The 71,898-nt window shown below is 45.9% G+C and overlaps 3 protein-coding genes and 1 long non-coding RNA gene across 13 annotated transcripts; 1 reads left to right on the forward strand and 3 right to left on the reverse strand.

Moving 5' to 3' along the window:
• Positions 1–5,329: 5,329 nt before the first annotated feature.
• On the forward strand, positions 5,330–13,300 carry LOC136449838 (uncharacterized). 8 transcript variants are annotated; one of them, XR_010758153.1, is made up of 8 exons: positions 5,330–5,842; positions 6,170–6,458; positions 6,589–6,905; positions 6,984–7,064; positions 7,286–7,443; positions 7,537–7,590; positions 7,851–7,995; positions 13,138–13,300. It is a non-coding gene; the product is annotated as an uncharacterized lncRNA (long non-coding RNA). The 8 variants fall into 8 exon arrangements; XR_010758151.1 differs by lacking the exon at positions 13,138–13,300 and adding an exon at positions 10,239–10,552; XR_010758152.1 differs by lacking the exon at positions 13,138–13,300 and adding an exon at positions 10,106–10,235.
• Positions 13,301–15,120: 1,820 nt separating this feature from the next.
• Positions 15,121–17,377, reverse strand: LOC136451960 (probable protein S-acyltransferase 4). 2 transcript variants are annotated; one of them, XM_066452635.1, is made up of 5 exons: positions 17,054–17,377; positions 16,721–16,909; positions 16,268–16,624; positions 15,939–16,172; positions 15,121–15,815 (listed from the first exon to the last, which is right to left on the reverse strand). In XM_066452635.1, exons 1-5 carry the CDS (start codon positions 17,111–17,113, stop codon positions 15,378–15,380), a joined length of 1,278 nt encoding a protein of 425 aa, XP_066308732.1. In that variant the 5' UTR covers positions 17,114–17,377; the 3' UTR covers positions 15,121–15,377. The 2 variants fall into 2 exon arrangements, with proteins under 2 accessions (XP_066308732.1, XP_066308734.1); XM_066452637.1 differs by having other exon boundaries at positions 17,050–17,088.
• A 4,506-nt stretch (positions 17,378–21,883) lies between these two features.
• On the reverse strand, positions 21,884–25,595 carry LOC136449836 (CO(2)-response secreted protease-like). 2 transcript variants are annotated; one of them, XM_066450034.1, is made up of 9 exons: positions 25,297–25,595; positions 24,899–25,109; positions 24,554–24,818; positions 23,891–24,443; positions 23,680–23,783; positions 23,352–23,594; positions 23,169–23,280; positions 22,831–23,044; positions 21,884–22,735 (listed from the first exon to the last, which is right to left on the reverse strand). In XM_066450034.1, the coding sequence occupies exons 1-9, from the start codon at positions 25,345–25,347 to the stop codon at positions 22,170–22,172; spliced, it is 2,319 nt and encodes a 772-aa protein (XP_066306131.1). In that variant the 5' UTR covers positions 25,348–25,595; the 3' UTR covers positions 21,884–22,169. The 2 variants fall into 2 exon arrangements, with proteins under 2 accessions (XP_066306131.1, XP_066306130.1); XM_066450033.1 differs by having other exon boundaries at positions 25,249–25,595.
• Positions 25,596–27,518: 1,923 nt separating this feature from the next.
• Positions 27,519–28,931, reverse strand: LOC136449837 (large ribosomal subunit protein cL37-like). Its single transcript, XM_066450035.1, has 2 exons — positions 28,799–28,931; positions 27,519–28,125 (listed from the first exon to the last, which is right to left on the reverse strand). Exons 1-2 carry the CDS (start codon positions 28,893–28,895, stop codon positions 27,791–27,793), a joined length of 432 nt encoding a protein of 143 aa, XP_066306132.1. The 5' UTR covers positions 28,896–28,931; the 3' UTR covers positions 27,519–27,790.
• Positions 28,932–71,898: the final 42,967 nt, after the last annotated feature.

Genomic DNA, 71,898 nt, shown 5'->3' on the forward strand with positions numbered 1-71,898 from the left:
TGATGAACACTAATGATATGGATGATGAAGATGCTCACTAATGATTACTGTTTATGCTATTCATTATTCATGTTTACCTGATCATGTGTTTATGGGCTTGTGATGAACTTGTTGCCACCCAATTGCTAAAAGATAACTCATTAAAAGCTAATCGCAATTAAACTAGTGTCAGCCTTTTGAGCCTCATGAACCCCATATTATATTTATTGAGTACGGCATGTACTTACGCTTGCTTTATTTTCAATTATTTGGATAAAAATCCCGGATGGGTGCCAGATTGCTAGAGTTTGGAGGAATTAGGCTTGTGATCGACCAGTCAATTGTCCCTGTGGATTTGGAGTCTTCACCGGAAGATCGGAGTTGTTTTTCCGCTGTCTATACTCTGAGGCTATAATCTTTATACTAATATGCTATGTATTTAAGCATTGTCTTTTGATATTACCCTTATTTGTAGCTATGTGTGAGATTTGACTTCTTAGGCTCACACATAGTTAGTACTCAGTTTTGTCTTTAAAATTGGGTGTGACAGGCGATGATTGGGGAGTGGGGACGTGGAGAAGATCTTGTTCCGCCAGGTGGAGGATCGCATGTCCAACGGCAGAGCGGCGACCAGTTTTTGTCGCACCATTCGGATTTGTTTGTGTTAGTTTTATTCTTTTTAGTTATATTACTAGGTAGCGTGCCATGCGTTGCTACGGGACAGCTAAACTTTTGTTCTAAAAACACACGGATCGCACGATAAGGCTAGCCTTAGTGGAGTTTCGTGGCTCTGTTTCCAAGACTCAGTGTAAACAAGTTTCATCTCCATGAAACTAATTTCATCTCATAAAATTATTTTCATCTCTCTCCATTTAAATTATGCCACATCATCTTATTTAACGCGCATAAAACTTTCATTGAGACTGGCCTAAGATAACAATACTATGAAATTAAATACCGATGTTAAAGTGATATTTAATTTAATCCAAAAAGCAAAGTTCGTGATAGTTTGATCATTAACAAAAAAGATAGTCTTATTTGAGAAGAACGATTTTAGTGTCACTTCAGGCAAACAAACATCACAAAGAAACTGAAGAGCAAACCTATCGCCAGCTCTCAGGTGGCCTTTGCCAATGCCAATACAACTTCTTTCAGCATCTCATAACCTCTGTTGATGCAGTCCAGCTCCCGCATGCTCAATATGTGGGCTTGCAGCACTTACACTGTCGCCCTGCATGGCAGTCTAAGCATGCAGCCATGTCATCGGCATAATGATTGCGTCGGTTGTCTCCAAGATCTTCTCATCGAAGTGGAAGTATATCTCACGGCACCTACACATAATTTTTCAGCATCCTGATTCATAATTCAAATTACACACATGTGGCACCATTCACTGTCATGTATTCATAATTCAAATTACACACACATGGATCCATTTTGACCACCTGATTTGTAACTTGTAACGATATCAAAGTAAAAAAGAAACCGTAATTAATTCATTTACTTATATATACATTACAAAGCATTGATACATATACAAGGACCAGTAGTTACCATCATTGTTCTGGTTTGTCAAGTCTTTAAAAGGTGTGCTGCAACCGTGATTTTCAACAGGTTCCATGTACCTAAGAATGACTAAAACATAAAAAGATGAATCATAAGTGAAGCTTATAAAACAAGTTTGATCAATGACTGAAACATAAAAGATGAATCATAAGTGAAACTTATAAAACAAGGTTGATGTTTCGATGACTTCAACTTTATTTGTCTTTATAATCATAGAGGCCATACAATGGATCTTATGTGTTAAATGTTAAATAAAATAAATCAGCGTCGTCTCCTGGTGACGTTTGGATGGCAGGCTGGAAAGGAAAAAAAAGATATCTGCTGGGTTATGGCTCGGTTGTATGGGCAAAGGTCAGAGGCTTGTATCCCAATCCCTTGTTTGGGATTTAGGGTGTGTTTGGAATTGCTCGCTCTACTTTTTTTTTAGCTCTGTTCTATATTTTTTAGTCAAATGGTTTTAGCTCCACGCGCTCTGTTCGAGAAAAAAGGCTAGAGCTCCACAAACTCTAGTTTTTTATGGAGCTACTCCACGATAGAGTTTGTGGAGCAGTCCCAAACACCCCCTTATTTAAAATGGATTTAGATTCATGTGGGGCCCACCTATTAAAAATATAGGCATCAAATCTTCACTGCTCCACCCCAGTAGAGTCTTAGTACAGTGCCCGTGCTAATGTCATGGCTTCATTTCAGAGATGCATATGAAAACAACCAAATAACGATATTTTTTCATAGTTTAAGTCTCACATAATTGTATATGACCATGTGGTAGCAGACTAATATTTACTCACAAATGGATCGCAGAACGGGAACAAATGGAACTTGTAAGAACCAGCACGTGCAATTTGCAATTTCTTTTAGATACATTTTGAACATACTATTTTATTGCTGAATGGTTAACATCATCCACAACCTCAAACTATGTGCTACTGCTACTGTGCAATCCAGTGATCCAATAACATTACTTCTATATCTATAAAGAGATATATATTCAAAGATATACGTGTAGTGTATATTTAGAGACATATTTTGCAGTCTTGCTGGGGCCTGGTCTCTTTGTAGTTTGTACTGACCTTCAAATTCTCTTGAGGGTTCAATAACAACCTGTGTATTGTTGCTAAGGAAATGACCAAAAAATATGATTTAGAAAACAATCTTGACACATAGTATATGGAGTGTCATCTTACTGGTTTTCACTTTGAATGATGCACAGGGAATTTAAAAAAAAAATCAAAAATCAAATTGACAGGTATGATCTTTCGATAGGCGGTTTAACAGAATCAGTCACTAGACGACCAAGCAAAACAGATCATCATCACACAAGCAATAACATCATAAAGGACAGTCCGATTAGTGATTTTACCTTGTAAAGGGGTGGCAGCTCTTCATAGAGGAGGCTATAGAGGGTTGGCTCAATTTGCTGCACGGCGGATAGAGAAGGGCAGCGTTGCTTCTTGGACGATGGAGAAAGACGTTGCTACTTCTCCGCGTCCAAGGTCCAGAATACATGCCTCTTACTTTTCTTACTTGCTGTAGTGCATGGAGAAATTCTACTCCCTCTTGGCATGTCCATTCAGCCCCAATCATCACTAATGAGGACCAAAGAAGATATCGATGAGCAAAATGTTCAAAACCACAAAATGACATCGATGAGCTATATTATGAGCTAAAAAGTTATGGTAAGCCATCTTCATATTAAAAACCATAGAGCTCCGCACATAATCCAATCCATTTTCACTCACATAAAACAAAGGTATCTAGCAATATTACTGAAGTCTTGAAGTGCAAACAATTTAGCAAAATATAGCAGTGCCGGTATTGCCAACAAACCAAATCTTAAATGCCCATAGTCAGAGCTATTTAGGGTAAGCAATACATGTGCTTCTATTTCACAGGAGGTGGAAAGCTACTCTTAGCAAGCCAGACATTACACAGGCACTTTCGACAGATCAAACTGTGTATGTAAATCAGAGAGCACAATTGATATTTATTGCTTGGATTAATTACTTGAAGACCATATCTCAACAATTCATCTATTGAAAGACACAAATCACCTGAAAATGGCGAATTGATGGCTTCACCGATCTATTGTTGTGCTGAAACTCGCGACACTTGATGCTCGGTTCTACTTGCTTGCACAACTAAAAATAATGTTTTTTCAAATAATTAGGCTTGATCAACTGAAATAATAAAAATAAACTTTGATAAATAAGCATGGAGGGAAAACAGGTACAACCCAGATTTATACTACACCTGATCAATGATGAGTTCTATCTTTTTTCCATGCCATTGCATCCTCGATATCATACGCACCCATCTATGAATTCAATTTATTTGTGATCTGATGGTGGACGCACAAACAGGGAGACTCCAATAGGCAATCATACCAACTCCAGCTTGTTCCTTCAAAAACATAGTGCATAAATTCTGTGAGTGATAGTGAATAGACCAAGCATTTCCATTGAAAGACAACATGATAGATGACATTGCATCGTTGTATTTTTTGAGAAGTTTGCAACAAGATGGTTCCTAAATATTAAGACACCTGGAGGACCTTAACTGATGATATTCTAGTACGTCAGGGGTCTTGTGCTGATCCAAGAAGTCTTTTCTTCAGGCATTAGGAGAAGCTCGATTTGTAGGCAAATAAGAAAATAGTTGTAGCGTAGAACACAAATAAGTAGAGCGGATGGTCTGTATATCTGAGCAATAATGGTCTGTATATCTGAGCAAACAAAAAATTAGTGGTAGTGTACAACACAAAGAAGTAGGTGATTAATCCGTTCCAACAATAGTCTAAAAAAGATTCCAATAATGTCTCGACATAATAACTAATATATATATCTGAGCAAACCAAATTTAAAGCCAACCAAAGGTTTGGCTTTGATGCCAAAGAATTTTCCATCTCTGACCCAATTATAAATCACATACCTCCAAGATACAACTAAGTTGTATCCAAAAGCAAAACATAGTTAATTTAAACATGACTGTCTGCAATTGCTACCTGCTCAAATTGGGTGAAATACTAGATCCAACGCAGATCTAGAGAGGGAGGTAGAGAGTGGATCTCACAGCCAGAGAGAGCGTGGAGGCCAACGACGTTGGGGAACTCCGCCGTGGAACCAGCCTCCTGCATCACAACCACTCCGCCATGGAGCCCGCGCGTGCCGATGCGCCGCAATGGCTGAAGGCGCCCACCGTCGGGGCCCGCTGTGCCGACGCGACACCCGGTGGCGCTCGCCGTCACCCCGACCATGCTGCGCAGGGGGTGGAGCGGGGGATGTGGAGACGGAGGAGTGCGCCGCCATGCGGAGGGCCGACGACGGCCGGTCGCACCAGCACTATGCCATTGCCCTGCTCGGTCGGGCCCGGCCGCCAGGTTAGGAGAGAGAGGGTGAGAGAGAGAGGAAGGGGAGGAGGGGGCGCCGTCTGTGCGCCGGGCGACCGCCGCTGCGATGGGGCAGGAGGAGGGAATCGCTCGACGCGATAGGGCAGGGAGAAGGGAGAGGGGGAGTCGCGGGCGTGGGATCGCGGTCTCGCGTCGCTGGGGCAGGGGCGTGAGCTATCGCTGGGGCAAGGCACATCCAAACAAGCAGGACCATCGGATGTGGTTAAGTAAGAGTTAATCCGGTGCCTATGTTTTTAATATGATCTTTATCTATGTTCGTTTTGTGGGGTAGAAGTAGTTTAGGTTGTAACTGTAGATGTGGAATTTGTTTGGTAGGTGTAGGATAATCGGAAGTGGTGTATTACAGGCCAGAGGCAGAGATAGAGAGAGATCCTCTCCGCTGCTTCGCTCGCAACGGCGTGACGGGAGAGGTGCTTTCTGGAGCTCGTTTGCCGGCCGCCTCCGTCTTCACCTGCGGCGCCGGTGACCCTCGTCCTCCCGAACCTTTCTTCGTGGTTCAACTGGGAAATACCAGCTCCGAGCTCAGCCGGCTTGACGCGCGCAAGACAACTGCGGGTTCTTGCAGTCCCCGCGCATCCGCGGTGAGGGCAGCTCCGGCGAGCAGCATCCTCGGCGCTTGCGAGGCGAGGTCAGATACAGGGATGGCGACCCAGCGACGAGCACCGTAGGCGGCCATGATATGCGGACGGGGTCTTGGGTAGAAGGCCTGGTGGGCAGGAGGCCGCCGGCGTGGAACCAGGATGAGCAAGCCGCCGCAGGAAAGAAGGCCAATCCACGCCGACCTCATCCCCTCCCGCATCTGCGTACCTCGGCGGAGACGGAGCCCCAAGGTGCTGCAGCCGCCACGGCGCTAGATCCCCACATCGCCACACCCGGCACCCTCACTTCGAGGTATGGCTTATCCTTCCTCCCAAGTCGGAATGAACTATCATTACGTAGTTAATTTGTTCATTGCTAGATTTTGTGTTGGTTAATGATACCAGTCTGGACTCTGGAAGTTTTATTTAATTCATTTGTGATAGTCAGTAGCTGCTATTTCTAGTAATGTTTTATTTTAGGGGAATATTTCCTGTTGCTGTTGGTCATTGCACAAATTCCCTTTTGTTATTATAGATAATGCATCAACAATCCTGTTAGATACGAGATGGCCGTAGTGAAATCATATATAGCTTTACAAGTTTGACCATCCTGCACCTTCTAATTCTTTATACTTGTCAGTGGATGGAAGATAATGGGGAGGGGGATTCAATTCAACTATGGTTTGTCATGAAAACGTTTTTGCGGCATGGAACTGCACAGAATTGGCACTAATGGTTCCTGCCACAGCTCATGCGGGCTACTGATGGACTACTCCATCCCCGATTACATACTGAAGCCGGACTCTGAACAAGTCACTGTTGATAGTGCGCCATGTTGCCCTGTTGTAGTCTTCATCAACTCTAGAAGTGGTGGCCAACTGGGAAGCAGTCTGATCAAAACATACCGAGAACTTCTCAATGAAGTGCAGGTAAATAGGCTAGCAGTTTGGCAATGCTGTAACAATGAAAATATGCATTCCCTTGCATAGTTGCACTATACTATAGTAGTACTTTAAATCATCTTCTCATTGTTGTATCCACTCAATTTTTTTTGCAAAGGTTTTTGATCTCTCAGAAGAGGCTCTTGATAAGGTTCTACTCAGATTATACTGCAACTTTGAAAAGCTCAAGTCTAACGGTGACCTTGTTGCTACTCAAATACAGAAGAGCTCAAGGCTAATTGTGAGAAACCTACTTTTGAATTTATGCATCCAAAAAGAATTTCTGGTTGGATATGTCCTTTTATTAGCCAGTGATCTTTGAAATATCTTGCTGGTGGTGATGGCACGGCAAGTTGGCTGCTTGGAGTAGTTAGTGACCTGAAGCTATGACATCCCCCTCCTGTTGCTACTGTACCACCTTTTTCATTTGGATGGGTAAGTTAACGCCTCTTTCTTATTTTGAGCATACTGATTTCTTAATTATGATTATTAATCCTATTATGATTTTTGCAGGTCCTACATCAAGTCTAAAGCAGTGCTGAAAATAATGGAGTACCTCAACTTGCCCTTCCCACAAGTCACCATCTTCCTCAGGTTTGTCCCTCTAATCTCTCTCCTCTCCCTGTTCAGCTTAATTTGTGTATGTGGTATGCATCTTATGTATACTATGATATGGTACTTAGGCTTTGGAATATGTGTCATTAAGGTTTAAGAGAATTAAGGAACAAATATGATTTTTTTTTTTCTGAAACAAAACCCAGTGATTGATGTTGTGATTATGAGAAGAAACTCAGAATGGTGCCATTTTGGTTCAGGATTGGTGCCGACTGCGCCACTTCTTGCTTTCTTGCAATGGGGAGGGAGGACCCACTTCATCCTGGCTGTTGTCCGGCAAATTCTCGAGTTGTGATGCTTGGATTGGGTTAAAAGCTATCAGAGGGATTCCTCTTGTGCACATATATAAAAGATTCAGGTTTTGCTAGGGTTTCTGTAACGTTGTTGTGTTTCGCCTCCTGGAGAGTTCAATCCTGTCTGAAAAGTTTCAGTTAACGTTTGGCAACTGCAGGTTCAGAGCAGTCCATCTGTGTTCATAACATTTATAGCTTGGAGCATATCTGAGGTGTGACAGAAAGACCTTCATTTCATTTTCTTTCTGTATTGTGTCTTATTCTCGCCAACAATTGCAAATAGTGTTTAAAGTTTAAACTAATTGCAGTTCATATAAAGGTAGAACCAGTTCATATTTAGGGCAAAAATTGCAGTTGTATTATTAGTTCATATAAAGGTCATTAGAACTGCAATCACTACAGACTATGTTGACAGGATTAGGGCAATTTGTTGACCGTCACTTACCCATGACTTGTCCTCCCTTTTGTACAGTCAGACCGAGAAGCAGATAGCAAGGACAGGAGAAGCAGATTGTCGTTGATGTCGGGTGGCCACTTTGACGGCACCAGACTTGGCCTCGGCGGTTTGGAGTAGTAGATCGCTGCTGACGTCAAATGGACACTTCAACAGGAGTAAGGTACTTAGTTTTTTTTTTTCTGAAACAAAACCCATCTTGTTTCCAAAGTAAATCATGATTAACACAGTTTTCTGTTCTTGAGCCAAATGCATGGTTCTACTTCGTACCGTAACAACTGTACTCATTACGACTATCTACTACCAGGCATTGTCTATGATACGCTTAAGATAGTCTTGTGGCTCTACATGAGTTGAAATTATCCTAGAATTTCCGTCATAAGCCAACAACTGGATTACAAAGTCCATTCGTAGCCGACCATCCTGTGCAAAGTCAGATATAGTATTTGTCAGTGTTTCGGACCGGGGGGGGGGGGGGGGGGGGGGGGGGTCCTTAACCAACGAGTGAATTTGTGCTGCGTGCCTCTAATCCCCGATGGTGATGCAAAGAGACACAAGGTTTATACTGGTTCAGGCAATCAACGCCCTACGTCCAGTTTGAGAGATCGATCTTGTATTCCTTGCACCGGAGTGCTCGTAGTAGGGGGTTATAAGCTAGGTGAGAGAGGGAGCTAGCCCCAGGTCTCGGCCGGGGGTGGTGCGGGCTGCTTGAGGCGTTGTTCTCAAGTAGCGTAGAAGTGTGTGGTTCTATTGGTGAGTTCCTCTTTCTGCTCGTCGTTCTCCTCTCCCCTAGAAATGGCCCCGGCCCCTCCCTTTTATACTCTAAGGGAGAACCAGGACGTACATATGTTGCTACATAGCGTCCGATAAGTGGGGATGGCGTGTCCGAGCCCTGTAGCCGGCCACTGTTGTGGTATGGTCGATGGAGTGGCCCCGTCCTTGTCGTGCAGAAGTGACGCGCCGGTCATACTTGATCTTGTACGTCGTGGGGCTCCAGTACAGCTTGAGGCAGGGCATGGCGGGCGACGTGCCGGTCATCGTGCGATGACGTCGTATGGGGCCGAGGCTCTGCAGATGCCGAGGCCGAGCCATCGTGGGGGCTCGGCGGACATGGATCCCCAGGCTGCCGAGCCCCTGAAGCAAACTGCCGAGGCTTTGGAGGGAATTATTGGTCCTGGGTACCGATTCCGAGGCCACAGTATCCCGGTCGTGGCTCCCCACGCCGCGTTGTTCTCGGAGCAGGAGTTGGCAGCACAGTGAGGCATGGGCGTCAACCATGTGCATAGCGGTGGGCACAGTGGCGGGTAACCCCTGTCCAGTCCCGCCCCCCGTCCCGTCGGCCATTCCGCTGTACTGTGCCGAGCATGCGGCCGATGTCGGTGGCAGCAGTTGGCTGAGTTAATGCGACGTGACGTTTGGTCAGAGGGACAGGTGAAGGAAGAGGCAGCGGAGTGTTGCCGAGCCCGCCTCGCGTGAGGCGGAGGGTCGGCGACCCGGCCGAGGCCTGCGACGAGAGGGGGTCGGCCGAGGCCTTCGGTGGGGGATCGCCCGAGGCCAGCGGTGAGGGGGCCTCGAGCGATACGGAGAATTGGCCGAGGCCTTTGGTGAGAGGTCGCCCGAGGCCAGCGATTGTTAGCTGGTTTCGATTTTTACGAAGTCTAAGCAGTCGTTTTTTGGTTCTTGCTTAGGGTACCCCTTCTCGCGGTATCCGACAGTATTATAGATTGATGACCAACATATTAGGTTTCAGACTAAACTGTGGTAGACAGAAACATGCAAGACTGAGAGGAATATCTTCAAATAAAAAAATGCAAAATTGATTTTGTCGGATAGTGAACAGTGTTAGACAAAGGCCAACTAAAGTTACTCCGAAACACAAGACTAAACTGATCCTATATAGTTACAAGAATCAGTAATTACAACTATCAGCATGACAGGTCCAGGTTCTCAACCTGTTGTTGGATTTTATTCAGATAAACAAGCAGTATGCACCTAACCCTGTTTTTTGAATTAATCGTGGAGTTAAACCAGCTTGATAAATCAGCTGCAAGATGAACTGCAAGAGTTGAATCTTGAAACTGAAAAATTCAATCACAGGGCAAAGATCATGTCAAAAGCTTCAGAAAAAATCCAATATAATTAAGTTGAGGCGATTGCTGGGATATGTGTTCTTGACTTCTTGTGTGATATTATATGGAACGGAAAGTCTGCTTCTCTTGCCGGACTTGTCTTTGTTCTTAACTGATGATAGTTTGTTTACTTCCTACCTACAGGCAGATTTATTAGGCATCCCTGTTATTAGACCAGCTGACATAGAGACCATCAGACCACACCCATATGAGCTTCATGCCAATTCAAGACCAACGCATGGCTTCTATTCTATCTTATCAAATCCATTTTTTGCAGTACATAATAAATATAAAATACTTATTTGCATCGGAGTTCCTATGCGTCGGAGGAGGCAGCGATGATGGAAAATCAGATGCATGCAGTCCAATTCACTATATGACAACTCAAGATGAATGATATGCATAACCTGGTTGATGGATTGTGTCCTATAATCAATTGTTGTACATATTACCACAAACACACGTGCTACATGTAATGGTTCATGGATCTGGGCCACTATTACTCTCGCCTGCAAACAGTCATTACCACAAACACACGTGATACATCAGTCATTTGTCGGTACATTTATTAGTAATTACAGGCATACAATCAGTCAGAAGATGGTCTATGATGACACCTATTTTGAATGGTAGGAACATAATTTTGAAATTCTTAGTAATAAATGCATAATAGTGAATAGGGTGTGCTAACCTCATTACGTGCCTCAATACCTTCAGGATTATCATCATGGAAAAAAACTGCAGACTGAACCAAATAAAATTTGAAATTGTTACATCGCTCTAGAACAGGATATTAGTTTAAGTGGCATAAGCTTAGATAATGGTATTGAAAAATCTAACAAGATGTTCAAGTACATTGATGAGCAGAGATGACATTGCCACTGGCGTCCCTGGGAACTGAAATCTCCTTGGAGCCAGCATTGCCTTTGGCCCGTGCCATGTCGGCCCTGCACATATGCATTGTCTACATGACCATGCAGATCAAGATACAGTGATGCACAAGCATGCCAATATACTAATCATAATAGAAATGATATCTCTTCTTCTAATCAATGGGTTATCATCATGTGGAGTTTCTGAATTTGGCCACACACGGGATCGCTGCTGTCATTTCCCTCAATCACAAAGACCATTTCGTTTTTTTTTTCAGTCACTCCTGCATTCGTTCTGTTATTCAACGCCTTGAGTTCAGTCGTATGAGTGTTTCCATTCTATGAAAAAAGAGGAGGATGTTGAGTGTGTCACCTTTTGGTATGCACACTGGATGACATAATCACAGATTATCCTAATCCTTGGCCTTGTTTAGATTGAAAAAAATTTCAACCCGATGAATAGTAGCACTTTTGTCTTATTTGGTAAATATTGTCCAATCGTGGACCAACTAAGCTCAAAAGATTCATCTCGTGATTTCCAACTAAACTGTGTAATTAGTTATTTTTTTTACCTACATTTAATGCTCCATGCAAACGGCTAAAAATTGATGTGATGGAGAGAGAGTGAAAAAACTTGGAATTTTGAGGGTATCTAAACAAGGCCCTTCTTTCATTTGGTTCTCCATCCAACAACGCCAAAACTTCAATTGTCATCCAATTCCCCCACGGTTTGACCATACACCCAATTTAGAAAATACATCTAAGACTGAGAAAAATTACTGATGAAATGCTAAAAGCACAGAACTTGACAGAGGCGGACGGCAGGAAGGCAGGACAACTCACTGAATTCATCTTCCAGGAGGTAATTGAAGGTGTTGAAGGTGTGACCGTCGGTGGCCACCGCCGAGGGAGTGCTGCCGCCACTAGGGAAGCGCAGCTGCCTGCACCGCTCTACCCTAAGAGCCGTCGCCGCCCAAACATCTGCCTCTGAGACATCAGCGCCGCATCCGCGCGCTGCAACCACAAGCCATTCTTTGTCATCACACCCTCGCCCGCCGCGCCGCACGCATCCAAACGACCTCGACCTTGACCACCGTCGGGAGCCCAAGACGCCCAAGTTTTTGGTTTTTGCATGGGCATGCAATGATGGCCGGGTGGACGACCGCGGAGGACGCACACACCATGGCTCTAGTAAGGAATGGGGAAGCGGCAGCATGATTTTAGGCGATCCTGGGACGCGAAGATTGCACAATGTTTGGAGCGGCCTTGATCGCGCTGGCTTAACTTTTTTTGCATGGAGGGGGCAGACAGGGTTTGCAAGGGAGGTGCGCGCGGGATTGCCGGATGGTGACAGGGCGAGCAGGGTGAAGCCAATTCTTTTCGCACGGGAAGGTAGAGCGTGGAGGCCGCGAGTTTCCTTTTGCATGGGCGGGCAGAGCGTCGAGGTGAAAAAAAAATTCGCACGGGTGAAGCGAAGGTGAGGCGAAGGTCGATTGTAGCACGATGCCGGTGTCTCCTCTTTAGGCTTTTTAGTTGTGAGATAAGAGATGGAGAATGGCTCATGTTTACCTCTGCACGGCAACCCTGCCATTCAACACCATCTTTTCTGAGAAGTTTTCTCTAGCTACCGTCTGACGAGTTTGATCGGTTGCTCATAATTTTAGCTGTATTGATTCTAATATAGGGCACGTTTAGATAAGCTAGAGCTAGTTATTAGCTGGGCTAAAAATTAAGTTAAATTAGTTGAGATTGGCTAGCTAGTTGTCTAACTACTAATTGATGATTTGATTAAAAATTGTCCACCTATTAGTCCTTCCGTTTAGATATACTACGGCTAATTTTACGGCTAATTTTAGCTAGCTAGCAAATAGCTCTTGTATCAAACCATCCTATAGGCTAGTCATAACCGATATAACCATATACAATGTGATGCCATTTGGTTTAAGTTGCATAAGCTACATTTGGTTAGCAACATATGTAATATGATTACATTTGTATTAGGTGAAGGGTGCAGCTATCATCCTCCACGTCTCTTTCTCCCTTACCGTTTCATCTCAGTTCTCCTCTTACAAGGATATGCAACCTTTGGATATTGCCATAAAAGTTAAAAATATAGAGCTCATTCCTAATTTTGTTAACATTTCGTTTGGACGTCGATATTCAGTCTCAGAATTTGAAATTGGTATTGGCTAGCTGCCTAGCTCCAAGCGTAGCTGTTTGGATGGTTAACGATTCGGAATTGGAATTGGATCGCATGACCCACCAGTATCACTATACTTACAAACTCTCATGTTCAATATTTAGCCACCACCCTCCGATCCGTATTGCTCAGCATTCAACAGCCGTCCTGACGCTCCTTCGCCCTGATGCACCTCCGCCCCCGACGCCGACCCTCTGCCACCACTCGTTCTCTTATATTTTGCTATAGCCACTTTTAAACTTGGGTTTTTCTTAGACTAATTTGCCATCGAATAGTTTCACCATGCATTGGTTCGTGCAACCAAAACTACTTGTAAGCTTATTTATATTAGCAACATTTGAGATTGCATCTTCTATATTCTTTGGTTGTGTTCTCGATTTGCATGTAGAGAGAAGCCTTCGTGGCGAGATCTATCGTGTCATACGTGGTTGTTAATCAACGAAACTATGGTGTAGATTAGTCCCATATGCTATAGAGGCCATGGAATGAGTCTTGTGCATCCATGGTGCCTTTATAGCATAGGATGGGACCTGAAGGCACCACCGCACCATGCGCAAGACCCATCTATCGACAGTTCACCGATACATATTCATTGTCGCAAAATTTAAGATTCAAACTCAATCTACTAATTTTTTTTCTTCGTGAGCGGAGTTTAACCCGTATTTCATTAAGAAGACAGGAGTTTAAACGTTACAGATCGGCACAATCTCACTAGTGAGACACAGGCAAGATTGGCCGTGCGACGAACAAACTAGCAATATTACAAAAAAAGGATTATATGGCCATACTGTTATGCAACCAAAGATAAGGATTTCTAGTGGCCTACACGGCACTCTCGGCCGGCACGCGCATGCTCCGCCTACTAGGGAAAAGCACGCGCATTGCCTCCTTCGAGGGCGACAACGGCGGCACAAACGCTTTCTGGAACTCTTCAAACGACGCCTCATCAGTCAGCTCAGTTTCGACCTCAAAACCCAAACACTTCATCATTACCTTCCTCGCCTGCGCTTCAGGTTTTTGGGCTTTGAACTTGCTCTTTGCTACAAGGCGTGCACTCCTTGGGGACAAATCCTTCATTGTCATCGTCACCCTCCCCCGGGATTTTTGTGATCCGAAGCCTGGGCGGCGACGAAAGGATAGGCTGCTGCAACGGCTTCTTGAAAGCGTTGATGAAAGTGTCGATCGGCATGGTTGAGGCTGCGCCTCCGGGTGTGACCGCACACGCGACGTCATCCACGGGCGGCATGAGGACAAGCTCAACGATCTCTGACTCAAAATTCATACGAAAATAACAAATTTCAGATGCATATCTATCGAAAGACAAAATTCCTAGAAATTGTGAAAACCTACTATGAAAGCATACTTAGAAGTATTTGTCGTGATAGGTAGGTACCTAGAAGACATGCAATTTATTTGCATATCCGCTTTTTTGAGTGGACACTTTCTATTTTCTAACAAACCTCATATATAATACTAATATAATGCCGGTCACAACAAGGGTGTTTTCTTTTCTTGCAACCCTAATTCGGTAATTCCTCAAGTTCATTCTTGGCGGTTGGCAATTTGTTGGAACTTCATATACAAAATATTTGGTTGTTCTTGTTTTCCATCAATATTCAAGTAAAAGGTGAGAATTCTGTACTGAATTGGCATTTGATACAACTCGATGCCTAGAATATCCAATATGGCTACGAGCAGGGGTGGATCCAGTGCTGGGGATGCTGAAGCCCGCCCCCACCCCCCCCCCCCCCCCCCCCCCCCCCCCCCCCCCCCCCCCTGTTGGGCTCCATGGAATGAAGAGAGAGGGAAGAAGAGGGGGAGAAAGGAGAAGAGGGGGCTGAAGGAGGAAGAAAGGATATGAGTTTAGGACCATCTCTTTCATACATGTTACTTATTATATAAGTTAGTCTTTCCTTTCAAATATATATAGTGCAATGTGCCAATCCCTTTATAGATTGATAAGGGTTGAAAGTGTATCTCTTTCTTTCTCCAAAGATAAATGACACGATTGCAATCTATTGGTGGCTACCATCATGATAACGAATTAGCTACTCTCTTACAAACAAACTAAATTGGAGGTTCTGACATGGAAGCAATCGAACAGTTTCAACATATATACAACATAAATATATGATCAATTCTCCTAAATTACACCTTAAGTTCAAGCCCAACGTACGGAGAATGTACCTAGTTCAATTAACGTATGAGCAAGGTCATAATCTATATATTACGATTTTTAACCTCTCGAGTTCCAAGATTGTCCAAAAATGTATTGCAAGTGCATCATTGTGCAACCACAGTTTTCAGTCACAATGACCACGGAATATTGCCGCTGCTCATCGCTTCATTCGACTCCGTTGTCATGTACAAACACAGTTGGAGACGAAGCTCCTACTGCCGCAGGGTGTGGCGGCTCCTCCGGGATCATGAAGGGGTCCGGCGCCTCCGCGGTTTGGCGGTCCTTGATGTGGAAGCTGGCACTGTTCTTCTCCATTTCCGCGTAATGCAGCCCCTGCAAGATGGCTGGAACACCAGCAGGGCGTTGCATTTGCACTACGCCCTTGTACCCCATCTCCAGGTCGATCTTGTTCCTGGAAGTAAACGGCCCGCCGTCCACGAACGCCTCCGGCGGTGCTCGTGCCGGCAGCTCCACCCATGCCCGGAAATTGTTCATCGACGGCGGCATCCCGGTGCAGAACACCTCGGACACGTTGGCCAGCACGCCCCTGTTGTACGGGTTCTCCTTCTCGTCGTACCGGTACCTGAAGTTCTCGTACGTCGTCTGCACAAACGAATGAACGTCATGAATTGCATGCGCAGCTCGATCAACGTCTCTGAACAACCAAAGCATGAATATCTCCGCTCCGGCCGGCTCTGACGGATCGGATCGGAGTACGTCACGTACCTGGTTGGTGCTCATGAGGTAGATGTGGAAGACGGTGAGGCCGCCGACGAACCACGCGACGACGAAGGTGTAGACGATGAGCACGAGGGAGAGCGGCTCGCCGGTCATGGACCTCAGCAGCGACCCGCCGTGTCGCGGCCTCTGCGCGGCGATGTTGAGCCAGGACAGCACGAAGACGTAGAGGCACAGGAACGTGGACGTCGAGATGAAGAGGAAGAAGAAGCGGTAGTTGCGCTGCGCGGCGTTCGTCGGTGTCAGCTCAACGCATGCAAAGGATTTTCATTCAGAGCCTGGCGGCCCGGGCGTGGCCGTGACATGCACATACTCACCAGGCCGATGCACTGGCCGACCCAGGGGCAGTGGTGGTCGAACTTGTGGACGCAGTTGTTGCAGATGGAGCAGTGCGACGCCCGCGGCGGCCGGTACAGCAGGCACGTGTCGCAGTACTTCACCCGGACGACGTGGCCCCCCGCGACGGCCACGTCCCTGGTGCGCGGCAGCCGGAGGTGCGGGTTCGCGGCGCTCGTCATCACCCACTCGGTCGACGCCGTGACGACGTCGTCATCGGCGGCGGCGACGGGGTCGCCGTCCCCGTCCCCGCCGCCCTCCGCCTGCTCCGGCGGGCGCGCGTTCCTCGGCACGATCCCCGGGTCCCTGCTCGATGTCAGGAACAGGAACGCCAGATCCTGCGATGCGATGCAATGCAAAGAACGGAGGATTAGCAATCCTGATCGAGAGCCAGTCGGCATGCAGTCGAGTGAGTCAGGCTCACGCTCACCCACCGATAGCCCAAGAAGGATGGTGGAGAGGAGGACCGGCAGGCCGAGCGGTTGCCTCTCCGAGCTGCCGGAGCTGAGCTTGGTGACGCACTGGAAGCACAGGCCGGCCAACGGGCATGCTATCAGGACTGTGGATAGGAAGAGGGAGCCCGCGTCCGGGCCGAAAATCAGCCGCCCCCCAAAGAGGAATTTCTGAAAAACATTCAGGGACTGTTATTCCTTACACTGGCACTATCTGAATCAAGCTGAAGATCGGCGACACCTAAATTCCAAAATTCACAGACAATTTGCAGGAATTAACTGTGATGAAGCAGAGAGGCACCAAGGCTTACATACATTGCTTCCTTTCCAAACCTGGTACAGCCTCCTTCGGTCCGGCGCCCGCTCCCCCATCATCTTCAAGACGTCGACCTCTCACGGTCACGGCCGATCGACCTCGCACAATCAACAAGTAGGCATACGCGGCGGAGCCACGGCGGCGCGCCCCTCCCCAGAATGCTCCGGCAGGCTCCGCGCCGCGTCAGTGCTGGGACATCAGCACGTCGGCCGGCCGGCGCCGCTGCTGTTGGGCTTTCTCTCTCTCTCTGGAATCCCCTTTTGGATTTGGAGGTTGGAAGTTGGGAACCTACTGCAACCAAGGCTCCTCTTCGTCTCCGTCGTCCGAACCTGATTGGTCTCTACTGATTAGGCAAAGCAATAAGGCGTGGCGGCGACGCGGGAAAAACAATTAATCATCAGGAGGGCTTAACGACCGCTGCCCGGCCGCGTCCGTCGTGCCCGCCTGCATGACGTGACAGGGTGGAGCACCGGCCCGGCCGGCTGGCTGGGCATCGAGGCCCACCTGTCGGCCAGTGCAGGGTGTCGATTCGCGTTTCTGGTTCCTGCTGCACCTACTAATCATGTTCTAATATTCGCTCCACATAGGCAATCACCAATACAGCAATAATAACTACTTAGCTTCCGAATGATATACCAGTACGTACAATATTATTCTTAGAACACGAAATCTCATTCGCTGCATTTTATTTCGATATTGTTTTTAGGATTATTATTTATTATTAGTAATAGTAATAAGGAAGAACAAATAAAGAGGGACGTTTTTATGTGTAGTATATCTTTTACCTTTTTTGTTCGTGGCCTCCACGTACGTTTGTAGCCAGCAAAAACACAAAACTAGGAGTACGACTTTGTCAAAAACAACAACAACTAGGAGTACGTGACAACATATGTCTTCGTCTCTTGTCTTGATTACCTGCTGTTGTGGATTACATATGTATATATATGTGAATCTGAATTCCCTTTCCAAGAGACGATGGTCACTTCACATCCAAAAAAATCCCAAATTTTATTTGTCCATACGCAATTGGAACTTGTATTGTTTCATCTTCTTTAATTTATTGGACTTGTATCTTATGAGCCGGTACTGCCAAGCATTTGGCACGACAGTTTTACATGCTCCAGTTGCGTAACTAAGCACTAGCCCCTGGTGGAGACTACTAGGTTACAACAAATGGCATTCAGTAGTGTCAGTCCAAAAAGATTGATACTGATCAGTAAGCATTTTCAGGAGCTACTTTGTTTTAATCGGCGCAATACACTACTTGCGCAGGAAACTATATGGTACGTAGCTATCACACTCGTGTAATGTCTTATTAGGCATACTTAGTTCGCCATTTGGCAGAACCGGGCACCTGATCTGCACAAGGCGTAGGAACCAGTCACTCCAAGATGGAAAAGGTTATTAGACCTCGTTTGAGAACAAAAGCCCCGTTCGCTGGTCTGAAATTTGGCTGAAACTGGCTGAAAATACTGTTCTGGCTGAATTATTGTGAAAAAACACTGTTCCAGCTGAAAAAACAAGCCGAATATGGGGTAAGCCGAACAAAGCCAAAATTATCCCCTACAACAATATAATCCTGACGTATTCGGGGGAACTGAGTTTATTATGCTTTGAACTATATATATATATATATATATATATATATATATATATATATATATATATATATATATATATATATATATATATATATATATATATATATATAGAACTACTATCCTATAGCTGGCTGCAGAATAACTTATTCTGTAGCCACTTTGAGTTACGATAATTACTATGTTAATTTACGAGATTTACAGTAACTCCTTACTAAGTGGTTTACTATAACGTTATGGTAAATATTCCCATGTGTTATAGTAACCCAACTATCGTAAATATGAATTGACATTATGGTAAATTAGTATATAAAATTATGGTAAATAGAGGTGGCTACAGAATAACTTATTTTGTAGCCGGCTGCTGAATAGCCTCTCCCTATATATATATATATATATATATATATATATATATATAGGGAGAGGCTATTCAGTAGCCGGCTACAAAATAAGTTATTCTGTAGCCACCTCCATTTACTATAATTTTATATACTAATTTACCATAATATAAATACATATTTACGATAGTTGGGTTACTATAACACATGGGATATTTACCATAATGTTATATTAAACCACTTAGTAAGGAGTTACTATAATCTCGTAAAATAACATAGTAATTATCGTAACTCAAAGTGGCTACAGAATAAGTTATTCTGTAGCCAGCTACAGGATAGTAGTTCTATATATATATATATATATATATATATATATATATATATATATATATATATATATATATATATATATATATATATATATATAGAACTACTATCCTATAGCTGGCTATAAAATAACTTATTCTGTAGCCACTTTGAGTTACGATAATTACTATGTTAATTTATGAGATTATAGTAACTCCTTACTAAGTGGTTTACTACAACATTATGGTAAATATCTCCGTGTGTTATAGTAACCCAACTATAGTAAATATATATTGACATTATCGTAAATTAGTATATAAAATTATGGTAAATGGAGGTGGCTACAGAATAACTTATTCTGTAGCTGGCTACTGAATAGCCTCTCCCTATATATATATATATATATATATATATATATATATATATATATATATATATATATATATATATATATATATATGTTCTGTGGAATATCCAAGACCTAATTTTGTGACCTTTACATGTTACATCCTGCAAATCCCAGTGTAAGGCATGTTTAGATGCATAGGGTGAATTGTTAGCTAGCTAATTTTTAGTCATAGCCCATCCAATTCAAGCAGGGGGCTAACAGATGAGCTAATTTGTTAATCAAGTCTACAACTAGTTGTTAACCAACTAGTTGGTCAACTCTAGCTATTTGGGCTAATTTTTAGACCCGTCTAGTAACTAGCCGTAGATGGTCCAAATAAGCCCTTACACAGTGCTAACTTAACAAGTTAACATATAAGGGATCTATAAATATTGTGTGATCAAATCAAGGCCCCTAGTTTTGATTCGTGGGCTCCCTCTACTTTTGAGGACCTGATTGTTTTTGCTCATCTAGCAGAGCCCTCAAATCTATTCCAATACACACTACCAAATGGGACCCACTCCTTATTTTCTCCAGACTTTCTAATCTATTGAGCTATATAGAAATACGGGAACAACACAACATAGCATATGGGACGGTGAATGAGGCGGCACGGCATCGGATGCGAACAGACGAGCACGGTTCCATATGATCGCGGGAAGAGAAACGACCACAACCCTCATTTGAAGGCTTAAAGTAGGCGCCCTAGGAACGATGGACAAGGGGAAGATTTGAGGGGGGTCTCTAATTTTTTAGAGCTCTAATAGAGAACCTGTTGAAGTTTGGTTTTTTCTCTAACCTTAAATTTGATTTTCAGAGCTTAAATCGTGAAGGACCTAAAAGTTAACGTTTACTGCACAAAAAAATATGCTTGTTAGTCGGGCCACCATTCCCATTCTCCACCAAGCCCATGATAATAAGCTGCCATTTGGTTGGTCTCAGGCTCTTGTGCCCCCTGTTAAACGAAACTCTCGAAAACAACTCATTAACGACAAATCTGTTAGTAATGACTATAGGTAGAAACATCGGCAATAATTTAATAGTATCACAAACCATTTCACCATCACTCATGGGTCTTTGTAATTGTGAAATGGTTTGCGATGGCTAAATGGTTTGTGATACTATTTTATATCGTAGCCGGGCAAACAAAAAACGGTGACCGATACAGCCGGAAGGTCCGCTATACACACATATATATAGATCTTATAATAAAATTCAAAAAATAATAAATATAGCTCAAAAATTATAAAATAAATTTGGGTGCCTTTTCCATGATGTCATCGACCTTTTTAAAATGGATTTGCACCACAAATGATGTTTATAATTTTAATTAATATTAAATATGATTTTACCTTGCTAAATCATAAATGATTCTCTAGTGAATGAAAAATCATCAAATCTGTCTTGTTAATTTCCTTTATCATAAGCTATCTAGTAAAAATATTTATTGCACCAAATAATTGTATATGTGCATATATCATGCAAAATTAGACTTCACATGGTGCCCTAATGCTATAAATCTTAAGATAAATTTAACTTAGGGCTTCACCTATACGCAAATTAACCCATGCACCCCCATGGATCTGTCCTAGAGACCCCTAGAAACCTTGAGGAACAAGTGACACGGAGAGAAACGGCTCGATCCGCTTATTGATAGACTTGAGTCTAGACCTTGGTGCCTTTAGAGTGCTTACATGGATGGTTTCCGGTTCACTTGAATGGTCCGCCAAAGTAGAACCCAACACTTGACACCCAGTTGCCTTGATTTTTCTAAGGCCCGCTCTCTCTACCGGATGGTCTGCCAGAACCCACCAAGTTGAGTCACCACCTGGTCACCCTAGACTTGTCCACACAGATAATCCTAATGATCAAATGGGCGGTCCACATGAACCACACAAAGCCTAAGTCCTTGCTGGATGGTCCAACAAGCCACACCAAAGAAGTGCATTTCCTGTTGAACACCCTGGACAGGTTGAGGCCTTTCGCACGGTCCAACAAACCCACAACAACACTTATAGGAGCTAGGGTGCTACTCAAATTTTCAATTAGAGTACAACATTTGCGTAATCTGACTTCACTGATCACTGATAGTAAATCTTTTTTAGAGGTCCCCCAATACGCAAGAGCGTTTGTGCATCTTTGTATCAAGAAGAAAATGTTTCAAACAAACGTGACTAGTTTCCTAGCCTTGACCACCCCAATCTTTTCTTAGGAGGTAAACTCAGCTTTTATAGAAAACATATAAGAGTACACCCATAGTTAATAATCCTAACTGTGAGATGACCCTACACGAAGCAGGGTGCTAGTACAACAAAACTCATTTTTTCAAATTATTCCCCTTGCATCAAATTAAGGGGTGCTTGTGGGGGCGCATTGCTCCCCCAGGTACCACTCGTGCAAGTGCGTATAACACAAAAAAACCAAACGCTCATGTGAACCAAGAACACGATAATCAAAGAAGCAAAACGCCGATGACTCAATCAGATCAGAGGACATTGACCGCGAACGGCGTCCGCACCGAGTGCGCGCCGTCGGACCAGGTGACGGCGCCGTGCACGTACCCCTTGCTCACGCCTGCGCCGGCGTCCACGTCGAAGCTCACCTCGTACCTCGCCGTCGTCCACCTCCTCGAGAACACAAGCCAGTCGGGCGAGACCCGCACCGTCAGGCCGGCGGGCGCGTCGACGGTGGCCGCGTACGTCGTGTTCGACGGCCCCACGTTCATGGCGGTGCGCGCCACGGTGGCGGGCTGCCCCCTCTGCAGCCGCGGCACGGAGATGGACGGGTAGTTGACGGCCGACGCGATGAGGTCCGGCGAGGGCGCGCCCGCGGGGCAGGAGAAGCGCGCGGCGCCGGAGATCTTCCGGACGTGCTGCTCCTTGTAGCCGTAGTAGCAGAGGAAGTTGAGGTAGTCCTGCGTGGTGGTGTCGAACACCAGGCCCGGGCTGAGCGCGCGCAGAGGGCTCATCTCCCCGGCGCCCATGTCGTGCCCCGTCGCCGCCGCGCCCGTGCTGCTCGCCAGTGGCTTCCCGAGGTTGTTCGTCGTCGTCGCTGCGATGCGTTTGCCCCGGCCAAGGCAAGTTCTTTGTTTAATTGTGTTCCTCGAAATGCGAATGGGAATGAATGCTGTGCTCGTTCTACGCTACCTGTGGTCATCAGAGCTGATCTGATCATGGACGGCGTCCAGCCCGGGTGCGCCGACTTGACGAAGGCGGCGGCGCCGGCGACGTGCGGGCAGGCCATCGAGGTGCCGGACTTGATGGCGTAGGCCGAGGGCTTCTTCCCCGGCGGCACGTCCTCGCTATCCGTGGACGGGATCGTGGCGGCCAGGATGCTGACGCCGGGCGCCATCAGATCAGGCTGCCACACACAAGATTACCAATTTACCATCGTCCGGAGACATGTCCGTGTCAGGTCAACACCAAATGCGGCCTGCTCCAACTCCAAGCATTTCATCACAATTCTGCAGAGGAAAGGAAACTACCTTCAGGATGGACTCGGTGAGGCCGGGGCCACGCGACGAGAAGGACGCCACCACCGGCGCCGGCTTGAAGTCCCCGACGTCCTCGGTCGGGAGGATTACGGCCGTCGGATTCCTGAACCAGCACGAGGATCAACGGTCAGTGTCAGTCAGACTCCTCCCGCGGTGCTGGGCTGGCTGGCTCACTTTGTGGAGTTGATGTACTCGAGGATCTGCGCGCCGGCGTCGGTGCCGACTTGGGATAGCGCGAAGCCGCCGGCGACGAACGGCACGTCCTTCTCGGCGTCGTCGATGAGCACCAGTCCCCTGGCGCCGGACCCCTCGGCGACCAGCTTCTTCACCCGCCGCGACACCATCGGGTCCGTGCTCACGCACACCACGATCTTCCCGGCCACCTTCTGCGCGTCCAATGACCCAGGATAGCAGTTGCTGCAACGTTCTCCAACAGTAATTAGTTCTGCACCCTAACAAATGTGCCGCGTTGCGCTGGCGTTCAGCTGTGGTATAGTAATACCTCGCCTCGGCGACCGGCGCGTAGTGGGCTGCCACCTCGGCCCCGAACACCAGAGGGTACTTCTCGCCGCCGAGGCTGTGGTTGGAGAAGTTTATCGCCACTCCCTGACACGCACCAAACGACGAAGAGCTGCTGTAAGCACGGCGATGGCGGCGGCCACGTCCGCGGTGGTGGAAGGAACAGCGTGCAATCAGTCAGTATGTGTGGCTACCTTGACGACGTCGCCGTTGCCGAGAGCGATGCTGGACTGGAAGGAGCGGTCGATGGAAGAGGCGGCGACGGTGAGGATCCACGGCGCGGAGTTGACGACGGTGTAGGGGTTGGGCCCGTCGTTGCCGCCGGAGCAGACGACCAGCACGCCGCTCTGGTGCGCGTGGAGCGCGCCCAGCGCGATGGGGTCGGTGAGGAAGTCGGACTGGAGCACGGAGCTCATGCCGATGGAGATGGAGATGACGTCCACGCCGTCGCCCACCGCGTCGTCGATGGCCTTGAGCACCGCCGACGTGGAGCACCCGCCCAGCGAGCACGCGCGGTACACGGCCACCCGGCTCAACGGCGCCCCGCCTTTAGCTGCGCCTCGGGCGAGCCCGTAGTAGTCCGCGTCCGACACGACCGCGCCGGCCGCCGTGGACGCCGTGTGCGTGCCGTGGCCCACGGTGTCCCGCGGCGTGCCGGTGGCGGCCGGCGTCGCCACGGCGCTGCTGGAGGCGTTCGATGCCGACGACTCGGGCTGGACGCCGTAGTACCGGGCGCCGATCAGCTTCCTGCGACAGCGGCACATGGCAGACACGCATTTATATATTATTATTATTATATGTGTCACTTATACAGAAATTTCTTGAACAGATACATAATGCCAGGCCAGCATTGGTACTTGTTGCAGTTGCTCTTCTTGAAGTCTGTTCCTTCCATGCACACGCCGCGCCACCGCGCCGGCACGTCACTCATCCCGGCGTCGTTGAAGCTCGGCGACTCCGGCCAGACACCCGTGTCGATGATGCCGATGATGACGTCGCCGGACGCCCGTCGGCCGAGGCGGCCGGACTGGAGCCCGGACTGCACTTCCAGGAAGTCCCACGACCGCGTGGTGTGCAGCTGCAGGGCTCGATCCTTGAACACGGACACCACCCTCTCGTGCGCTGCAAAGAACGCAAGGATCATAGGCGAGGAAAGGAAGAATTCAACAAGCAGTTGGTTGATCGGGAGTCCATGGCCTCACCGGAGAGCGCGGCGGCCTCCTTCTCGGTGAGCGCGGCTGCGAAGCCCTCGAACGCGTGGTGGTAGCTCTGTGTCAGCGCCACCCTCCCCTGCTCGTCGCTCGGGACGATGGACGACAGCATCTGCAGGTGAGCCGCCTGCACCGCCTCCGGGTCGCTGACGCCGCCGCCGTTTCCGCCTCCCGACGGGCTCCCCATGTAGACGACATACGACTGGATCGCCAACACCATCGATCAACAAGCACAATTTAATAAGCCCCATGGAACAATCGCCACCCAGAATCCTAAGCTAGTGGCTGCCTGCCACTTGAGTTGTTGCGGCTGAGCTGCCAATCCAGTGCAGTGGGGCTACCTCTTTGGTGTTGTGGTCCGGTTGAGCTGAGGCTGAGAGGAGGGGTACCAGGAGGCGGTAGGCGAGGACGAGGATGACGAAGCGCCCGGTGTTCACCATTGACGCGTCGCCCGCCCACACGATTAGCTCGGGACTCAAACCGGTGTTCCAGGGGACAGCCGAAGGGGACACTGGTGGCTGGTAGGGACTGGTACCGGCAGCATGGGGCACAATTTGTAGCTGGAGTTGAGCCTCGCTTTTGACAGAATCGGATTCACCTGGGCTCTGACTGTCCTCCTTTTATGGCTGTTTGGAGCTGAGAGGCATCGCATTGCTTTCGATGGGATCATGGTGGATGGAAGCTTCTCCCGTGGGGGATTCGTTGGTCGTCGTCGTCGCGGCATGATCGGCCGCGTGTCCCTCTGAAACCAGGTCCAAATCAGTGTCGCGGAGATTGTTGTGCTGGTGAGATTGCTTGGCCCCGAGGGAGGGAATATGCGGAGTGGAGAGTGCAGTGCGCTCTGACATCTTCTTCAATGGTGGGGGTGGAAATTAAGCTGCTTTCACTTTCCTCCTGCGCTTAGTTAGGTTTCAGTGATTTTGCTTTACTAGCAAAAAAAGACAAAATCTTATTTTTTTCCTTCAATTCTTTAAAAGTTTAATGTGTGTTCAATCAGAAGTTAACATTTGGAATCACCAACTGTATTGCCTCGCGGAGAGTGTATTAAATGTCTACAAGTTTGTTGTTGATGATGGGTAGGATTAGGATAGTCGATTCACGATGCAAGGAAAGTGATGGATCGATCATAAAGCCAAAGACCTATGCCGTGTCGAAGTGTCGATCATTCCATCCTTTAACCACATGTGGTTTGTCTTTTTTTTTCTTTTTTCTTTTTTTTTATATAAAAAAACTTGCAGCTACATTTGATAGTGTCGGTGTCTGGTAGCCAAGCGCCGGGCGAGTCATTTTCAGGTAACGTATCGGATAGCCTTGCCTTTAGTGAGTGAACCTCACTTTCTGGTAGTATCTGAACAGACTTTCATCTTCCACAGCAAAGCGAACTCATTTACGCCTGCAACAATCACAGTCATTTGAAATTATCTATCCATATATCGGGATTGATGGCGATTATTGTTCCTTTCCTCACTAGGCTGGATCGGAGTCGGCTATCAGATACTCAGATGATACTGGTGATGATGAAATGGTGCGGGTAAAGCGGCAAAGCAGAACCATACCGGAGATGTGAGCTACACTAATCAGTAACCGGCACATGAGCCAAAAAAGCGGTTCAGTGTTTCCGTAGGGATGGTCCTCACCGAATTTTTTTCGTCCTTATGGCTTTTCTGTTTTCTCCCACAAGAACCCAGCGTCCCAATCACAGTGTCTTCAGTCGCCATGATCCGGACACCTAGGGGAAGAGAGCCTGAGTCGACGGGTGGCGCAATCTGTTGCTGTTCATCTTGTCACTTTGCTGCCCTGAGTAGCCAAGCAGATGAAGCATCGGATTCTCCATCTAAAAAAAATAAGACCGACAGCCTCTTGTGTCTTGTAAGTTTGAGCCAATCAGGTAAATTTTTGGCCTTCTCTAGTCGTGCCGGGGGAAGCTAATAGATTACAGACCGGTGAATCGGTGGTGCTCTAGTTGCCATAACATCAGTTTCAAATAGACCATTTATGAATTCCATTTACATTTCAAGATTATGGTTGCAAGAAAAGGGGGAAATATGCAAAGTATTGAATCATTTGGAGCATATGATGATTGTTCTTTTCTTGAGTATCAAGCACCATAAAGAGAAGCGTGGGGGGGCATTGTCACATACCATGAACATGTACTGTAGCCAACTGAGTAAGGAAACAAAGATGCCTTTGATCAACTTTGCACAGCAGTGGAGCTCCAACCTTTGCGAGGCTTAGACTGTTGGAAAATGGTAGGCTACTGCAGCTTTCTTTCATTTTTGTCCTTTTTTTTGTGTGGGTGGGGGTGGCGCTAAGGCATTATAGAATCTTTCAGAAGTTCAGTACAGGTAATGCACATTATGGTATTTTACTCTGCATCTGACTCGAATTAGACAAATTCTGAAACTGCAAGGACATTACGGTTAACAAATTCTGAAAGGGAACAGACGACCCAGAAAATGTCAATTTCGTAACACTGGCTCATTTGGAGCAACTTCAGCTGTTGTTCAAGGCTGATGTATGCACTTTTGTACTCCTTCACGTATCGTATCGTATTAGTTGAAGATTTGGAAACCCACAAAATAAAGTGGGAAAGAACACAAACTGTATGACATATGCAGGAAGCTGGGAAAACTTGCTGATGAGCAGTGCCTTCTTATCCTAAAATGATGAACCCATAGAGTAAGAACCAACTGGAAATATGACGGCCGGCAATATTCAAATCTTCGAGGATCATCTAGTTGGCCTTCCAATGGTATTTATCATGATGTATGACAGGTTCTGCCACAAAAGATACCCCAGACTTGTTCATGAAAGAACATATAGTTATGCAGCATAGACAAATATATAGAGCCAAGGCAGAGTGGCGGTCAACATTGACGCTGTTCATACATTCTTGAGCTTCTTCATCTTGGACGGAGGCCACCTGCCCTTCTTCCTAAGCTTCCTCTTGCGGAGAAGCCGCTTGCGCCGGTGCCTCAGTTTCTTGTCAAGCTTCATCCGCGCCCTCTGCTCCATGATCATCTTCTGCTTCGACTCGAGCGGCATGTCCTCGATCTTGGTCGCCGGTTTCGGCTCTTCTGGCTGCTCTGCATCAGCCTCAGAACCCTCTGCCGTGGCATGGACAAGAACTGGCCTCTTCTCGGCGAAAGAAGCACAAGTAGCAGTCACATTCAGAGGGCTCTGTAGGGAGGACAGGTTCTTGCATTGCAGCCTTGAGGCTGCAACAACAGTAATAACAAAAAGGCAAACCACTTAATAGGATCTGGTGCACAGTAATTCACACATTTCAATTCTAAACTCACATGGACCTAATGAAGTCATGGGTTCATGACACGAAGGTTGCAATAGAATAGAGAAAAAAGGTTTCCCCGGCCTTATTAACCAACAAAGCTTATATGAGTGTAATCAAGGCGCTCCAGCCAAGCAATGCAATACAATACTACTTAGCAGGAAATGCAGTGTGCCATGGGCATATGCTCAACTGTAGCAACTAGCAAGCAAAGTGCGCCTAAGCACTTTGTTCCTTATTAAATCTTACAGTAATTGGTACTAAATAAAGCAGGGAAGGAGCAAAAATTGGTGTCCTAGCGTTCCTGGCCCAATTGATACAGCTCTAGCATATTGGCAGCGTAGAAGAACTTGGTGCACGATTAATGTTCGAAGAAATCCCCAAACGAGCCAGCAGCATCACAGAGGCGCAGAAACGCCCGGGCTCGACCAGCGCACAAACTGACCATAAACCTCGCATCCGCAGTTCGCTGCGGGGATTGCAGCTGGTAGGGCATGACATCCATCCCAAGAACCGACCCCAACCAGCCAGGACAGCGTATAGAGGGGAGTTGGACTCGAACAAGACGACGGGGATCGATGATGCGCGTCAGCGGAGCTTACCTGGGTACGAGACATTGGCGGCAGCGGAGAGAGCTCGGGAGCGTGGAGCAGCGGGGGAGACGAGGAAGGAGACGGTCGGGGAGAGGAGGAGCGCCATTGGTGGGTGTGGCCTTCTTGGCCCTGGGTGCTGTTGCTGCTGCGCCTGCGAGTGGGAGGGATAATAACCGGATAAGCCTTCGAGGGCAGAGAATGCTCGCCGTCCGATCGGCACTCAACGGTCAGATTTTAGTCATGACCTCATGTTTGGCAAAGGCTGAGATGCTGAGTCATGAGCATGTCCCACGTGGCATAACGGAAGGGCAAATATATAAAAAATATAAATATTTATGATACTAAATAAACATTATTATTAAATTAATAATGGTGTATCTTTTTATAGTACAGTAAATCTATTCGGATAAACAAATGTTAATATTATTTCTATAAATCTATTTAAAGTTAAAATTATTTGATTTCTTAAATTGTGATATGCACACTTATTTTAAGACGGGAGAAACACTTAATACTATTAGATTAAAAATGAATCCAAACAAGAGCTACGGGGATAGATAGATATCCGACTATTTTATTTTAACATGCTGTGTGGTATCTTCTAACACATATGCCTAAAAAGATACCAATTCTGGATCTATTATTTATTAGGTGATGTGAGACAATTTTACCTCAAGGCCCAAGAAATTATAGATCGGGATGAGTAAGAAATTATAGATCTAGTGCAGCTGAGCTTCGCCATGGCTTAACATTCGTGATACAAAATAAGTATCATTAGATTAGTTATATAATATATTTTTATAATAAATTTATTTAAAGATATAAATATTAAACTATATGCTATAAATTTAGTTAAATTTGAGTTAATTTGATCAATACAAATTCCGTAATTATATTCTTCTATGGACGGAGAGAGCATATAGCAACACGCCAGCACCCCACGTAGAGAGGAAGCACGACATATTTAAAATGGTTCCCTCCCATCACAGGATCAGTGTTAGTCTGTTGGCATCAGGCACATCGACACGACACAAAGAACAATATGTACAGGCATGTTGTTCTTGCAAAAGTACTTAGGTACAAGGCGACCTGCTCTAGTCGGGCACCACCTGCTTTACAGTTACAGGTCGCTGTGGAGTGCTGGTCGTATCACTCCGGCCACACACTGATCAGGTTGGGGAGAGCAAACAGAGCGTCACGATCTCGCTTGCCGTCAACCTGCAGGACTCCAGGGATAGGGAGCGCAGGTCCTGCGGTGGGTTTCAGGTGGTGAAGGCCCGAGTTGGACACGTTCAACGACACCAGCACGGTCAGGCCTGTCACCAGATGCAACTAGGGATGAAAACGGTACCAATATTTTCCGACCGTATTCGAAACCGAATCCGTTTAGAGGGGCTGAGATATGTCCGTATCTGAGTCCAGATATCCAACATCCAATACCGTATCCGTATCCGAATACTTAAATCGCATATTTATGATGTCGATATCCAATCGTATCATATCCGACATAGTTGACACTATCCGTATTTAAATCCAAATCCGGACAGAAATATAAAAACAAATGTAATATCGGTGATATCCGTCCGTATCCGATCTGTTTTCATCCCTAGATGCAACTATTGAAAGGAGAACAGTTGTAACTATTGAAATGAGAACAATGTCCTGATAAATGCACATGGAGAGAACAACGAAAACGTACCAGAGATCAGCTGTAGGGTTTTGTCCGTGAGGTTTCCATTTTGAGATAGGTTGAGACTTTGAGTAACGTTAGGGCTTTCAAGTCCTTGATGTTCTTCACACAGGCATCCGTAATTGCATATGTGATGCTTGGATGTATGGGAATGGATGAATGAATGCTCATGTACTTGAAAAGTAAAGTGAGGGTTGGTAAAGTTACCTCGATGGCTTGAGTGACAGGTTCGGAGAGCTCTTACCGGATATGTTTGAGTGGAATCCGGGTTCGTCGTTCGTGACGAAGTTGGCATAACCCGCATGGGGCATCCTACTGCTCCTTACCTGTCTCTCGGCAGCGGCCCAAGCCGTCCGGTCGACTTGGGTGACCCGCTGACACATGACTTACCTCGATGGCTCGAGTGACGGGTTCGGGGAGCTCTTACCGGATATGTCTGAGTGGAATCCAGGTCCGTCGTTCGTGACGGGGTCGGCATAACCCACATGGGGCATTCTACTGCTCCTTACCCGTCTCTCGGTAGCGGCCCGAGCCGTCTGATCGACTTGGGTGACTCGCTGGCACAGGACTTACCTGTAGAGATAGAGGATGGGATCACCCCCAAAGAAATTAATTAGGTAGATAAGCTAGGCGTTGAGATCGTAATAAGTGGACAAGCTCTTAAATTTCGTTATGGTCAAATAGATTTTTAGCCTTTCTCTCCTTTTTATAAAAAGGTTAATGCATTCCGACCCTTTCCGTTGTTAAGGCTGTAAAGCTCAGGGTGCGGGTGAACAAACTCTAATCACGCTGGTGAGCAAAAACGCCGTAGCTGCTGGAGCGTAGGTTTCTTGCAGTCCGACTAGTTTTACTTAGCGTTTGTTTCCGCGACCCTCGCTTTTAGGTCTTAACGTGAGAAAGAGTCGGGCATAAAGAATGTCTACCAGATAGATATACTCTTATCAGCCTCCGAGTGAGGCCCAACCCCCTGCCGTTGCTGGGGTCGGGTGTCACTAAAGATCGAGGAGTTGATAGCGAAACTGATAAGAGAAAGCGTGCGTAAATTAAGGGTAAAAGCGACATAGTTGTTCGATGTTCCAAGCGTTGACGAAGACTTTGTCGTCGATAGTCCTAAGCTTGTAGGCGCTTGGTCGGAGCACTTCCATGACGACGTACGGTCCCTCCCACGGTGGAGAGAGCTTGTGGCGGTTCTTGTTGCTCTGGTCGAGGCGGAGCACCAGGTCCCCGACGTTGAAGGCCCGACCCCGCACTCGACGGCTATGGTACCGGCACAACGCTTACTGGTACTTGGCCAAGCGGAGGAGGGCAACGTCGCGCGCTTCATCTAGCTAGTCCATGAAATCCTCGAGGGACGCCTCGGCTCCCTGTTCGTCGTACGCCCTGACCCTCGATGCTCCATAATTGAGGTTGGTCGGGAGGATAGCCTCAGAACCTAGACCATGAAGAATGGCATGTAGCCGGTGGCCTGGCTGGGGGTCGTCCTCAGGCTCTAGAGCGCCACGGGAAACTCCACGACCCATCGTCCACCAAACTTGTTCAACCGATTGAAGATCTTGGGCTTGAGGCATTGTAGGACTATGTCGTTCGCGCGCTCGACCTACCCATTCGTGCGGGGGTGCACCATGATGGCCCAATCGACGCGGATGTGGTATTCATCGCAGAATCGGAGGAACTTCTTCCTGGTGAATTGCATGTCGTTGTCCGTGATGATGGAGTTCGGGACCCTAAAGTGATGGACGATGTCAAGGAAGAACAGCACGGCTTGCTCGGACTTGATCGCGGAGATCGGTCAAGCTTCTATCCACTTTGTAAACTTGTCTACGGCGATAAGCAAGTGCGTATAGCCTCTGGGCACCCTCTTAAGAGGTCCGACCAGATCGAGCCCCCAGACTACGAACGCCCACATGATGGAGATCGTTTGGAGTGCTTAGGCCGATAGGTGGGTCTGCCGAGCGTAGTATTGACACCCTTCACAGGTGCGCACAATCTATTCAGCGTTGGCTACTACGGTTGGCCAGTAGAAACCTTATCGAAATGCATTTCCGACCAGGGTCCTAGCTGCGGCATGGTGCCCACAGACCCCACGGTGGATATCACCTAGCAACTGCTTCCCTTGTTTGATGGGGATGCAGCGCTGTAGGATCCTGGTGTGCCTTCGCCTGTAGAGCTCGCCCTCAATAACGACAATAGACTTGGCACGATGTGCGAGCCGCTGAGCCTCCATTTTGTCCGTCGATAGTGCCTCATGGAGGAGGTAGTCGAGGTAAGGCATCCTCTAGTCGGCCAGAGGGTCGGGCTCTATCGCTGAATCCTTGTTAAGCTCCATGACTTCGGGGTCAGATGGAGCCGCCGGCTGGTTAGCCCCCGAGCCCAGGGCAGGTGGCCTATCACTAGTCTATTTTGGCTCCTCATAGCAGACTGAGGGCTTGTACTGATCACTGGCGAAGACGCCCATCGGCACCGGCTCTTGGTCGGACGTCATTTTTGCCAGTGCGTTGGCCGCCTCGTTGAGACACCTCAGGATGTGAGTGAGCTTGAGACCGTCGAACTTGTCCTCCAGCGGGTGGACTTCTTGGCAATATGTAGCTATCTTGGTGTTGTGGCAGCTTGATTCCTTCATGACTTGGTCGATGACCAGCTAGGAGTCACCTCAGACGTCGAGCCGTCGGATACCCAACTCGATAGCGATGCATAGGCCGTTGATGAGTGCCTCATACTCGACCACATTGTTGGAGGGGAAATGGATGCGAACCATGTACCTCATGCATACCCCGAGGGGTGAAACAAAGACCAGCCCTACGCCAGTGCCTTTCTTCATCAGCGATCCATCGAAGTACATCGTCCAATACTCTTAGTCCACGACTACTGGTGGCATTTGGGTCTCGATCCATTCTGCAACGAAATCAGCCAACACTTGAGATTTGATGGCCGTCCGAGGGACATATAAAATGTCTTGACCCATCAGCTCGAGTGCTCACTTCATGATTCTTCCTGTGGCATCCTAGTTTTGGATGACCTCGCCGATAAGGACATCACGACCATCATTGGATGCGACTCGAAGTAGTGACACAGCTTCCTCTTGGCGATAAGGATGGTGTATAGGAGTTTCTGGATTTGGGGGTAGTGAGTCTTAGAATCAGACAAGATCTCGCTAATGAAGTACATGGGATGCTACACTTTGAGGGCATGTCCCTCTTCTTCTCACTCTACCATCAAGGCAGCGCTGACCACTTGCGTGGTGGCCACAATGTAGAGTGTCGCAGAACCGACCAATTTATAAGAATACAAGTACAATGGCAATCCGCAAGCGGTCGCACTGTCATACTTGAACCCATATAAACCTAGTAGTCCGTCGAGTACCACGACGGGTCTCGATAAATGATTTACAACAACCAAGATCGTACAGGATTTAACATACATGCCACATATTACATAAAGTTCATAGCTACTTTTCATCATCAGAGTATGAATAAAAGTTATTACAAATCGAGTTTGATAAATAAAGCGGAAGCAAATAAGTTCGAAGATAAAGTTTCCAACATAGTTTGATACAGTGCCAAGCCAGATCACGGTCCACAAAAGCAAAGATAGGAATTAATAAAGAAGCCTGCCCAAGGCTTACTCCTCATCCACAGCGGGATAGAAGCAACTCTTGTAATACCCATGATACACAGTGCCATCTGCAACAATAGGAAATAAAACCCTAAGTACGAGAAGGTACTCAGCTAGACTTACCCGTCATGAACTAGAAATAAAATAACTCCAAGGATTATGCAAGGCTGTATAAGTGGACGTAACTTGACAACATTTTTGTGTAAAAGCAATTAAATCATGGTACAGTTACAAATTCTTTACCAAGTTAATTATAACTATCCATTTCTAGGTTAGCAACTATCCTGTGCCAAACATATGGTATATCATTTAGAAGCATACAATAGTAACCATAGCAGGTATTGTAATTCCCTTTTTATCCGAACCATCATGTTTCATAACACAGTTGCTACGATATTGGGACTAGCCAAGTTTCTCACTATTCGGGAGAGACGGCGATTCGAATCGATTTCAATCAGCTGGGAATTTATTCCTAACACAAACCCAGGTCTACTAGCCACGATAGCCTTAGGTCACCTTTGGTACAACTCCGGTACATATTTCGCGGGTCCATACTACGCCGCACAATCTGGAACACCAGATGCCAGGATGCTCAGGCCAAGCCTGCCCTTGGGCTCAGTCTGATCGTTCCCCGGAAGGAGCACACAACAGAACGATTCCTGGCCTGAGTTGAATTATTCGGCTTCGCGGTCGGAACGAGTTATTCGGCCAGCTAAGTGAGAGGCATGCGTTCAATCTTGTCAGAAGCGCCAACAACGGTATGGTTCTTAATCGACACAGACGGGGATAAATCCACACCCAAGACCTCCATGTCTTGTCGCTTCTCTATCGACTTCATGTCCGGTCTCGATTTACTTTTACCCCATGGTTCTTGTTTCATGATAGCAAATATAGCCAACCGTGCTCCGGTATCCACCTACATCTCGCAGGTGACAGGACATCACCCGACTTCTACCGGTCTAAGCATGGCTAAGCATATATTCGATCCTGGACCTATACCGGTTAAAGGTGTAATATCTGGACAAGGAATGTACATGCATCAAGTGGTTTCATTCAACTCTTATAACCTAATGCATCAATCATAAATATGTAAGTAAACATTTGTAAATTACTGGGAGACTTATAATGCTCCGGGGCTTGCCTCACAGAAAGGAAGTAGGGCGATGGTCAGGGCACTCCGGAAGCTCTTCAGGGTTTTGCTCCACGCCTTCGGGAGCTGCGGCTTGCGGATCCTCCTGCTGATTCCCTTCCTCTGCTTCTTCGAATTCTAGCAACGTGATCTCTTCCTCCGATCCTAGATGCATGAGTATGGCATAAGTATTACGAATGCATATATGTTAACAAGTGCATCATGTTGATTGAGTAGGTGCATATCTCTTCTCGATTATTACTTAACTACTTCTACAATGCATCGACTATGCCACAAACAGTAGCTACTTGTTTCACTCATAACTGGAGTTCTACTAATCCAAAAACAGCGATCCTGGGCTTTCTGGAAAGCTTATCAAATTCTCTACAACTTTGTTATTAACCATTTTTACAGTACACATCAGTTTCAACATGCAACTCATCACACCCTAGAATCAGTCCGGAAACTATTTAATATGCAATATAAAGTAATAATACTTCTACTTCATGTAATCATTCAAAATTTGACAACATAGAATCTACCAACAGTTTAAGCATACCAAATACATTTAAGGTAATATAATGGTGAAGCCCAAACTATTTATTTAATTACCTTTATTATTTTATTTAGATATCTAGGTTAAATAATAAACATATATCAGCTATACTTAATAAATTCTTACAAATTTACAGTGCCCTACTAATGCTATCAAAGGACTACTATAAAAATTTCATGTCATTTTATCAAGTAGAACATCCTATACAAAAATGACAAGGAAGCAAGGCTTGAAATAGCATAAATGGAAAATCCTATTGAAAAGTGTCAAGCAACAGATTTCCTATTTTTCTTAACATCCATATGATACTAGGATTACCTCCAACAAATTTCATGAATTTTGGACTCATAATTAATTTATGAAAATTCATGCAAGGATTGACTATCCATAAAAGAAAAATCTATAACTATAAATCTACCCATGCACTGGTCCTCAAATTTTTACCAGAGCTCATATATGCTAAGACTAGCTTACCACAAAAATTTCATAATTTTTGGAGCACAGGAACTCTAGATATAAAATAAATAAATTTGAATGCATTCAAAAGCACATTTCAAATCCCTATTTAAATCTCCAAACCGTTCTACTGTAAATGTTAGAAACATATTTTTCCTAAATACTACACTTCCTAAGGAACACTACAAAATTTATTTCACAAATTTAGGAGCTACCAAACTGAAGATACAAAAATAACAAAACACAAGAAATCAGGATTTAAATCTGTAAAAATTGAACTAGCTCTCTCTCTTCTTGTGTCGCTGACAAGCGGGACCCACTGGTCAGCGAGACATAGCAGAGCACGGCGGCGCTGCTCGACTGACGCGGCTAGAACTCGAAGGCGGCGAGTTCGCCGGCGGTGACATCTTCACTACGCGATCACCGTGACCTAGCGAATCTACTGAGCCACTTGGCCGGTCCTATTGACGGAGCTAAGTACGGTGGCAACGTTCATGGCGGCACGGCAGGGCTGGACTATGGCGGTACGCCGATGGGGGCTACGGTGGCTCGAACGAACGCTGCGCCAAGCATCACCGAGCTGCGGCGGAGCTATCTAGTGCCCTAACGTGGCCTGGGATGGACGGTGGCGACATGGCCACGGAGACGGGGCTCACGGTGGAACTCCGGCGAGTTCGCATGCATTGCGGTGGCTTACCAAGCGCTGTCAGTGGGCACAGGAGGAGGCAGTGCGCTGCTGGGGTGGTGGTGGAGTGCCGCGGTGGTGATGAAGTGGCTAGACGTGAGCTGGCGCACGGTTATGGCGACGGCGGAGCTGCGGGAGCTCAGCTGTTGCTGCAGCGAGGAAGAGAGGCCGGGAAAAGCAAAAGGAGGGCGCAGGAGGGCTTGGGCAGACGCTGGCGGGGTTAAGGCCACGCCCAGGCGCGTCGTGGCCTGCGTGGTCAGGGCGTTGGCGACGCGTAGCCGTCGCCGCGGACACGCGGCGTTCACGCTCTGGCACCGGTCGGCCACCGATCGGCTTCGATTCAGTTCATCAGTCGTGACATGCCGAGCCTAACGACGAGTTTTGACATTCATCTAACTGCTAATCCGTTGCTCCTAGGTAGAAATTGTATGAATACGATTTGTAGAACTATGTACCAGCTACAATACTTGTTCAAAGCACTTGTTCTAATTCGCAACCGAAACAGAGAAAAATCAGGCACAAGGTTGGCTTGTCAGGCTGTCAGTTGAAAAAGACTTGGTGAAATTTGCTAAGTGTTGAAATCAGTGATTTGATGATTTTTGTGAGACCAATTCAAGCATGTTAGAAGCTAAATCAGTCAATGACCCAAAAATAAAAGTTGTTCCTTATGTCAAACACTACAACTTTGCTTGAGTGAACTCCTCCATACAAGGTCTCTAACACCTAGTTCCAAATTGGTCAAACATGTCACATTTAAAAGATGAAACACATCAAAGCATGGCTTAATGACCTATTTACCCCTAACCATGAATATCAAAGTTGTTTATAATGATACTCTAAACATGTTTAAGCAATTTGCAAGGTCATTTAATCATTTCATGTAGTAGTCACTCATAGAGCTATTTAAAGTAATCACATGAAATATGCCTTAAAGGCTTGATTACGAAAAGTGACTTTCATGAACCATGCACTAATTGCTAACCCAAGTGTGGTTACATGTTTTTGTGACTCACATCTACCAAGTACATGTTTTCATTCATGATTATTTGCATAAGTACAAAGAAACATGCAAAAACAAGCAAACGTTGCATATGTTTCAAGAAACACAAGATAACAAGCAATGTTTCATATGGTTCCATCAAATGTTTCAATTGTAAATGATGATTTATGAATGCTTAATGCTCATGCTCATGTTATGCAAGTCAAGTTATGCAAGTTATGCATGGCTAACACCCGAGGTGTTACAACCCCTCCCCCTTATAAAAATCTCGTCCTGAGATTTGCAAGACCTACCATTCTTAGAAAAAGGCGGGATAAACTTCTCATAGATAATCTTCTCTTTCCCACGTAGCATCTTGTTCACTATGATTGTTTCACACCACCTTATAGAACTTAATAATCTTACTCCTTGTTACTCTCTCCATCTCTTCTAATACTCAAATTGGCTTTTCTTCATAGGTCAAATCCGATTGAAGCTGCACGTTGGTGGGTGCAATAGTTTCTTCCGGTACTCGAAGACATTTCTTTAACTGAGAAACATGGAACACATCAAAGATTGCACTCATCTCTAGTGGAAGTTGTAACTTATATGCAACCTTCCCTTTTCGTTCCAAAATTTTGTATGGCCCTACATATCTTGGTGAAAGCTTCTTTTTCATCCCAAATCTTTTCACACCTTTCATGGGTGATACTCTCAAGTATACGTAGTCACCCACTTCAAAAGTTAGTGGTCTTCTTCTTCTGTCGGCATAACTCTTTTGTCTTGATTGAGCTGCCTTCATATGTTGTTGGATGATACGTACTTGCTCTTCGGCTTCATTGACAAAATCAATACCAAAGTATCTCCTTTCACCGGGCTCAATCCAATTCAATGGAGTTCTGCACTTTCTGCCATACAAGGCTTCAAATGGAGCCATTTTGATACTCGTTTGATAACTGTTGTTATAGGAGAATTCAGCTAAAGGTAACCATTTCTCCCATGAACCTTTTGAAGGTATAACACAAGCTCTAAGTAAATCTTCTAGGATTTGGTTCACTCGCTTTGTCTATCCTGAAGTTTGCGGATGATAAGCTGAACTTCTGATTAGCTTGGTTCCCAAAGCCTGGTGTAAGTGCTCCTAGAAACGAGCTATGAACTGTGGTCCTCGATCTGAGATTATAGTCCTGGGTACTCCATGCAGTCTCACGATCTGAGAAACATATATCTCAGCGTATTTTCCCACTATATACCGTGTGTTCACGGGTATAAAGTGTGCTGACTTGGTGAGACGATCAATAATGACCCAAATTGAATCATGACCTTGTGGCATCGTTGGAAGGCCTGTGATAAAGTCCATGCTGATTTCCTCCCATTTCCATCCTAGAATCGACAATGGCTGGAGTAATCCAGCGGTTTTCATATGGACGGCTTTCACTCTACTGCAGTTATCACACCTAGCAACATAGGCTGCGATCTCTTTTTTCATCTTAGTCCACCAAAAACAGGTTCTTAAATCTTGATACATTTTACTACTACCCGGATGGATAGACAATTTGGATGAGTGAGCTTCTTCTAAAATTTGATTCCTTAGCTCACGGTCTTTTGGTACCACCAGTCGGTCCTCAAACCATAATATACCTCTTTCGTCCAATCTAAAATATTTGGTTTCCTGCTCTTGCATTTTTCTCTTGATGTGACTTATTCCTACATCTGTCTGCTGTAGCTCTATGATTTTGCTCTCTAGTGAACAACTGATTGTGATATTATGTAGTATAGCAGGATGTAACAAGTTGAATCCATCTTCCAACAATGCTTCCACAGTGTTGCAATGGGACTTCCGACTAAGTGCATCGGCTACTACATTTGCTTTACCCGGATGGTAATGCACTTCTAAATTATAGTCCTTAATCAATTCTAACCATCTTTGTTGTCTCATGTTCAGTTCTGGCTAGGTAAAGATATACTTGAGACTTTTGTGGTTACTATAGATATGACATACATTGCCCAACAAGTAATGTCTCCATATCTTTAATGCATGAACAATGGCTGCAAGTTCCAAATCATGTGTAGGGTAGTTGACTTCATGTTTTCTCAATTGCCAAGAGGCATATGCAATTACTCTCCCTTCTTGCATAAGTACACATCCCAAACCTATTCCTGATGCATCACAAAATACATCAAATGGCTTTTCAATGTCTGGTTGTGCTAGCACAGGTGCTGTAGTCAGCAAAGTTCTGAGGGTGTGAAAAGCTATTTCACATTCTGGTGTCCATTTGTACTTCTCATCTTTCTGAAGTAGTCTGGTCATAGGCTTAGCTATCTTTGAGAAATCTAGAATAAACCAACGATAGTACCCTGCTAACCCTAGAAAACTCCGAACTTCATGAACCGAAGTTGGGGCTTTCCAATCCATGACCTCTTGTACTTTTGATGGGTCTACTGAGATTCCATCTCTTGATAAAATGTGACCTAAGAAAGGTACTTTGCTCATCCAAAATTCACATTTGCTAAACTTGGCATATAGCTTATGCTCCCTCAGTCTAGATAGGACAATCCTCAGATGCTCCTCATGATCTGACTCATTTTCCGAATAAATCAATATGTCGTCGATAAACATGACCACGAACTTGTCAAGTTTGGGCATGAATACCGAGTTCATCAGGTACATGAAATAGGCTGGAGCATTTGTTAGTCCAAAAGACATAACCAAATACTCGTATAAGCCGTACCTAGTAGAGAAAGCAGTTTTAGGTATATCCTCCGGTCGGATCTTTATCTGATGGTAACCTAATCTCAAATCAATTTTGGAGAATACCTTTGCCTTTGCTAGCTGATCGAACAAGATGTCGATGTGGGGCAACGGATATTTGTTCTTAATGGTCACAGCATTGAGTGGTCTGTAATCTACACACATTCTCAGTGACTTATCCTTCTTTTTCACAAACAAGGCTGGACATCCCCACAGAGATGAGCTAGGTTGGATAAGACCCTTGTCCAACAGATCTTGCAATTGAACCTTAAGTTCCGCTAACTCATTGGGTGGCATTCTATAGGGCCTTCTAGATATGGGTGCGGTACCTGGCACTAATTCAATCTTAAATTCCACGTCCCTATCCGGTGGTAGACCTGGTAATTCTTCTAGGAATACATCCAGAAACTCACAAACCACAGGGATATCACATACTGTGGTGGTTTGGATAGCATAGGCTAAATGTTGGGGTTCGAAATCATGGGAGAATGGTACTAGAAAAGCATTCCCTCCCGTGGGTTCTCTCAACATGATAGTATGGGTGCTAGTGTCAATAAGAGCACCATGATACTTCATCCAATTCATGCCTAAGATTACACTTATCAACAACCCCGACAATATTATCAAATCTGTTGTGTACTCTCTCCCTTGTATCAAGATGAGTACATTTTTTACTATCTTTTTGGTAGTAACAGTTCCCCCTGCTGAACTTATGTTAAAACTCCCTTTGCTTACTTCAATTATTTCTTGATCATGTCTAGATGCAAATGTTTGACTCATAAATGAATGAGAAGCTCCCGAATCAAATAAAACAACAGCGGGATGCTTGTTGACAAAAAACATACCAGCCGTGACAACTTCTCCTACGGGCACCTCTTCTACAGCGGTATAATGCACTTGTCCCTGGCGTGCCCTGGCATTCACCTACCTCTGATGGTTCTGATTCTGGTTGCTATTCCTCTTGGGGTGGGGGCATTCCTTGGACCAATGACCCAGTTGGTTGCAGTTGAAACATGGTTGATTACTTCTGAATCCAGTGGAGCTGTCCTGATTGCCATTTCCTTTTGGTAAGGCAATAGTAAACGCCTTACGGAATGGTTTCTATGCCCTGTTATTCTGAGCTTTTGGTGGTGGAGGACTAAACTTGGGTGCAGGTAGTGTTTTCCTAAACGGTAAATGGTAGACAGTCGGCGAGGTCTCGTGTAGCATTTAGACCGTGTACACGAAGTGTACATGGTTTTACACGGATTACTCGTTTTTACTTTATTTGTAAAAATAACTATAATAACCTGTGTATATATTCCTATAACATAGATAATATTTGTATATTCAAATAATTTTATTATGAAAGTATATTCCACAACTAATCTAATGGTACTTATTACACATCATAAACATTTGTAATATTTTGAAAATAACATAGATAAATTATTTTCAAAATATTACCCAGTGTTCGCCTACACGGCCGTGTAGACCGATTACATGACCGTTTTTTACCATTTACATGGCGATTCCGTGTAACCTACCGTTTATGGCCTAAACTGCATGTTCGGCTACCGAGTAGCGATTACACGCCGAGTAATCGGTCTACACGGCCGTGTAGGCGAACACTGGGTGCAGGTGGATGGAATTGTGGCCTAGATGTGATAGGTGCTTTTGATTGGAAGGATCCGGATGCACCGGCCTCATATGCCCTCTTGCGACCTTTAGCAACTGCATGCATGTTGTTGTGATTTTCTTGGGTCAAGGCATCACTAATAAACTCATTGTACGTGGCACATCGAGAATTTGCCATAGTCTTCATTAGTTTGGTACCCAAACCTCGCTTGAAACTCTCTATCTTTTTCTCCTCGGTATCCACGAAACTAGGAGCATATCTTGATAAGTTGTTGAATGCGTGCATATATTCTGTGAGTGACTTTGTTCCTTGAGTGAGCCTCATAAATTCGGCTGCTTTCATACGCATCAGGCCCGGGGGAATATGGTGTCCCCTAAAAGCCAGCTTGAACTATTCCCAGGTAACTCGCGCATTAGTAGGCAAAGACGATAGGAAATGTGTCCACCAGATCCCTGCTGGTCCTTGCAATTGATGAGAAGTATACTCTGCTTTCAGATGCTCTGTGACCCTCAGCAGACGGAATTTCTGCTCAATGGTATTCAGCCACTCATCGGCCTACAGTGGTTCTTCAGCCACCTTGAAGATCGGAGGCTTTGTGTCCAGAAACTCCTTGAATGTACTGTGCTGATTTGGCTCGGCCCCTGGTTGATGTGGGTGGCCATGAGCAGTGTTTTGCGCGATGAGGCGCAAAGCTTCCTCCATTGTCCTTTGGCTCCCTAGGAACTGGGTAAAGAATTCCTGAGCAGACGATGGCGGTGGGGGTGGCAAGTCATCATGGTTGCCATCCTGGCTGCCCCCAGCTCCAGCACGGGTGCGCGTCATCTGCGAATTTGCAACAATAAGTGATTATTGGTTGATGTCAAGAGATTGCAGATGAATTAGGTACTCATGCCAAACTGAAATTACTGGAGAAAATTCTCAAAAGCACAATAAAAATAGAGGCATAACAATTCATTCTCGCAACATGGCATCACCAATTTGACCACTTATCGCGCTCATAATGCATGCAACTTTAAATCGTAATTACTGACAAAGGACTGGAATTGCATTGATGTTCATCCAAATGTGCGATTAACATTACATGATAGTCTGGTTACTAATGCCAACTTCGAACTACAGGTCCATTACATGAATAAAGGTGATACATTAGTCTTTCCACTAAGTGCTAAGCGATCTAATCCTCATCATGATCACTATCGAGGTCAGACGCAGGATCATCTCCTTCCTCAGGTTCTACTTCTTCTTCAGGCTCCACTTCTTCTTCTTCCTCGTACCCTTCTAGATACATTTCCGCGGCTCCAGGTGGGACATAAGGGTGGAGCTGATTGTTCAGTAGATGAACCTCTTCATGTAGATTATCGTTGTATTCTTTCGCATTGGCCAGCTGCTGTCCTAGCTCAAACTGTCAAGCTCTCAGGACATCTTCCCTAGACTAGGCTGCATTCTACTGGTGAGTTAATTGAGTCATTTCTTCAGTGAGCCTTTCATCAATCTTAGCATCGTGCTCCCTCTGAAGCTGACATTGGTCTTCGCGGGCATGACCAAGAGCACCAGACACACGTCTAAGGCTACCTTCTACTCCATCTAACACTCTCATCACTGCAAACATGGCGCTCATGGCAGGGTTATCACTGTTCTGCCCTTCTGCTGCACCAATCTCCAAGGGTCTTCCTCTTGCCTGCTGCCATGATTCAGTGGAGGGGTTGCCCCTTGGAAAAACTCCAACCAAAGTGGCTGCCAGCTCCTGAGGAAAATGATCCATGATATCCCTCAGGATCCCAAAGGCTGCCCTGCCAGCTGCTTCTTCAGTAGTCCTACCAGTTGACTCATAACACCAACCAGTCCACTCAGAATCGTCACCTCGGGGATGAACAACGGCCTCCACAGTAACTAAGAGACCTTCTCCCAACTGCTCATTCGCCCAGAAGTAGCGGGGTTCCATTCCGTCAGGATAGCCTACATAGCTGAGCACTCTCCACAAGAGTGTAGGCATCCCAAACTCTCCAAGGAACATGTGACGTTGACGGGTACATGGAGCAAGCTGACGGCTAGGAGCTCTGCCTCCGGTGGACTTGCGAGCAGTCTGCTTGGTGCGTGCCATCTGCACCATTAGCATGTACCCCTTGGTGAGACAATGCCATAATGGATAAGAGTTACATAACCGAGTAAGAATTTTATAAGGGGAGGAACAATGTAATTATGTGAATGGTAATTTAACATGATGCATGCCTGTGCCGTACGTCCTCACGAACTTAGGAAAAATTTGTTTCTAACGGTAGACACGGTGGCATACATACGTTCTCTCATAAATAGCGTAACTAGTCGAGCTACATGTTTCGTTGTTAGTGTACCTACATAAAATTTCATTTCAGCCCTAAACCCATAATGAATATGCAGGATGTAATTGTAAATACTTCCATATATGTATACCCATACATATACTTCTGTATCAATCTACCCGACAATAATTTAAACCCACAATTAAATACGTACCATATACACATGTAAGCATGCATACATAGCCGTACCAAAGCTAACTCTTCCTGACCGCACGCTCACATCTTGCGGTCATACACTCATCTTACCTTGGCGTAGAGGCATTTGATCCATACATTACCACTCAAGTGAATGGCATCCATACTATAGCACGCCGTATGGATGATGAAGTAAAAACCCCCATGTTAATACTTAAATAGCCACCTAATAGTCCTTAATTTGGGCATAAGGAAAGTGATCATTGGCACACTTTAGATTTCAAATACCTATTATATCACTATTAGTTGCTAGAGAAGGGTTTTTGGAAAACAAAAACTTTTGTTTTAAATACACTTGTGACAAATAACGTTGAATCTTGCTCTGATACTAGTTGTCGTAGAACCGACCAATTTATAAGAATACAAGTACAATGGCAATCCACAAGCGGTCGCACTGTCATACTTGAACCCATATAAACCCGGTAGTCCATCGAGTACCACGACGGGTCTTGATAAACAATTTACAACAACCAAGATCATACAGGATTCAACATACATGCCACATATTACATAAAGTTCACAGCTACTTTTCATCATCAGAGTATGAATAAAAGTTATTACAAATCGAGTTTGATAAATAAAGCGGAAGCAAATAAGTTCGAAGATAAAGTTTCCAACATAGTTTGATACAGTGCCAAGCCAGATCACGGTCCACAAAAGCAAAGATAGGAATTAATAAAGAAGCCTACCCAAGGCTTACTCCTCATCCACAGCGGGATAGAAGCAACTCTTGCAATACCCATGATACACAGTGCCATCTGCAACAATGGGAAATAAAACCCTGAGTACGAGAAGGTACTCAGCTAGACTTACCCGTCATAAACCAGAAATAAAATGACTCCAAGGATTATGCAAGGCTGTATAAGTGGACATAACTTGACAACATTTTTGCGTAAAAGCAATTAAATCATGGTACAGTTACAAATTCTTTACCAAGTTAATTATAACTATCCATTTCTAGGTTAGCAACTATCCTGTGCCAAACATGTGGTATATCATTTAGAAGCATACAATAGTAAATAGCAGGTATTGTAATTCCCTTTTTATCCGAACCATCATGTTTCATAATACAGTTGCTACGATGTTGGGACTAGCCAAGTTTCTCACTATTAGGGAGAGATGGCGATTCGAATCGATTTCAACCAGCTGGGAATTTATTCCTAACACAAACCTAGGTCTACCAGCCACGATGGCCTTAGGTCACCTTTGGTACAACTCCGATACACATTTCGTGGGTCCATACTGCGCCGCACAATCTGGAACACCAGATGCCAGGATGCTCAGGCCAAGCCTGCCCTTGGGCTCAGTCTGATCGTTCCCCGGAAGGAGCGCACAACAAAACGATTCCTGGCCTGAGTTGAATTACTCAGCTTCGCGGTCGGAACGAGTTATTCAGCCAGCTAAGTGAGAGGCATGCGTTCAATCTTGTTAGAAGCACCAACAACGGTACGGTTCTTAATTGACATAGACGGGGATAAATCCACACCCAAGACCTCCATGTCTTGTCGCTTCTCTATCGACTTTCCGTCCGGTCTCGATTTAATTTTACCCCATGGTTCTTGTTTCACGATAGCAAATATAACCAACTGTGCTCCGGTATCCACCTACATCTCGCAGGTGATAGGACATCACCCGACTTCTACCGGTCTAAGCATGGCTAAGCATATATTCGATCCTGGACCTATACTGGTTAAAGGTGTAATATCTGGACAAGGAATGTACATGCATCAAGTGGTTTCATTCAACTCTTATAACCTAATGCATCAATCATAAATACATAAGTAAACATTTGTAAATTACTGGGAGACTTATAATGCTCCGGGGCTTGCCTCGCAGAAAGGAAGTAGGGCGATGGTTAGGGCACTCCGGAAGCTCTTTAGTGTTCTGCTCCACGCCTTCGGGAGCTGCGGCTTGCGGATCGTCCGGCTGATTCCCTTCCTCTGCTTCTTCGAATTCCAGCAACGTGATCTCTTCCTCCGATCCTAGATGCATGAGTATGGCATAAGTATTATGAATGCATATATGTTAACAAGTGCATCATGTTGATTGAGTAGGTGCATATCTCTTCTCGATTATTACTTAACTACTTCTACAATGCATTGACTATGCCACAAACAGTAGCTACTTGTTTCACTCATAACTGGAGTTCTACTAATCCAAAAACAGTGATCCTAGACTTTCTGGAAAGCTTATCAAATTCTCTACAACTTTGTTATTAACCATTTTTACAGTACACATCAGTTTCAACATGCAACTCATCACACTCTAGAATCAGTCCGGAAACTATTTAATATGCAATATAAAGTAATAATACTTCTACTTCATGTAATCATTCAAAATTTGACAACATAGAATCTACCAACAGTTTAAGCATACCAAATACATTTAAGGTAATATAATGGTGAAGCCCAAACTATTTATTTAATTACCTTTATTATTTTATTTAGATATCTAGGTTAAATAATAAACATATATCAGCTATACTTAATAAATTCTTAAAAATTTACAGTGCCCTAATAATGCTATCAAAGGACTACTATAAAAATTTCATGTCATTTTATCAAGTAGAACATCCTATACAAAAATGACAAGGAAGCAAGGCTTGAAATAGCATAAATGGAAAATCCTATTGAAAAGTGTCAAGCAACAGATTTCCTATTTTTCTTAACATCCATATGGTACTAGGATTACCTCCAACAAATTTCATGAATTTTGGACTCATAATTAATTTATGAAAATTCATGCAAGGATTGACTATCCATAAAAGAAAAATCTATAACTATAAATCTACCCATGCACTGGTCCTCAAATTTTTACCAGAGCTCGCATATGCTAATACTAGCTTACCACAAAAATTTCATAATTTTTGGAGCACAGGAACTCTAGATATAAAATAAACAAATTTGAATGCATTCAAAAGCACATTTCAAATCCCTATTTAAATCTCCAAAACTTTCTACTGTAAATGTTAGAAACATATTTTTCCTAAATACTACACTTCCTAAGAAACACTACAAAATTTATTTCACAAATTTAGGAGCTACCAAACTGAAGATACAAAAATAACAAAACACAAGAAATCAGGATTTAAATCTGTAAAAATTGAACTAGCTCTCTCTCTTCTTGTGTCGCTGACAAGCGGGACCCACTGGTCAGCGAGACATAGCAGAGCACGGCGGCGCTGCTCGACTGACGCGGCTAGAACTCGACGGGGGCGAGTTCGCCGGCGGTGACATCTTCACTACGCGATCACCGTGACCTAGCGAATCTACTGAGCCACTTGGCCGGCCCTATTAACGGAGCTAAGTACGGTGGCGACATTCATGGCAGCACGACGGGGCTGGACTACGGTGGTACGCCGATGGGGGCTATGGTGGCTCGAACAAACGCTGCGCCGAGCATCATCGAGCTGCGGCGGAGCTATCTAGTGCCCTAACGCGGCCTGAGATGGACGGTGGCGACGTGGCCACGGAGACGGGGCTCACGGCAGAACTCCGACGAGCTCGCATGCGTTGCGGTGGCTTACCAAGCGCTGTCAGCGGGCACAGGAGGAGGCAGTGCGCTGCTGGGGTAGTGGTGGAGTGCTGCGGTGGTGATAAAGTGGCTAAACGCGAGCTGGCGCATGGTTATGGCGACGGTGGAGCTGCAGGAGCTTGGCTACTACTGCGGCGAGGAAGAGAGGCCGGGAAAAGCAAAAGGAGGGCGCGGGAGGGCTCGGGCAGACGCTGGCGGGGTTAAGGCCACGCCCAGGCGCGTCGTGGCCTGCACGGTCAGGGCGTTGGCGACGCGCGGCCGTCGCCGCGGACACGCGACGTTCGCGCTCTGGCACCGGTCGGCCACCGATCAGCTTCGATTTAGTTCGTCAGTCGCGACATGCCGAGCCTGACGATGAGTTTTGACATTCATCTAACTGCTAATCCGTTGCTCCTAGGTAGAAATTGTATGAATATGATTTGTAGAACTATGTACCAGCTGCAATACTTGTTCAAAGCACTTGTTCTAATTCACAACCGAAACAGAGAAAAATCAGGCACAAGGTTGGCTTGTTAGGCTGTCAGTTGAAAAAGACTTGGTGAAATTTGCTAAGTGTTGAAATCAGTGATTTGATGATTTTTGTGAGACCAATTCAAGCATGTTAGAAGCTAAATCAGTCAATGACCTAAAAATAAAAGTTGTTCCTTATGTCAAATACTACAACTTTGCTTGAGTGAACTCCTCCATGCAAGGTCTCTAACACCTAGTTCCAAATTGGTCAAACATGTCACATTTAAAAGATGAAACACATCAAAGCATGGCTTAATGACCTATTTACCCCTAACCATGAATATCAAAGTTGTTTATAATGATACTCTAAACATGTTTAAGCAATTTGCAAGGTCATTTAATCATTTCATGTAGTAGTCACTCATAGAGCTATTTAAAGTAATCACATGAAATATGCCTTAAAGGCTTGATTATGAAAAGTGACTTTCATGAACCATGCACTAATTGCTAACCCAAGTGTGGTTACATGTTTTTGTGACTCACATCTACCAAGTACATGTTTTCATTCATGATTATTTGCATAAGTACAAAGAAACATGCAAAAACAAGCAAACGTTGCATATGTTTCAAGAAACACGAGATAACAAGCAATGTTTCATATGGTTCCATCAAATGTTTCAATTGTAAATGATGATTTATGAATGCTTGATGCTCATGCTCATGTTATGCAAGTCAAGTTATGCAAGTTATGCAAGGCTAACACCTGAGGTGTTACATAGAGCAAAAGTGGTTCTCCGTAGGTCGGAGGTACCACGATCAGGACCTTCATTAGGAGCTGCTTGACCTTGTCAAGTGCCTCCTAGGCCTCGGGCATCCACTCAAAATGATTGGCCTTTTTCAGAAGCTGATAGAGGGGGAGACCTCGTTCACCGAGGCGTGAGATAAAGCGGCTGAGCACGGTGAGGCACCCTGTAACTTGCTGTACCCCCTTTATGTTATGAATCGAGCCCATCCTTGTGATGGCCAAGATCTTCTCTAGGTTGGCTTCGATGCCACGCTCAGAGACGATAAAACCCAGCAGTATACCCCTTGGGACCCCAAAAACGCACTTCTTGGGGTTGAGCTTAATGTCGTTTGCTTAGAGTTTCATGTAGGTCTGCTCCAGGTCGGCCATGACCAAGTCAACCTGTTTGGACTTGACCACGATGTCATCTACGTAGGCCTCAATGGTCCGCCTGATGAGATCACCGAAACACTTGAGCATGTAGTGTTGGTACATAGCCCCCGCGTTCTTCAGGCCAAACGACATTGTGATGTAGCAGTATGATCCGAACGGGGTGATGAAAGATGTCGCGAGCTGGTCAGACTCTTTCATCGTGATTTGATGGTACCTAGAGTACACATCAAGGAAGCAAAGAGTTTCGCACTCTAAGGTCGAGTCGACTACTTGGTCTATGTGTGGCAAAGGAAACAGATCCTTTGGACATGCTTTGTTGAGACCTGTGTAGTCAATACATATTCTCCATTTCCTATTCTTTTTTCATACAAGAATGGGATTGGCTAACCACTCGGGGTGGTATACTTCCATGATGAACCTGGTCACCAAAAGCTTCCTAATCTCTTTGCCGATTGCCCTGTGTTTCTCCTCGTCGAAGCGATGCAGGCGCTGCTTCACTGGCTTGAAGCCTGGCCTGATCTTCAAGGTGTGCTCGGTGACTTCTCTCGGAATGCCTGGCATGTCCGAGGGTCTCCATGCAAAGATGTCTCTGTTGGCGCGGAGGAAGTCACCCTATCAGTGTCCGGTCATGAAGTGACCCAACATTCGACCGAAGACTGATGCCAGCGTCTTCACTGCTTCCACTGATCAGACGCTCTGGTCCTGTTGAGGCCAGCGTCCGGTGCACTCTGTGAAAACCTGTCTTTTCTATACAGGGTGCCGGTGGCATCATCAAATTGTCCACACTCTATGGGCGGACACTCCGCCGGTGAAGTTTTGAACCCTTGCTCCCAAGTGCTAAACACAATGTGTATCACCTTTGTGCATGTGTGTTAGCATATTTTCACAAATATTTTCAAGGGTGTTAGCACTCCACTAGATCCTAAATGCATATGCAATGAGTTGGAGCATCTAGTGGCACTTTGATAATCGTATTTCGATACGAGTTTCACCCCTCTTAATAGTACAGCTATCAATCCTAAATGTGATCACACTCTAAGTGTCTCGATCACTAAACCAAAAAAGCTCCTATCAATTTCACATTTGCCTTGAGCTTTTTGTTTTTCTTTCTTCTATTCCAAGTCCAAGCATATGTCATCACCATCATCATATCATGATCTTCATTTGCTTCACCACTTGGAATGTGCCACCTATCTCATAATCACTTTGATAAACTAGGTTAGCACTTAGGGTTTCATCAATTTACCAAAACCAAACTAGAGCTTTCACCGTGGTGCGCGACCTACCGCCTTGCTACGCCTGGTGCACTGACACATCTTTGTCGGGTCGCTTTGAGGGCGTGTGTTGGCTGGCGTCGAGCTCGCATCGTCGGGTCAGCGAGCTCTCGGCCTGCTGCGCCACCGCACACTCGAGTGACATGCAAATCTCACGATGGGCCCGATGGTCCTCGGGTGTCATGGGCCCCAAAAGCCACCGGAGCAAGGCTGCCGTAGCAGCGATGTTCTGGCTTGCCTGGGAGAAGTGTGGTAGGGCTTCGTCATCCTCGATGATCCTCCAGTTCATGTCATGAGCCACGGCACGCGTGTGCCCACCGTATCCATGGCACTCGATCTCTCGCTTGAGCTCCGCGTGTTCCTGCTCGAGCTAGAGTCACTACGTAAAAAATGATTTTTAGCAACGGTTTGATTTTTTTGTAGGGGCGGCTGGTGATGGAGACGCCCCTACAGTGGCATGCTCGGGTACCCAGACACCAGCCGCCCCTATAAATGGAACAATAGGGGTGGATGGTGTTATGAGTCGCCCCTACAAATGGGGTCTGATTTGTAGGGGTGGCTCAATCACCAGCCACCCCTAGAAATGTTATTTGTAGAGGCTGCTGGTGATTGAGCCGCCCCTACAAATGGCCTCGTATTTATAGCTCTAATTTATAGGGGCAGCTCAATCACCAGTCGCCCCTACAAATGCCCCCCATATAAAACAGATGCAGCACTTTCTTCCTCCTCGGGTCACTCACTCCAACCCATGAAAAAAGGTGAGGAGGCCTTGGGCATCTCCTAAAATTTGCTCTACTAAGGGGGAAGGTTTTAGTCTCAAATCCTTTGGTGAAGAGGTTGTAGAAGGTAATAAAATGCTATTCCATACTTTTTTTGAAGTTTTAATGGTTGGTTAGTGAGTAATTAGAAATTTATTTTTCTCTCTCTTCTATGGTGCTTGAGCTACTTATGAAGCAAATTAGACCTAAGTTTTAAATGTACTAGGGTAAATTAGGGAGGGGAACAACATCATACCCTTATTTGGTCCATGTTTCTTGATTTTAGTGAACAATTAGTTAGTTTTATGGATGTTTAATATGCATGTGGATCTAGATCTAGGGTTTGGTTTTTTTATTAATTTTGTTTTTGTAAATTTATGTTTGATGAAATTGGACCAGGGTTTGTATGAAAGATATTGGGTAAAGTATAATTGTTGCTAATTGTTGTCTTTGAAATTATTTATTGTAATCAATAAATATGTATTTTAATTATTTGTGGATAAATGGGCCATTAATTAATTTTCCTTTACCATGGTGTGTTTGTATGCTTCATGTAATTATATTAGATTTATATTCATATATATCTGAAGTATATACAATTATTCTCAAGTAATTATTAATTTGTTTCATTTTTATATATATCTGAATAAGTAGTCCTTTAATGTTTGTTTTGTTGTTGTTGTAAAAGATGGAGTACAAGAACTTGATGTATGGTTTGTTAAGGTTCAAGGTAGGTTTCCGTGAAGAGGTGGATAAATTTATTGAAGCTGCAAAGAAGCTTGCAACGACATTGAAAGAGAATAAGGATACAATTATTTGCCCATGTAAAGATTATAAGAACCGTATGGCATGGACAGATGTGACTATCATCAAATCACATTTGATTATGCAAGAATTTATTGAGGACTACACAGTGTGGATTCATCATGGTGAAACAGTTATTGTTAACGATGAGGATGAGGAGGAATACGACGACGAAACCATAGAATCCCTATCCCAATATTCAACAGAGCTTGATGCATGAATGGATTTCGAGTTTGGCAATGAACAAGGTGGTGATGCTGGTGGTTGGGATGGTAACGACGAAGGTGGTGCCAATAATGATGGTGGAGCACGTGTCAGGGATAAAGATGATTTGGAGGACATGATTCGAGCCCTTGGACCAGAGATTTTACTAAATAGCCCAAAAGGTTTAGAAAATTTGAAAAGGGTGACAAAAGCATCGAAGGAGACTGTGTATGGTGTTGAAAAGGGTTGTCCGACACATTGGACATTGCTACATTTTGTGCTTGAGCTGCTCATCCTGAAGGCTAAGTACGGCTGGTCAGACTGTAGTTTCAATGATCTATTGCATCTCCTGTCATGGGTGCTGCCACAACCAAACTCAGTTCCCACCAACACATACCAAGCGAAGAAGGTCATAAGTCCATTGAGAATGGGGGTTGAAAAAAATCCATGCATGCCCCAACCACTATATACTTTTTCGTGGTGAAACGTTCAAGTCACTGGATAAATGTCCCTGGTGTGGGGCCAGCCAGTACAAGAACAATGACCTTTATGGTGGGGACAAAGCCTCCATAGGGAAAAAGAGGAATAAGAAGGGTACAAAAAAGGTGGTACAAGAATCTCAGCCCCCAGAGGACACTCCATTAGGCAACGATGCAAAGCAGAGAAGAATTCCTGCCTTGGTAACATGGTACCTGCTAGTGATCGACCGCTTGAGACGTATCTTCCTAAACCCTAAAGAAGCCGCACTCATGACATGGTGGGATGATGAGCACAAGGTGGATGATGATAAGATTGCACACCCGGCTGATTGTAGTCAGTGGCAAAGGTTTGATGAGAAGCACAAAGAATTCAGTGACGACCCAAGGAATGTACGGTTTGGCTTGAGCACCGATGGAATGAATCCCTTCAATGAGAGGATGAGCGACCACAGCACATGGCTAGTGATCTTGACCATGTACAACATCCCAACATGGTTATGTCAGAAGAGAAAGTACCTTCTCCTCACTATTCTTATATCTGGCCCTAAACAACCAGGCATTGATATAGGCGTGTTCCTCGAGCCTTTGATGCAAGAAATGGAGAGGCTATGGAGGCATGGGGAGCAGATGTATGATGCATTCCAAAAGGAGGACTTCATATGTAGAGCAATAATATTTGTTACTACCAATGATTACCCCACGCTGTTTGCTTTATCTGGATAGATCAAAGAGAAGACAGGATGCTTGGTTTGCCTGGATGGTACTATATGGGTGTACCTAGATGCATCCAAGAAGATAGTTTACCTAAGGAACTGGCGCTTCTTAAAGACAAGTCATAAGTACCACAGCAAATTATTCTTTAGATTTTATGACAACGCCTCGGAGATTAAAGCCCCTCTAGAGAGACATCATAACGGAGAACACGTGTACAGAATGGTGAAAAACATACGCGTCGTCTATGAAAAGAAGAATCCAGATGGGACGAACAGAGATAGGAGCACATCTCCTGTCGAAGGAGTACCTTTCAAGAAATAATCGATCTATGTCACTAATCATCATGGAAGGCATGATTCAGCAAGGAAGGAAAAGCTGGCTATAAAAACACTATGTGCGGTAAGTGTAACTTACTTCTTCAGTACTCCATTACATGGCTGTCAAAAGCATTACTTAATATTTTCATATGCAAAACACACAGTGCCCCAATCATAAGTCTGGGAGTGTACATTGTGGATACTATATATGTTCTATAATGACTAACACCGGTGCCTACAGGAGACAAGGGTAAGTTTGAACCTCTTCACCCGTAGTATAAAAAATTCGTAAATGGTATGAAATACTAAACTGAAACTTGTTCTCTTGTAGTGGAGAGAAAAGAAAGGAATGAAAAGAGACCCATACAAGGATGACCAACTCTTAGAGCTCGTCGACGACCTTTGTAACTTCATATTGGATCAGATTGTACACGTCAGAGGCACCTACCATCATCGAGAGTCTGAGTTAGGTACAAATCCTCAGTACCAACACCTTTGTGAGACTGAAAGACTAGCTCTAGGACATTGATAACAATATGTATGGAATTTATATATTTAATGATGGATTGTATATATTCTTGTGAATTGAACTTGTAATTGTAGTTTATAGAATACTCTTGTGCTTGTAGTCGCGGTCGCGGGGCATTCGGCAACATGAACACTGGTCGCGGGGCGTTCGGCAACGCGAACGCGGTTCAGAACGCTGGTCATGGGGTGTTCGGCAACGCGAACGCGGTTCAGAATATTGGTCGTGGGGCGTTCGGCAACGTGAACGCGGTTCGGAACGTTGGTCATGGGACGTTCGGCAACGTGATTTTGAATTGTAAATTTGATTTTTTTGGCAGGAAAACGTACTGTAGAGGCAGTTCTAGATTGAACCGCCCCTATAAATACTTGTTTGTAGGGGTGACTGGTAATACAAGCCGCCCCTATAAATCTATTTGTAGGGGTGGCTAGTAATACGAGCCGCCCCTACAAATAGATTTATAGGGGTAGCTGGAAACACCAGCCGCCCCTACAAATCAATTTGTAGGGGCGGCCTAGGAACCGCCCCTACAAATGCATGATTTGTAGAGACCCTTACGTAGGGGCGGCTGGGCAAACCGCCCCTACAAAGGGTTACCAGCCGCCCCTAGAAATGCTTTTTGTAGTAGTGAGTCGTGCTTCCTCGATCTCTTGGTACCGAGCCCTCAGCTGCTCTACCCACAGGTGAGGTGGCCCCCCTGCATCCCCCTCGACCTTGTCGTCGAGGTTGTTTGTTGGGGTAGCCTCTCCCTCGTGGATGCTTTCGACATATCCCTCAAGGGTACCTACCATGAAACATTCATGCGAGGGGTGATGGCTCCCCCTGCTGGAGTCAGAGTCAAGGAGGTCGTGGAAAGATTCCATGACATATTCAGGCATCCCCACAAACTCATCGTTCATAGGGGATAAGGGCATGCGTTGTGCCACAAGGTGGCCAACGGTCTCCGCGTCGTTACGCAAACCGAACGGGAGCGCTATTGGGGTGCTCTGGATGAGGTATTCCGAGGAGAGCGGCTCTCCTCCGACAAGCTGCGTCATGACATTGGTGAACGAGAACGTGAGGCGGCCCAGGTCCTCCTAGGACGGTCAGGGTCCTAGGAAGACGCTGAGCTAGCCCTCTAGCCTGCTGTAATTGAAGCCAAGGAGCTAGTCGCTCCCGAGGCATGGGTCTCCAGTGCGTATAGCTGCAGCTCCTCAAGCGCCTCGGCGATCGCGTCGAGGCCAGCAGAGCGGAGAGGTTGGACGGCAGCGGGAACCTACGCCAATTCTCCCTCCATCGTAATGATGAAGTCCATGTTGAAAGGTCCTAAATGGCTAGAGGGGGTGAATAGCCTAATAAAAATTTCTACAACAACACTTAGCAAATCGGTTAGACAATTATGAGGCGAAGCAAGTGTTGCACTAGCCTACCAAAATGCAAGCCACCTACCATAATTCTAGTTGATATAGTTTCTATCCACACAATAGCTATGTCACTACGCTAAGTTAGTGTGCTCTCAAAGGCTAACTAAAGAGCCACACTAACCAAACTAACAAGCTCTCACAACTAGCTACAATAAAGAGCTTGATAACTAGTTTGTGGTAATGTAAAAAGAGTGAGAAAGATAGTTATACCGCCTTGTCAAGGAGTGAACCAATCAATCACAAGAATAAATATCAATGAAGACCAATCACCTCAGAATCAAATGATGAACACAATGATTTTTTACCAAGGTTCACTTACTTACCGACAAGCTACTCCTCGCTGTGGCGATTCACTCACTTGGAGGTTCACGCGCTAATTGGCATCACACGCCAAACCCTCAATAGGGTACCGCACAATCAACATAAGATGAGGATCACACAAGCCACGAGCAATCTACTAGAGTACCTTTTGGCTCTCCACCGGGGAAAGGTCAAGAACCCCTCACAATCACCATGATCGGAGCTAGAGACAATCACTAACCTCCGCTCGACGATCCTCGCTACTCCAAGCTGTCTAGGTGGCGGCAACCACCAAGAGTAACAAGCGAATCCCGCAGCAAAACACGAACACCAAGTGCCTCTAGATGCAAACACTCAAGCAATGCACTTAGACCCTCTCCCAATCTCACAAAGATGTTGAATCTATGATGGAGATGAGTGGGAGGGCTTTGGCTAAGCTCACAAGGTTGCTATGTCAATGCAAATGGCCAAGAGAGTGAGCTTGAGCCGGCCATGGGACTTAAATAGAAGCCCCCACGAAATAGAGCCGTTGTACCCCTTCACTGAGCACAACACGGGGTGACCGGACGCTCCGGTCCTATTGACCGGACGCTGGACCTCAGCGTTCAGTCACGCGATGCGTGCCACGTGTCCCCTCTCTTCAAATGTTGATCGCCCAATCTCAACGGTAAAGTGACGACCGAACGCAGCAGCTCAAAGTGACTGGACGCTGAGCCCAAGTGTTCGGTCGTTTCCAGTAAGCATCCAGAGACGACTTTTCACGACCGGACGCATCTGGTCATGCTCGACCGGACTCACCCAGCGTCCGATCACACGATGACTCTTTTGTGCACTGCCACATCAGCAGGACCGGACGCACCTCTCCAGCGTCCGGTCACTAAGTGACCCAGCGTCCGGTCAGAGACCGACGCCAGTGTCTTTGTAGCTTCTATCGACCGGACGCGCCGGTCCAACCGAGGCCAGCGTCCAGTCACTTACAGTGACCTCCGTCTTTTCTGTCTAGGGCGCCAGTGGCACTATCGGACACTCCACCGGTGAAGTTCCTAACCTCTGCTCAAATGTGCCAACCACCAAATGTATCACCTTGTGCACATGTGTTAGCATATTTTCACAAACATTTTCAAGGGTGTTAGCACTCCACTAGATCCTAAATGCATATGCAATGAGTTAGAGCATCTAGTGGCACTTTGATAACCGCATTCTAATATGAGTTTCACCTCTCTTTATAGTACGACTATCGATCCTAAATGTGATCACACTCACTAAGTATCTCGATTACCAAAACAAAATGGCTCCTACAATTTATACCTTTGCCTTGAGCCTTTTGTTTTTCTCTTTCTTCTTTTCAAGTCCAAGCACTTGATCATCACCATGGCATCACCATCATCATGTCATAATCTTCATTTGCTTCACCACTTGGAATGTGCTACCTATCTCATGATCACTTGATAAACTAGGTTAGCACTTAGGGTTTCATCAATTCACCAAAACCAAACTAGAGCTTTCACATGTTCCTGAAGCGCACGTGCATGCCTAGGACCCAGCTGACGCCGTGACTAGCCATCCGAGGCCTGATGTGGACATCGAGACGCGCAAAAAGCCCCTAACTGTCGCGTCAACTAGCTCGGATGGTGTGCTTGGAGGACATAAGGGTTTATACTGGTTCGGGCGGAACGTCCCTACGTCCAATTTGCTGTTGCTCATGTTACTGACACTTGGTTTACAGTAGGGGTTATAAACAAGCAAGAGAGGGAAAGGATCCCAAGTCTCTGATGGAAGGAGTGAACGGGTGCTGAGAGCTCGATCGCTCCTCAGTCGTGTGTTCATGTCGTGCTCTTGTGTTTTATCTCGTGGTTCAATCTCGTGCGGATCTGGATTCTCCTTTCATGGGGCGCCCTGCTTCCCCTTTTATAGGTGAAGGGAAAACGCGGGTTACAGCAGAGGAAAAGGAGAAGAACAAGAGGGAGCAGAAGGCTTCCAGGATCGTCGGGTCCTTCTACTCCTTCATGCGGGTCCTGCCGATCCTGTAGATGTCGACAGGGATGGCTCCACGTCGCGACCCTATGCGTCATTTGTCGGTCATGGCGTTCCATTCCGTCCAAGCGGATGTCGTGGTGAACTGACGCGCCTGTCAGCGTTCGTACGAGGGTTAGACAGAACAGCACCGGCACGCCCGACGCTGTTCTTGATGTGAATCCTTAGGTATGGCCCGTCATGGCTGCGGGTTACATCGAGACGTGCCAGTCTCTTCCCTAGTCACGGTTTTGACCCAGGCCCATACGCTTGGACCTGGAGTGGTTGACGGCGGTATGGGTCCCTGTTGGACGAGACGGAGCCCGCACCCGAGGGGTCGGGCGAGACGGAGCCCGCGGCCTCGGGGTCGGGCGAGACGAAGCCCGTGGCCTAGGGGGTCGGGCGAGACAGAGACTGCGGCCTCGAGGTCGGGCGATACGGAGCCCGCGGCCTCGAGGTCGGGCGAGACTGAACCCGTGGCCTAGGGTCGGGCGAGACGGAGCCCGCAGCCAAGGGTCGGGCGAGACGGAGCCCGCGGCCTCGAGGTTAGGCGAGACGAAGCCCGCGGTCTCGAGGTTGGGCGAGACGGAGCCCGCGGCCTTGGGTGAGACCCCCGCAGCCTCGAGGTCGGGCAAGGCGGAGCCCGTAGCCTTGGGGTCGGGCGAGACTTTTTAATTCGTCTTGCCCCATTCGGGAAAGTCAGCGTAGGCGCTAACTTCCTTACTTTGGGTATCCCTAGTATCGATACCCGACAGTATGCATACTTACATTTGAAGCAGTTCATGCCAGAATCAACTATGCGAGCTCCAAATAGGTCATGGTGTGTCAATCCTGTGAGACATGCACTGACCAAATGATCTTAATATTGCCATGATATAACTTACTGTGCAAAATATTGCCTATCGACACTGGAAAACCCAGCTACGATACAATTTACACGTAAAACAAAACACCAGAAGTGACAATAAGCTAATCAGAGAAATGACACAAACATTACAGTTATAAGTGATAATATGCTTGTGTTTAAACAACAGTCACAATATATCCAACTAATATGAGAAGCGTACTTGCAAGAGATGCTAAATCAGTATCTGTGATTTGGCGATTGCCAAGATTAAGAGGCTTCATTGAGCTCAAGCCAGAGATCTTCAAAACAATGTCAGTAACCAATGTAAAAGAGAGATTGATGCTCTGCAAATTACGTAGAGTGGCAGAAATAGAAAAATTAAGAACTTTCTTTAAGACAATGTGAACTACGATATATTTGTAATAATTTAAAACATCCTAGTATCACGGTCCACCCTAGTGTAATAACAATTTAAAATAGGGAATTGGCAATAAGTGTATGAATAAGGAACATCTATTGAGAGAACATGTTGATTTCATCGAAGGCTGTAGCAACAATGCCAGGGAGCTGTTTAGTTTGGCAGCCATCATACTCTATATTAGGTGGTGCATCATGAGTTCATCCCATGAATTGTAGTGGAATCACCCATTCCTCATGCTTATACAAACTATTAGTTTGAGGGATGAGGTGGTGGAGAATCAGCCCATTATATTCCAGAATAAACCAAACAAAAAAAGTGTGGGAGAAAATGACAGACCCACCCATTCCTCAAACCAAACACATGCTAAATAAACAAGTGGTTGCACAATCTGAACTGGTCCAACGGTATGGATTAACAAGAGAAAAAAAATCAATTACCAATAATACTAGCATTTGTGCAGGCATTTTAAACAAAACAGAGAGATGACGAAGTCCATTGCTCCCAACTTCAGTGTCTGAAAGCTCCAGGCTTTTTAGCTGCATGAGGCCTATAGCACATCAAGATGCAAAGATAGATTAAAAGATGCTTTGAGGCAGCAACAAAAAAAAAGATTATAGTATAATAGTGAAAAAGAAAACACATTTAGGATTCAGCAGAGAGAAATGGTTAATAAGCACAAAAGAGAGTTAAACAGCAACAGTTTATTCAGTGGTTTTTGTCTTAACATTTTTCTTAACAAAGCCCCAGGCAAACAAGGAGAAAATGATAATTGCCACTGTAATCTTACCAATGCATTGAACCCTCACCTTTCAGGTGAAATAAACCCTCATCACCAATCTTACATGAGTCCAAGTTCAAGCACTCCAAGCTGATCAAATCTGAAAGGAACATTGGGCATCAGAAAAGAACTAGAAAGCAGTTTTCTCATTACGCACGAATCAATACTAAGGGACACCATAATTATGATGCACTTTTAGAAGGCAATACAAGAAGTGTGGGTTTCCACGGTTCCAGTAAATGTTGTGCTTATAGTGCTGCACACAATTTTAGGACAGTGTGCAATACCCTCCCTGAAGACGCCATTCCAGGCTTGCATCATGAAAGAAACAGTACCCATTTGTTAGGAAAAGACATGGGCTGATCCAGCAGGGAGGCCCAAGTCCCCACCCCACCTGCTGGAGCACCATGGAGAGCAAGAAGGGAGGGGAGGGAGAAGGAGAAGAGGGGCCAGGGCGCTGGAGGAAGGACAAGGAGATGAGCCACTGGGAAAATATCTGATTATTTTTCTTAGACATAGTGATTAGGTTCTACGGAAGACTATATCAAAATGTTTTTTCAACGGAATATGCAACATAGTTGTTTCTTAGATAATAAATCCTATGGTGAACCAATATAAAGATAATGAATGGATAAAACTTACCTTTTAAATGAATTAAACACGCATCTGTAATGTGGTTGAACCCTAAATTTAGAGCCTTAAATTTTATAAGACCTGCAAGGCAGTGGCATTAAATGAACTAAACAAAATTTTTAATCGTGAAGGATATGGAATTTAGTGGCAGCCAGCCAGCTTGCAGCAATTATGTCTGACCATTAATCTAGACAAGAAAAACAAGGAACCAATCTCCAATAACAGACTTAGATTCAACAAGATCAGTAATCTGCATCATGTTTACCTTGCAAGTTCTCACAACCTTCATCTCATGCCACACCAACTTGTCGGGTAGGCAGCAGTTTCGGCGCGCACCAAAATTTGGCTTTAGTTCCAGGTTGGGCCACCAACCGGTATTGAAAGACCTCTAGTCCTGGGCAACCTTTAGTCCCGGGTTAGGTCTCCAACTGGGAGTAGAGGCTTTTTAGTCCCAGTTGGTAGCCTAACCCGGGACTAAAAGGTCTAACACCATATACTCGTCGCTTCTCTCCTCTTTCTCCTTTCAATCACTACCACCAGAGAGATCTCTCATGCGTCCAGATCCAACACCCCGTTGCTTGCCACCACGCTGTTCGCCCGTCCGACCTCGCCCTCATCCTCGGCTCCGGCGCGCGCGGCCTCGCCCTCGTCCTCTCTCCCCAGCGCGCGCGGTGTCGCCCTCGTCCTCGTCTCCGGCGGCCGGCCTCGCCCTCGTCCTCTGCTCTGACACGCGCGGCCTCGCCCTCATCTCGCTCCGACTGGCCTCGTCCTCGTCCTCTCTCCCTGGCGCGCGGCGGCGCCCTCATCCTCGTCTCCGGCGCCGGCGAACCTCGCCCTCGTCCTCGGCTCCGGCGGCGCGCTCATCCTCGTCTCCGGCGGCCGGCCTCACCCTCGTCCTCGTCCTCGGCTCCGGCGGCCGGCCTCGTCCTCGTCCTCGGCTCCGGCGGCCGGCCTCGTCCTCGTCTCCACCAGCGCCTCCGGCCTTGACATCGTCTCCACCGGGGCCTTCATCTCCGGCCTCGACTCTCGATCGTCTCTGGCCTCGCCCTCGCTTGCTGCTGCCATCAGGTTCGCCTCGCCTCATCCCTACCTGTGCTGTGTGAAACCGAGCACAACCCTAACTTAAGCTAATTTGCTTGGCTAGCTATTTGTATTCGATCTAATTTAACTTGTAATTGTTTTAATTAGTGATATATTTTGATCTAATTTGACTTGTGTGTGATATGCATTTTGGTATATGAAAAATATTGACTTCATTGATATATTTGAATTTTGATATTTTGTATATATATATAGAGAGAAATTCTTATGAATATATGAATTTTGGTGTATGAATTCATATATTGACTCCAGTGATATGAATTTTTATACATTAACTTTAGTGAGAAGAGATGGCTGGACGTCTCTCTGAATCGATTGTCCCGAGTTGGGGCTATTGTATTGCTTGGGGATTCGAACCAAGTTTGTCGGCTGTACCGTTCAATCATCCTAGCATAGTAAGCAACAATATATGTTTTAATATATTAATATGTCATAAATACGCTTGTACGCAATATATTTTTCTGTATGTATATATATGTGTGTGTGTGTGTGTGTTTTTTCTTTAATATACCGTAGGTAATTGACCCAATCATTTGGCTTAAAGAGACACTTTCATATTTTATGGTTGAGGGAGTGGATGTTGAGAGCTTTGATGTAATTAATGGTCGGTTGGTCCAATCTCGAATTGGCTTTTCCATCGCCGCTATGAGGGGTAGAGGTGTTGTATAAATCTCAGAGGTGGGAGTAAAGGCACCTGAGAAGAATATTGCAATTAAATATACTATCAAATCATGTTTGAATAAGCTTGCGAATATTGGGTACACCCTGCCTACACTATCCTCCATGGCGAGACAAGCAATAGATGCGGGCTTGTATCATGATGTTGCGGGCTTCTATGCAAGGATTGCTCGAAACAACCGAAATGATGTGGTACAGTTGAAGTCGAACTCATAGCTTATATTCAGATTTGTTGTTATTCGAAAGCTTTGTTCTCATATCCTTTTTTGTGCCAACAATTACAGGTTGAGGACTATGACTTAACCTATGCAGGTTGCAGCTTTGAAGCCATTCTAAACAAGACAATGTATGCATTGGGTTTTGATTGGAAATATGTCGATGAATGGCCAACCCTCACTATGGAAGGATTTCAGGAAAAGCTGATTATGACTAAGAGGGGATCATCTGACCCACCGACTTCTCGACCGCCGCTTACTGTCATTAGTAGACTCTGTGCTCGTACTTTTGAAGCAAGGGAGAGTGCACTATTTAATGCGTTGCTCTACGTCAATAATATTTGTGGATACAAAATCGGTGACTTACATTTCGCTGAGTACATAATACAATGTAGTCAAACTTTGCGGTGATCTACTTGTGCTTGCATAAACTTGGTGTGTAATTGAACTTTGGGGGTGTACTTGGACACATCTAGTTTGTAATGACTTGTTTTAAATTATTATGGTTTGTATGAACTTGATGAATGGAGATGATCATCGTGATATATAAGCTCCTACTTAATTAGTTTCATTCTTATTTGTGGATGACATTCAATAGTATAGCATATAATACGTGTACAAAAACTATTTGAAACGGAAACAAATTGAATGGAAAGAAACCGTAAAAGAAAAGAAAACAAAAGAAAAAAGTGATATTCAGTCTCAGCCCAGTTGGTTATACCAACTGGGACCGGAGGTGCGCGCCCTCGGGCGTCGGCCTGGAGCCCCTTTAGTCCCGATTGGTATAACCAATCAATCGGGACTAAAGGACCGACCTTTAGTCCCAGATTGGCAATCCCGGTTCGAAAACCGAGATTAGAGGAGGTTTGTCAACCGGGACTGCTACCCATATGTGCACTAGTGACCGAAGCTATCAGTGATCAATCGAACAAGAAATAAGAGGATTTTAATGTCCATGGAGGGTTGTAACAGTAATTCTAGTGGAAGGTACGACCGTAGGAAATCCAATGAATAGACACCACTGACCTCCGCCCACAAATAACTGTGACCATGATAAATACAAAGACAGAGATTTAACCTTGTAAATTAAATGATCAAGGGATCAAATGTGTCTACAATCTGAGAATAGGAGCAAAATGTGTGCTTTCTGCTCTAAGAACGAAATAAGAGAGATGCCAAAGGTGCAATTTGTGTGTAACAAGGAAGGTTTTGCGAGGAAAAGGAGAGTTGCTTAGCTTGTTGATGCTGTCACTTGTTATTTTAAGAATGATAAGCTGAGGAGGATTATAGTGAACAAGAACAAGATGATGAACACGTTAAGAAGTAGAAGAAGATTGATGGTTGTATAAGAAAATAAAGAGAGAAGAAAGGAACCAAAACAAGGTGGCCTACTCGTACAACAAAGTGCACCAAAACTCAAATTCTCCGGCTCCAAACCACTATATCCCAAAGAAGAAAGGAACAAAAGTCACTACAAAATTTAGAGGTAATGACTCTAGGGATACGCGCTTCCCCCTAGCTCCCCTAGGGTGACTCGGTGGGCGTTCGCCGGTGCCGCCGCCCCACCTCCCATAGCACCACCCCTTGGGCCGCCACCGTCGCCCTCCGCGGCCCGCGATAGACCCAAAAACTGGGCCCCCGTTCACAGCAACCCCACCCTCCTGCTCCCTCATGGTCTCCTCTACCTCCTCCCTTCCTTCCCCTTCATCACTGGTGTCTCCGGGAGGTCGACGGTAAGCGTCGGCCATCCGGGGCCTAGATCTGCCACAATCACCTCCGGATCCCCCATCCTCTCCCGCCTACCCGCCTCGGCCGGGGACCGGCGACCATGGCTAGCCGGGCGCACGGATCCGGCCGTCCGGGGCCCGGATCTGCCACAACCGCCTCTGGATCCGCCCTCCTCTCCCGCCAACCCGCCTCGGTCGGGGACCGGTGGCTGTGGCTGGCCGGGCGGACGGTCCTGGACCTACGGCCGTGGCTGGCCGTGGTGATCGGAGCGGCCACGACCATGCTAGTGTGGCCAGTCACGCCCATCCTTAGCCTGCTCTCGGAGGCCGGATTTGTCTAGCTAGGGTCGGCTGGCTAGCTAGTTACAGCCTCGCCCGGTTCCGCGTGGGGTGCAAGCTGGCGCCACTTGTGGGCGCGGGCTTGTAGCGCCGGCGGTCAGATCCGGGGTTCGCCCTGCTGGGGAGTGGGGTGCGCAATTTGGCCGCGGGCGTGCTGGCGGTGGGGTAACGTGCCCACTTTCTACTTCGCTCTCGTTTTGCAGGGGCAGCACTGATGTGGTGCACTCAGTTTGGCCGCGAGCTTGCCGGCGGTGGGGCTACGTGCCCATGGCCGTCTTGCCGCTGCGCGCCTCCCACCATCATGAGCGAGTCCGGGAATGGCTCCGCACGGTGTGGCGGCGGCCAACACATGTTGATCGGTGCGCACCTCCCACCATCATCGGCGAGTCCGAAAATGAATCTGCGCGGTGTGGCGGCGGCTGGCAAGCACCCATCCCCCTTCGTCCAGGCGTGGATGATAGCCAGTGCGCGCCTCCCACTGTAGCGGGCGAGTCTGGGAATGGCTCCGCGCGGTGTGGCGGCGGCCGGCACCCTCCATCCTCCGGTTTGCGCCTCCCTCCGTTTTAGGCGGATCAACGAGACGAAAGCTCAACCGGATTAGTCTGAGCCAGTGACGAGGATCTCCTTCTTGAAGGCATCATTGAAGAACCTCTTGCCGCCATCTCCTGGATTGACCCACTCAACACCTCGGCACAAGGATCAGGCGTAAGCCTTGCCAAGCGCCGACGGAGTCACCTCTTCCTGCATGGCTAACAATGGTTACGTTGCGACATCATTCACCTCCCTGGAGGCATCGTTGAAGAGTTTGTGTGCCTTGGTGTTGCTCTCTTCTTCTCTCTTTTTGGTGTATCTATGGTTGTGCCACAGTTCGTCCTTGTGCTGGGGCGTGTCGTTGTTTTTCTTATTAGTGGATATGCCACAGTCTAGCCCTTGTGCTGGGGCTCCTGTATAGGTTTTAGTCCGGTTTTCCAAAATATTAACTGGACGACAGGGTTTTTGCTTCGTTCCCTAAAAACGAGGCTGTTGATGATAATCAATCCTATTCACGTGGGATGCTCTCCCCCGGTGACAGTTCAAAAAAATTAAGGGTAATGATTCAGATTGAAAGATATGCTTGCCAAAGTTCAGTTTAAAACTAGTACAAGAAAAGAGAAACTGTGAACTTTCTAGTGAATTTATTCAACCCTCAACAAATAGAAAAGAAACAAGCATATCATGTCATATAAGAAAAAAACTGAATGCATGTATGTACAATGAGGTGCTTGTCTAGATGACAATTGTAATAAATAACCAAAACCTAGACATGAAGAATGGTCGGTAAGGAATACATAAACAAACACAACAAGAATTTCGGACTTCATTTTTAATTGATTCAGGGGGCAACGTAAGTCTACATCCAACATACAGTCTAAGCAACATCCAACATATAGTTTATAATAATGTGCCGCCTAGGATTGCTCTAATGTCTAGTGAAAGTACCAAGGAGTTGGGAACTTTGATGCCTTCTCTAGACGCTGGTCTCTGAGGTACGGTGGGAGTACTAAGGTACACAGAAATGATTAACGAGCGGATGCCGACGGCAACCGCGACTTGACTACTGATATCCCAAGATGAGAGACCAACAATATTGCTGAGCTACTATCTGGCAGGCAGCAAGGTTAACATTTCTGTGCTACTGTCTACTGAGAATGCTATATAGACCTACGAGTCTCAAGTCGACCAGATGAAACGTGGTCCTCCAAACAAATTAAGATGGAGTTGCGGTTGGGTACTCTCGAGTGTCAAAGCAAACACGTTCTGCAGAAGCTATTTTGGATTCTAATAATCAACTGTTAATCCGGCAAATGAATAAGAACATGCAGCACACTGTAAGTTACAAAGCTTGAGCAACTTATTTATTGGCTTAACACTTCATTCGATATAGTGTAATAGTTCTGTTTCAAAAGATTCATATTGCATAAGGTCGTCGACAAGAGTTGTATCACCGGTACGGTTGTGGATCTTGAGTCTCGCCATGCAAGGTAAGTTCACAGTCTGAGCTCAAGATCCAGATGAGATGCTGGCGCTGGCGCCACCTCGCCGCCCTCCGTCGAGGAGGGAGAGGGATGCTGCTGGAGACCAGTAAGAAGCTGTCGAACTCGCGCATATCCCTCGCCTTCACATCCTCGTCGTCGCTGAAGCCCTCAAAGAGGGACCTGCTGGCCGCTTGTCCCGCCCCTTCATGTTGGCGGACGCGCGCGGGCTCCGGTGCGCGCCCTGCCGCTGCGGGGCCCGGAGTTCCCAGACCCTTGTCGCGGCAGCTGATCCTCAGAACGCGCGCCGGCCACAGCCGTGGCGGTGCTCGCCGCCGCCGTGACGAAGTCGTTGAACTCGCCTAAACCCTGGGCCTTCACGTCTTCCGACGCCTCATCATCTTGGCTGCAGGCGACCAAGGCGGCCTCCAATGCCTCGTTCCGGTGGCCTCGGTTCGCCGCGTCGCCAGCTGCTGGTTCACTATTGGATTCAGGCGCTTTGTCGAGTGTGTGCGGCACTCGGCAAAGCCCCAAATACACTCGGCAAAGACTTTACCGAGTGTCGCACTCGACAAAGACCACTCAGGAAAAAAATGACCAGCAAAACAGCCTTTGCCGAGTGCCATTTGTCGAGCACCCGGCAAAGCTTTTGTCGAGTGCCGAGACAACACTCGGCAAAGAAACCGAGCCGTCACGGTGCAGGAGGAAACGGTGAGGGCGGCTTTGCCGAGTGCCAACCCGGACGGCACTCGGCAAAATTTTCATTTTTTTTAATTCTTTGCCGAGCGCTGCCCGGGACGGCACTCGGCAAAGTTTTTTATTTTTATTTTTTTAAAATTCTTTCTTTGCTGAGCGCCAACCGGAATGGCACTCGGCAAAGTTTTTTATTTTTTTATTTTTAAAATTTCTTTGCCGAGCGCCGGACGGGTGGCCCTCGGCGAAGTTTTTAAAATTCTTTTTAAAAAAATCTTTGCCGAATGCTATGATCATGGCACTCGGCAAAGCTGGGAAACTGGTTGCTACTTTTTCCAGCTTTGCTGAGTACAGTGACTAACCAAAAATACAAATTATTTTTTACATTCCATCACGACAAACACAAATTATCACATATATCTCACATCCATCCAAACATACATCACATATTTATCACATCCATCGCATATATCACATCCATCGCATATATCACATACATCAATCCAAACATATATCGCAAATATCATAGTTATTCAAATATACCACTAGTGCATGACAAGTATATCAGAAATCCATCACGAAGTGAACAACAAATGCAAATACAACTAATGCTACTCATCAGAAAGGTGGAAACTGAGTGCCTGGTGAAGGAAAAGCTGGATAAGTCGGAGGCGTATGAGCTGGATTATTTGAACCCTCCGACTGAGGCTGCACAAAGGAGAAAAGATTGCATGCGTTAGACAAGATTACTTGGATAGCTAATCTAGATCATACAAGCAAAGCACAAGCGAAAACTCACAGGAGTAGCTGTAACTGCAGGAGTCGGAGGTGGAGCGAACAGCCCAGGTGACACAGCTAGACCCGTATGTTGCCCAAATGTCTGCATAAACTGCATCATTTCCGCCATCCTCTGCGTCTGGGCCTCTCGCGCGGCTCGGTCGGACTGCAGCTGGGCCGCCAGGTCCTGACGTTGCCTTGCTTCTTCTTCTAGCCGGGCCTGCAATATTTGACTCCAATGTTTCAGCAATGCAAAACTAATTAAGGTGTGTAAAGATCAATGTACGATGAGTAAAACAGGAATAACCTCGAGTGCGTCGACCCGTTGTTGTGAAGCGCTTGGCCGTGGCCGTATGGCCGAGCCTTCACTCATGCTCCGTGCTCGGATCTGATATCACATGTGAAGATGTCCTGGTTTGTAAGCATCGTACGTGATAACTTGCACCAAACCTTCTCAAATTTTTATCACATCCTCCACATATGATATCATGACATCCCGACAAGTTTCATGATTTCTGGACTTCGTTTGCATTTTATAGAATTGAAAAACAATTCGTCCACAAGTTCGTGGGCATGTTTCATGAACAAGATGTTCGAAATTTCGGGTCTGTTCCTGGATACGGCCTCACACTACACTCAATACCATGAATATCATTTTTTGAATCATTAAATTCCATTATTCGATGCACGTGTAGTTTAAATTTGTATTTTCCGAAGAAATTCAATTAAATAAAATAAATTAAATAAATATAGTAAACAGTTCGGAAAATATACCAAATTTCGACATGGAGTACCAAGTACTGTAAGAGGACTACAGAAAAAGTTTGAAGGTCAAAATACAAAAAAAAATTGGTTTGCCGAGTGTCATCTTTTGACACTCGGCAAACATGCTCTTTGCCGAATGTCAGATGGTAGGCACTCGGCAAAGTGTTCCCTTTGCCGAGTGTCAATAGATGACGCTCGGCAAAGAGCATGCCAGTTTTTTTTAAATGTTTGCCGAGTGCCTCTCCTCCCGGCACTCGGCAAAGGGGTAATTTTTTTTTAAAAAATGTGTGGTTTATGCTTTAGGGTTTAGATTTTTTTTTTTAAAAGAAAAAAATCTTTGCCGAGCGTCAGGGTCTGGCACTCGGCAAAGAAGTGGTTTGCCGAGTGCCTACCCGCTGGCACTCGGCAAACCTGGACGGCAGGCGGCGGCCGTTACTTGACGCCGTTTTTGCCGAGCGCCAAAGTTTGCCGAGTGCCTGACACTCGGCAAAAAGGGCCTTTGCCAAGTGTCAGGCACTCGGGAAAGCCTTCTTTGTCGAGTGTATATCTTTGCCGAGTGCGGCACTCGGCAAAATAGATCTTTGCCAAGTGCTCGATTTTTAGCCCTCGGCAAAAGCCCTATTTCCCGTAGTGGTTGTTCCTGATCCATGCCTCCGATCCGCTCCCTCGATGGATCGATGGACGGCCGCCGCCGTGCCCTCGTGGGGAAGGGGGTGGGGATCATATGGATAATCGATCGAAAGAGTGGTGGTAGCCTAGGTAGGAGTAATAACTATAAGTAGACTCAGGTGGGCCTGCAATCAAGCGTTCCTCGGATCAGGCCTGGTCCTGGAGTGGCTTGTTGAGCGGGGCAGAGCCTCCGGGCCTCTGAATCCTACTAGGACCCATCCCCTCTTTCTCTGAACTGTACTATCAGTAGTTTGCATTGGCCCAAACGCGTCACCTCCGCAGGTTCGTTCGTCTCTTGTGGCTGTGGCGTGACTCTTCGTCTCCAAACATTTGCTGTTCGAGAAAATTCCGTGTGTCACTGAATGATTCAATGATATCGGGCAAGCCACTGGAAAATTGGTCAGGACATGAGTGTTCGAAAATTGGTTTACCTTCTACCATCTATAAATGGTGAAACATCTATGACCAGTGTACAAAGACATTTATGCCCTTGGTTCATAGTGAACTGCAACAAAATTCAGTTTCTATGTGTGCCACTACATGTTATGTCAATATTGTTACTTTGGATGATCTAAAAGTATAAACTGTAGTTATTTCTAGTTTTTTGGCTGATCTCTCATCAATGCTCAATTCTGTTGTAGGTTCATTTGTTTCCCTATTGGAGGACCTATGCAACATTATTTAGTTCGCATTACAAGAATTGCAAAATGTATGATTACAAGAAATATAAATGGAGGATGCAATACTTATGAAGTTTCAACCACATCCATGTCACCTCTACAATGTCATATGAACTGTTGACCACATCCATATCCAAGCTTCTGCTCCTCTCTTTTAGGTTCTTCCATGAGCTTTTGCCTGATCACATCCAAAAGATCATCTAGGTCGTCTTTTTCACATCCCCACCAGGAGCCGCACGGGGCCGCCAAATGCCCGGTGTTGCAGAATCAGGAGCCTCGCACCGTGGGATGGGACTTGCGCATCACTATCCGGGAACCTAAAAGGTCCCTAGTTTGGTTTTAGTAATCGAGTTATAACCTAGGTGGACTAATGTGTTTCAATGTGAGATACACAGGTGATTAGTCCACATATACACTTGTGTGAGCAACACATGCTATGGAGGTGCATTGGCTTGGATATGTTGCAAAGCTCACACATGTGACGAAGGAGCTCATTGCATCAGACATGACATTGAGTCATGTGACTAAGGTGGAGAAGATCAAGACAAGACTTAGCTTGATAGACCAGTTGCAAGTGTGAAGGACAAGTTGAGTGATGACTTGGCGCCAATGGATCGAAGCAACGGTGAAGAGCAAGTGAAGTCAATATCGATGAACCAATATGGTCATGTGATGATATGAAGTGGATCATATCATTGTTGATTGTGTTGGTGCATGTGTTCATCAACGATGGAGGAGATGGAATGAAATGCGCAAGGCAAAGGTATAACCTATAGGGTATTTCATTTTACCGGTCATAGGTGTGTAGAGAAG

The sequence above is a fragment of the Miscanthus floridulus genome, chromosome 5 (genome assembly GCF_019320115.1).
Source record: "Miscanthus floridulus cultivar M001 chromosome 5, ASM1932011v1, whole genome shotgun sequence".
NCBI lineage: Eukaryota > Viridiplantae > Streptophyta > Magnoliopsida > Poales > Poaceae > Miscanthus > Miscanthus floridulus.

Coding starts and splice junctions, on each gene's coding strand:
- LOC136449836 (XM_066450033.1), bottom strand. CDS start 25,347: ATGGTGAACACCGGGCGCTTCGTCATCCTCGTCCTCGCCTACCGCCTC. Junction 23,595..23,679: donor GCGCCGGTCGCCGAGGCGAG/GTATTACTATAC, acceptor AGAACGTTGCAG/CAACTGCTATCCTGGGTCAT. Junction 23,281..23,351: donor GAGTACATCAACTCCACAAA/GTGAGCCAGCCA, acceptor GTGCTGGTTCAG/GAATCCGACGGCCGTAATCC.
- LOC136449837 (XM_066450035.1), bottom strand. CDS start 28,895: ATGGCGCTCCTCCTCTCCCCGACCGTCTCCTTCCTCGTCTCCCCCGCT. Junction 28,126..28,798: donor CGCCAATGTCTCGTACCCAG/GTAAGCTCCGCT, acceptor CTGTTGTTGCAG/CCTCAAGGCTGCAATGCAAG.
- LOC136451960 (XM_066452635.1), bottom strand. CDS start 17,113: ATGATGGGGGAGCGGGCGCCGGACCGAAGGAGGCTGTACCAGGTTTGG. Junction 16,910..17,053: donor AGGTTTGGAAAGGAAGCAAT/GTATGTAAGCCT, acceptor AATGTTTTTCAG/AAATTCCTCTTTGGGGGGCG. Junction 16,625..16,720: donor CCATCCTTCTTGGGCTATCG/GTGGGTGAGCGT, acceptor ATCGCATCGCAG/GATCTGGCGTTCCTGTTCCT.